Source organism: Peromyscus eremicus, chromosome 2 (assembly GCF_949786415.1).
Source record: "Peromyscus eremicus chromosome 2, PerEre_H2_v1, whole genome shotgun sequence".
NCBI classification, from domain to species: domain Eukaryota; kingdom Metazoa; phylum Chordata; class Mammalia; order Rodentia; family Cricetidae; genus Peromyscus; species Peromyscus eremicus.
In genome coordinates this window covers 151956699-152026540 of record NC_081417.1, presented here as the reverse complement: position 1 = coordinate 152026540, position 69842 = coordinate 151956699, and the positions used below count along the sequence as shown (strand labels likewise).

Below are 69842 nucleotides of genomic sequence, written 5' to 3'. Positions count from 1 at the left end.
TGCCAAGTCCCCCCAAAGAAGCATATTATCTCTCTCCTGAATTGAGCACCCCATGACTTTAGAAAGGAATGAGCATTTTAAAGCCAAGTGGTACCTTCAAAATTCAGGACTGCTTCTTCCTGAAATGGCACACCCTGTGTCACGGGTGACCACTGCCTGTGGTGGGGGCAGGGCTAAGGCGGGTGCAGGGCAGAGGGCATGGAGAAGAAGGTGTGCCCAGGGATGTCCCATCATGCCTCCGCTCCGAAGGTCCCAGGGCCCAGGTTTAGTGTTCTTTGGTTGCTGGTTTACAGTTCAGATGATTTTTTTAAGTGATGTCTAACAGGTCTACAAAGCTGCTAGGGACCGAGAACCTCCATCAGTAGCTTTCTGTCTCTCTTGGAGGGGCCCTCTGCCACCCTCTCTGCCACCCTGAAGCTGCCATCTGAAGCTGCGGCTCCCATGCCTTCTACCCCTGGTTATCATAGGATGTAGTTGCGCCCCCGCCTGCGACAGGGCCTGGGTTTGGGGAGGACCCCACAGCCTGGTATCTACTGCCTCTGCCCTTAGGGGCAGCTGAAGGGCAACTTGGTGGGAGGAGCCTCTTGCCAGTACATCTTTGCCAGGAGGCTGTGGCACTCTGGCCACCTCCAGTGGTGGCTGCTTGAGGTGGGGAGCCTGTAGAAAGGAAGGTGCCGGGCTCTGTGAGTCACCCCATGTCAGCAGAGTCTGTCTCTCACGCAGACACATCAGAGCCAGGCCTTGGGGTTGGGAGGGCCACACTGCCCCCATGGATACCCCGTCAAATAACGACGTTTGAACATTGCGATGAGTCAAGAGAGACTGTGGGAGAAGTATCTTCTATTTACGTGTGTTTAGCGAGGCTTTTCCCACCATGTTTGAATGAGGAGCCTGTGCTCTTATGATTCAGTGGAACAGTTTGGGCAGAGCTGGCTGGATTGTAGCCAGGCATGGTGCAGGCCTGTAGCCCCAGCACTCAGGATGGGGTCAGGATAAGTACAGCCATGAGGCTAGCCTGTGCTACAGAGTGAGAGCCTGGCTCAAAAAAAAAAAAACTAAAATAAAATAAAGCCCTTCTGGACACCAAAGTCCTAGATTTTCTTGGCCACATGGGAGGTAGAGAACATCCTGGCCCGAACCTGCTTCCAAGTCCCCCGCTCGGCTTGTTCGGTCTCCCTGCTCCAAGGATAGCACTGGGGCCCAGGAAATAAAACAGCGAGTCTGTTCCCTGAGCTATTGCTCCAAAGAGACCTTAGTGAGGTTTCTTTGAAGCCAAAACAAAAACAACCTTAAAGGTAGGGACAGGGAGGAGTGGTTCTCCATCATTCCCTGGGGACTGTTTTTACAGTGAGCAATAGGTGAGCCAGAGTTAGTCCGACCTGCCCAGCTGGGAAGGGCAGTAGAGGGGCTTGCCAGTGTCAGCCATATGCAGCAGCCACATCCCCCAGACACACCAGGCTGTTGTGGCTTATTAAGAGCCTAGAAGTGTCAGGTCCCAGGGTTGAGGTATCACAGTCACTATCCTGATGACCCTGACAGGCCCCTGGTAGGAGCCGGGGGGGGGGGGGGGGTGCGGGGTGGTGGTGGTGAGGGGAATCTGCTTTTAGTTGAGGCTCAGAGGGAGAAGGTACTGGCCCCAGCACCTCACAAAGGATGCCACAGAGCTGGCCTGTAATGAGGCTGTCTGCCTCCAGGTGGGGACATGGGACCCACAGCTGTGTGTGTAGGTCAAAGGAGCCCTCTTCTGCCCCTCCTAGCCCTCGGATGCACATGGCTCACACCCTTAGTTTTCTCAGATTAAAGGAGGGTCTGGAAGCCCTTTGTGAGCCCCGGCTCCCAGGGCTCCCCAATCCCTTGCTGTATGACCGTGAGTCACCTGAGCACTTGGAGCCTCAGTCCCCTCGTCTGTCCAGGTGGTGGTAATGATGCACCCCTAGCAGATACAGGGGAATGAGGCACTGGCCTCGGAGGAGCCTTCTTTCGGCCTCATGGTCAGGGTTTGGTTAGCTGGCAGCAGGGAGGCCTGCAAACTCCGCTCCCCTGGCCAGCCTTGTCTCCATGGCCTCCACTGGGCAGGCCGGAAAGCCAGGCCTGAAGTCGCTCCTAAAAAGCAAGGCAAAGCCTGTTGGTATTGGACTCCTAGGACCTCCTGGGACGGGCTGGTTCACTACCTAGAGAACCCATAAACCCCAGCCCTGGGGTGAGGGACGTCAACACACCCAGCTTCTCCCCAGGAACTGGAGAAAGAGGAATCACTACAGGTGCCCGGGGCAACTGCTAACTCCAATTAGTCACCTCCAGTGAACTCAAATAAAAGTCCGCAGGTCATTGCACCCTGGCAGCCAGACTCCTCCGATCCCTCTTCTTCCTCCAGATGTGCCATTGGCCAGGCCGAGCTCCCATAGATGCTGCCCACCCCCTGCCCAGGAGAGGCTAGGAGCCACTGACTCAGCCAGACCAGCAGCTGTGAACTCGGCCTCTGGTCTCCAGAGCGGGAAGCCCTCACAGCCTTGTGCTAGCACCCCCAGGCCTCTCTGTCTCTTTCACAGGTGACAGGCGGGTCAAGACCATCTCCATCAATCAGGTCCTTTCCAACCAGAACCTCATCAACTTTAATAAGTTTGCACAGGTACACAGGCCATGGGGCTGTGGGTGGGACGTGGGTGTGGATGGGGCTGGGGTCAGGGCTGGGGTCAGGGCCAGGGCATGAATCTGGGACCCACAGTTCACCAAAGGTCAGTCGGGTTGAAACAGGCCCAGACCCTCCTTCAACCTGGGGGAAGGGTGTGAGCCCTGTGCATCTGAGAAATACAGGCAATGCCATGAGCACCCAGGGCTGTAAGCAATGAGATAGATATAACCCAACCCCAACCCCAGGAAAGATGTTGGTGTCTATAGCAAGGGTATGGCCCATTAAGTCCCTGAAGGTGGGACTGTGTGAAGACACAGACAGGAGAAGGAGGGGATACATCAGTGGGCAAAGGCACCGCAGCCCACCAGGCCAGGGGCAGCCCTCAAGGGGAGGCGATGAAGGTGGTGAGGAGGGGGCAGATGGGGACAGACTGAGATGGCACTGTTGGATGTGGAGTGAAAGGAGACATGGGAATAACAGCAAGCTTGTGGCACCAACAGCCCAGAGTAGGGTGGTCATATGCATAGAACTGAAGAACTTGGGGAAGTCAAAATTATGAATATACCTTTGGCCTGGGGGATCCGATGCCCTCTGCTGGCCTCGAGGGGTACTGCACACACACGCGCGCAATGATAACATAAATCTTAAACCATGTATTGAATGAGATCCCCTAAGTTGGGGGTCTTGGATGGAGTTTGCTCCAACAGATGGGCAGGACATGGGAGGGAGAGATCTAGGCAGGTGGGGTCTGTATAGTTGCTGGTGGACACTTGAGCCCCTTCCTCAGCCACACTGGCAAGGTCTCTCCAGTGTGGTCTCTTGCCCACCTGTAGAGCTGTATTGACTGGAACCGTGAGGTGCTGAAGAGGGAGCTGGGCCTGACTGACTGCGACATCATTGACATCCCACAGCTCTTCAAGACCGAGAGGAGGAAGGCCGTGGCTTTCTTCCCCGACTTGGTGAGTTCCTCACCTGGGCTTCCTCGGATGAGGCTCTGAATCTCAGTTCTGGGGGAAGACATTCGATTGCCTTCATGTGTGGAACTGCCGTGACCAGGGGGTGGTGGTGAGGAGAATCAGGGTCCCAGGATGCCCAGGCTGACATTGTGGCTTCCTGTGGCTGCCCATGGAGGAAGGGACCTCGTTCACATCTGTGACATGAAGAAAAGTTACATAGGATCATGTGTGCAGAACACATGACGCCACCCAGGAGCCGAGGGGTCAGCCCTGATTCTGCTGCCATGACCCCACACAGAACCAGATGTCCCTGTTCTCCATTGAGGGGACACTCTCCTCACCGCTCTGAGGGCGTGTCCCAGCCATCTACTCTGTAGGGTGAGGGGATAAGGGGTCAGATCACAGACATGACAAAGTGCAGCCAACCTGAGATAGGAGTGTAGATCCCAGAGAGCTTAGTGGAAGACGTGCTTTTAATGGAACTACGGCTTTGCCGCTGCTGTCTCTAAGCCGTGAGTGTCTATCTCAAACACCCAACACCAGGAGCTCCCTCAGGTGTCCTGACTGGGGGGTCTAAGGGAGGGTCATGGAGTGTGGCTGCCTTCTAACACAGGCCAGGGGGCCGCTGTTGCTGGTCACCAGCTGCTCTCTCCACCCGCCATCCTCAGAGCCTGTATCCACTAACCCTAACCCAGTCCTCCTTTGCTTCCCTCTCTGGCTTCTGGTCCTTGCTTGCAAAGCCTCCCTCCGCTCCCCTTCCTTCCTGTTTGCTTGGGGTGTCTTGTAATTAGTCCACACGTTCCCGGAAGCTTGTGCAAGGGTTGAGGTTCTCGTGTTGGCCTGAAGCAGAGGCCCACCCGAGCTGGCTCAGCCAGATAGAGATTTGACACAAGGACACTGTGACATCTGAGGGTGGCCTGGAGCTCTCTCATTTCTGTGTCCACATCTCTGCCTTGGTTTGTTCCCCTTCTCTGTCTCTCCCTCCTCCGCTGCTCTGCAGACAGATACGGATGTCTTTGTTACTTTTCTACTGTTGTGACAGAGCACCATGACCAAGGCCACGTATAGAAGGAAACATTTCATGGGAGCTTACAGTTTTAGAGAGTGAGTCCCTGACCTCCACGACGAGGGACGAGGCAGGAGGCAGACAGGCATGGCGTTGCAGCAGTAACTGAAAGCTTACATCCGATCCACAAGTGCAAGGCAGATAGCGTTAACTGGGAATGGTGTGGGCTTTTTGAAACCTCAAAACCCACCCCAGGGCCTGGAGAGGTGGCTCAGCAGTTAAGAGCACTGGCTGCTCTTCCAGAGGTCCTGAGTTCAATTCCCAGCAACCACATGATGGCTCACAACCATCTATAATGAGATCTGGCATCCTCTTCTGGCCTGCAGGCATACATGCACACAGAACACTATACATAATAAATAAATAAATCTTAAAAAACAAAAACAAAAACCCACCCCGAGTGACACACCTCCTCCATCAAGGCCATATTTCTTAATCCTTCCCAAACAGTTCCACCAGCTGGAGACCAAGCATTCATATATACGAGGCTATGGGGACCATTCTCATTCAAACCACCACCATGAACATGACCATGAGCTTCAGCACCTGTGTAGACAAAAACTGAGATGCTCCCCATGTCAATGCTTTCTGGAAGAGAGAATCTGATTAGCTCATCTTGGTCAGCTGTTTAACTTGGTCCAATCAGAGATGACCTAGGAGGTTGGCTTTCTGTTGCACAAACAGGGCAGCCACCACAGTCCACCAATGAGGAGGGCAGTGGCTGGGGACATCACAGGGCTGGGCTCTGCCAATCCTTCTGCAGGTGTCGGATTCACTGGCTCTCTCCAGGTACCACCACACAGGAATGAGAGAGCAGATATATTCAAGGCTGCTTGGAGATGATCCCAGATTCTCCTGGGGCTTCTGGGGTGGGAAGGTGATGTTGAAGTCCCACCTCTGATCTGATCTGGGTCCCCACTTTCTCACAGGTGAACATGCTGGTGCTAGGTAAGCACCTGGGCATCCCCAAGCCCTTCGGGCCCATCATCAATGGCCGCTGCTGCCTGGAGGAGAAGGTGCGCTCCCTGCTGGAGCCGCTGGGTCTGCACTGTACCTTCATCGATGACTTCACACCCTACCACATGCTGCACGGAGAAGTTCACTGCGGCACCAATGTGCGCCGGGAACCCTTTGCCTTCAAGTGGTGGCATATGACACCCTGAGCCACCGCCCATCCCCATTCTTCCCCTGGAATGGGGCATCCGCCCAGGAGATGGAGACTGAGACAGACCCCTGAGCAACAAGCACCGAGAGACGCCCAGTTTCTAGATGGAATGCCCAGGGTGACCCATTCCCCTCAGAAGCCTTTCTCTTCAAATGTCTGCACTCATCTGCAGCCCATTCAGTTCCCAGGCATGAATCCTCTTGGTGCCCCCCAAAGAAGGGCCTCGAGTTAATGGACTCTCATGTAGATCAACACGACCCATGGGGCACCCCTACATACCATCCCCCCACAGTCCAGAATTCCTCTGTGGGTGAATCCACTTGAGTGTCTAGAAGCATTGGTACATGGTCAGCAGCTTGGTCTGTGCTTCCTATGGTGGAAGGCTCCCAGGGTTTTGTTTTGGCCAACTGCCTCCTGTCCTTCAGGAGATGATTGTAAAGTCAGACGATTCCACACAAGACAAGAAAGATTCTACCCACCCCATACCCCAGGAAGCACGTAGGGGTTCATTTAGGTCAAAGTGTGACCATCATTCCCACTGCAAGCTCCTGGCCAGGACCTGCCTCTGTCCCACCCAGCCTGAGCTGCCACACAATGGGTGCCTCTAGATACTTTGGGAACGCCCGGTATCACGGTTAGCCTCACGCACTCCCATCATCCGACGTTTGAGAATCTGGTTGTCCAAATCCTCTCGGAGGTGAAGTGACTTGGAAAGCTGTGGAAGCTCAGGAAGACCGGATTCCGGGTGAAGAGTGTCTTTCCTGAGGCGCAGGATTGACTGTGGTTGCCCCACCTTCTCGAGGAGGATGGTCAACTGGCCTGGGGGTTCTTCAGGAGACGAGACCACTGGTTGGCCTAGCCCTGTGCTGTCTGCCAATATACCCATCCTGTAGGAGAGGCCCAGGGAGTCCCACCACGGGTGCCACCAAGGCAGAACTCAGTGGGACAGCTGAACCTCTCCACATACAGGGAGAGGGGAGGGGCTTGCTGTCTCAGGAAGTGTGTTCTGTGGGTCCCCGCAGGCCAATAAATCAGCAGAAGCACAAATGCCCTGGGTCTAACCTGGCTTTTCTTTGGTGATTAAATTGAGGGGTTCCGGGCTGGAGAGATGGCTCAGCGGTTAAGAGCACCGGCTGTTCTTCCAGAGGTCATGAGTTCGATTCCCAGCAACCACATGGTGGCTCACAGCCATCTGTAATGAGATCTGGCGCCCTCTTCTGGCATGCAGGCAGAACACTGTATGTATTAATAAATAAATAAATAAATCTTTAAAAAATAAAAAAATAAAAAAAAATAAATTGAGGGGTTCCTTGCAACTGAGATATTTGCTTGCCTGGCTGCTCCTTAGGAATTTGAGGCTTGATAACCCCAACTTGGGTAATATGGTAAGAGTGCTTTGTCTTGGCTACAGGATAGACTGAGGGTTCATGGGCACATCGATGATATAGATGAGAAAAAGCAACCTATGGGTAGGATGCTGGACTCAGGGACTGAGCAAGCTGCTGGGAACCAGGCCTGCTGGAGCTGGAGCTGGGGCTGGGGCTGGGGCTGGAGGCTGGGGCTGGGGCTGGGGCTGAGGCTGGGGCTGGAGGTTGGGACTGGGGCTGGAGGTTGGGGCTGAGGCTGGGGCTGGGGCTGGGGCTGGAGGCTGGGGCTGGGGCTGGGGCTGGGGCTGGGGCTGAGGCTGGGGCTGGAGGCTGGGGCTGGGCTGAGGCTGGGGCTGGGCTGAGGCTGGGGCTGAGGCTGGGGCTGGAGGCTGGAGGTGTGTTGTTGGGGTAGGACTCCTGAGTGCCTGGAAGTGCCAGTTGCAAAGGGACAGAGACCCAACTCCACACTGTCCCCCTCAACAACCTGAGGAGTCCCCCTAATTTTTAAGGGTCTTGGCTCAGATCAAACCAGGATTTGTGGCTTTGGTGCAGAAAGGAATTTCAGAAGTAGTCAGTATAAAACAGAGCTGGAGCCGGGCGGTGGTGGTGCATGCCTTTAATCCCAGCACTCGGGAGGCAGAGCCAGGCGGATCTCTGTGAGTTCGAGGCCAGCCTGGGCTACCAAGTGAGTTCCAGGAGAGGCACAAAGCTACACAGAGAAACCCTGTCTTGAAAAAAAAAAAAAAAAAAAAAAACAGAGCTGGAGGTTTTATTAAAGATAACCTTACTCCATGCTGAAAGTACAAGGATCAGGAGAAAGAGAGGGACTCAGGAACACAGCCCAGGGCTGAGGAGATGGCTCCACAGCTTAAGAATGCTTACTGCTATTCCAGAGGACCAGGGGTTAACTCCCAGCACTTCCCTACCACCTTGTGTCTAGTAACTCTAGCTCCAGGGGATCTGATGCCCCCTTCTGGGCTCTGTGGGCCCCAGCACACATGTAGTACACACACATACACAGATACATACACATGCATATATTTATTTTTGGTTTCTTGAGACAGGATTTCTCTGTGTAACCTCCCTAGTTGCCCTGAAACTCACTCTGTAGAACAAGTTGTCCTGGAAATCCACTCTGCCTCCCGAGGGCTGGGATTAAAGTTATCTGATACCACCACCTGGCTTACATATGTTTTTTACATACATTTTTTAAATAAAAAACTAAAAGACACCCAAAAGTGTGGGTGTGGTTATGGGCTTCCAAGGAAGTGGCACAGGAAGTGAGATGTCCCCAAGTGTGGGATGGACAATTCCAGAGAGAACAGCAATTCATTGTCTCAGTGATAGAGGTGGGAACAGTGTAGCCTGGCAGGAAGGAGAAGCTTCTGGCAGAGCGGGCTTCTCAGTGAGGTCTACAGACAGGGTTGTGAGCTTATCTCAGGAGGAGACATCTGCAAACCAGCGGGAGGCTTCCGGATGAACTCTATACAGTCAGGAATGCAAAGACGGGACCCCAAACCTGTGAAGTCATCCCCAAAGCTATGCAATTCACTCAGAAACTGAATCATCCAAGGCCCTGACTCACCAAGATAATAATAGTGGCTGACTGCCACCCTGCTCTCCTCAGTTTCTGGTTCCTCCTTCCTCCTTGAACTTTCTTGGTGGATCCCCCCCCCCCCAGCCTCTTTTTCCCACCTTACCCCACACTCATCCAACTCAGCCAAACAGGAATCTCTGAACTCAGTTCAATTAGGCTCGGACATAATATGGAACTGGGAGGCTGGGCCGGCAACATACCTTCAAGTCCATTCCCCTGTGGGAAGCTGCTTTCCAATTCAACAAAGCTTTGCTTGCTCTTTACTGTCCTTGCTCATCTCGGGATCCACAGCCCAGGGAGCCACTGGCTTGGAGTGACTTGAGTGGCCATTGGGCTTCTGGGACCCTTGTTCTCTGGGCTAAGCTCATCTGAGCCAGGAAACAGGCTCCATTATTCTGTTCTCAGGGCTCACAGAAACATTAGCATCATCCGTGTACGCCCGCTCCCTTTCCTCTCTCATGAGTGAGATTGGCATCTGTCTGTGGAGAGGCCGTGGGTAGGTCTATCAAACAGTGAGTTAAAGCTGGGAGCCCGGGTTACACAAGTGTGTGCTCCTTCCCTGGAAATGGGGTTTCTGGTGAGATTCCTAGGTTTAGGTTGTAGGTTCATAACTAGGAAGACAGAAAGGTGAGGGGCTCCTTCATGTCCCCATAATTTTTCCTGTCTTTCTATCCTGCCTCACAGGTGTGCTCTGCACTACTGGGTCCAGTTAGGCAAGCATGAGGCACCCCAAAACCAAAACAAAGTGAAATTTCTTTCAACATTGGGTGTGGTTCCTGGGGCACATCCTTTCAAATCCTGCTAGAATATATATCAAGCTCTCCAGCTTTATTGAGAGGCAGGGTGATGGCTTTGAGGGAAGTATTGACCCGGAAGACCAGCTTCTCCAGCAGAGACACTACAAAGTGTAGATAGACAAACCAGCCACTATAAACACGCCTCTCTTGCCCAAGTCCACAGTCAAAGGTGGTTCAGGGGTCAGGGGAATGGCTCAGCTGGCCCAGGCATTGCTGTACATGCCTGGCAATTGAGTTGATCACTGGAACCCACAAAAAAGTGGCGAGAACTCACTCTACAAAGTTGTCCTCTGGCCTCCACCTTCATGCTGGGGCATATGCCCCACCCACACTGACACTACTGACGAGTGTGGTTAGGTCTGACTAGTGAGTACACTGTGTGTCAGGGTCGGGTGGGACAGCTCCACTCCACACTGCCCTTCAGACACCCAGGCTGACGCAGGTCTTCCAAGTGTGGATCCCAAAGTCACCTTGAACTCGACCCTGAGAAAACAAGAAAGGAGAAGACAGAAGGCAAACCTGTTTATTGACCACCTCAGATCAGAAGGGCTGTACATCATTGCTCATGGCTACCTTTTGGGAGCAAGGGACTCTGGGAAATGTAGTCCTTAGCTGGACAGCCGCTTCCAGGAGAGTCAAGTTAGAGAATGAGGAACATGCACACTTCCAGGAGAAAACGAACAAACAGGAACAAAAACTGAGGCAGGAAACAAATCTTTTTTGCAAGCCAAGGATGTAGCTCCCAGGCAGAGTGCTTATATAGCATGTATATAGCATGTAGAAAGCCCTGGCTTCCATCCCCAGCACCACTTAACTAAGTATGGTAGTGTACTCCTGTAGCCCTGGCACTCAGATGCAGGAAGGTCAGAAGTTCAAGGTCATTCTTGGCTAGATAACAAGTTCAGCCTGGACTACATTAGACCTGTCTCTCGTGTGTGTGTGTGTGTGTGTGTGTGTGTGTGTGTGTGTGTGTGTGGCAGTATTGGTAGCTGGGTCCCAGGCTTCCATCTTCAGCACATGTTTCATTTGCTTCATGTTAGGATGTCCTCACAGGTTTACAGTCACCTTTTCCATTACAGTTGTAGCCAAGCAGAGCCAGCCCAGGCCTGCAGGCTCCTGTCTGCCCCACACTCTACTCAGCCGTTCCCTATAAGCACCTACTGATCATGGCACCTCTCAGCATGCAGTGTCCTGGAGAGATCCAAGAGTCAAGAGTGGGGCTGGGGCCAGGCGGTGGTGGTGCACGCCTTTAATCCCAGCACTCGGGAGGCAGAGGCAGGCGGATCTCTGTGAGTTCGAGGCCAGCCTGGGCTACCAAGTGAATTCCAGGAAAGGCGCAAAGCTACACAGAGAAACCCTGTCTCGAAAAACAAAACAAAACAAAACAAAAAAAAAACAAAAAAAAAAAAAGAGTAGGGCTGGGAAAATGGCTCAGTAGTTAAAGCATTTGCCACACATGCATGAGGACTAGAATTCAGATCCCCAGAGACTCAGATTAATGCCAGGTAGACACAGGCAAGCTGTCTGGAGTTCTAGTCCCAGAAGGCAGAGACAGGGAAATTCCCAGAGCAAGCTGGCTAGAAAGATTAGCCATATTTGCAAACTGTGGGTTTGATTGAGAGAAGAGCAATTGAGGATGAATTCAGACATTGCCTTGGGCCTCCACAAGCATGTGTACACATGCAGAAGAAAAACTACATTCATGCACACGTGCATACCACATACACAAACACACATATACATGCCAGTCACCATGTCAGAGGAGCAGCAGGTGGCAATTGAAGTTCAAGGAGTCAGCCCTCCCGGAGGAAACTCCCTGATGGGTGAATCTCAGACAAGCAAGGCCCCAAGACCACAGAACCTGAAATATCTTTTGCTTCTGCTGTGTCTTTACATGTTTGCTGTGACTATCTTCCTCTGGTAGCTGGCATGGTATGAATGGGTGTGGGGAGATCCCCACTACCTGTAATGTAATGTGTTTATCTCATGGAAATATCCCATTCTACTGGGCATTTTTACCTGTGGATTATCATAAGGATGATTTCTTCTAAGCTGTACTGTCTAAGTGATAATAATAATAATAATGTTAGTTTAAATAGAGTTTTGATGATTAGAAATAAGAACAAGGAAATGTCACACAGCTACAACACATTGAGGAGCTATATAGACTGTGGCTTAGGTTAATGATTAAGAAAAACAGTTGAGTCCCAGTTAGCCCAGCTAGCTTAAATTCTTTTAACCTTAATGTTGAGAGATGTGTTCACAGGTTTCAGGGTGCATCACAGCTGAAACAAAGCTTTGAAAATAACTTGAAGTTAGACTAAGATGTTTTGTCAAATAGTTTTGAGGTGAAAAACCCAAGAAGATAATCTAAAATTTTAGAAAGGGACATAGTTGAATGTGCCTTTAAAGTCAGGGAACAAGAACGAACAAAGCAGCCCGATTATTACTAGCTGATGCACTTTTCTTGCTAGGATTGGTTGATGGCCAAAGGTGATGGTTAATTCCTTGTACCATTTTTGCCCTCAATCTCCTGATATAAAAACTATTGATGAGTGGGTATGCACCCTAAAGATTTAAAGTAGAGCTGACTGTTTTGATTTTTTCATATATAAAAGTTTAGGTTTGTGATTCCTTATAAGACTACCTTTCAAGATAAGTAATGAAGTGATTGGCCCTTTCTTTGTAACTGCAAAATGCAGCCTGCTTGTAAAGGACCTGATTGAGAAGAAAATCTTGCTTGCCCACATGGTTAATCTATAACAAGTTGCTTGGGTATGAATGTATGTGGGTTCTTGGGATAACTTGTTTTTCATCTGTAATATGTAAAATGTTTGATCATGTAAGGGATATGGAAAACATGCTGGTTTTTACTGTTTGTTTTGTATTCATTGTTATCATTCACTTGAAAAATGGAATGTAACCACATTGTAATTTTTATATTGCCTGAAAGATTTTGCTGGGGTATATAAGCTATAAGGGAAAGACTAGAGATAGAGAGAGTTAAAATGAGCTAGAAGGAAATCACAAGAATGAGAGAGTTAGAAGGAACTAGAAGGGAAACATCAAGAATAAAGATAGAGTCAGAAGGAAAACATCAAGAATGAGAGAAGGAAATCACCAGGAAATAAAGAATAGAGAATGCAAAAGAAGAATAAAGAAAAGGTCTGAAGGAAACCACCAAGAGAGTGGGTGAGTGTCTTTTTCCCTAACCCCCTCAGATAGGAAAGTCTAGTACTCCCCTATGCCGGATTCCTTTCGAGCCCTGGCTGTCTGGAGGCTGGTCCCCCAGGCAGCAATACACACAATGGGAGAGAAGAGGGAAGAAGAGTCCATGGTTTCTTCAGTGTAAAATGCAAAGCAAAACAAATAAATCTAAAGAAAAGAAAGAAAAAGAAAAGTCTAGGAGCTTGAAGACAGAGACTGGCCTCTGTCTGGGGAGGTGGCTCTTTTCCTGTTTATGAGGAAGTACCACTGTACTAGGTTGAGGTTTTGTTTGCCACCCTGTGCCTGCTACGTGCTCAGTAGATAAGAACTAGAAGGCTTAGGTCCATGCTGTCTTTATTCATTAGCTGTATATTGAGGACACACTATTGTGTCCCAGTAAGTAAGTGGCCAGGGGTGTGGCACAGATCACATGGTGCCAGGATACACATCCTCGCTTTGCCATTCGCTAGCTGTGTGACCTGGGCAAATTACTTACCCTCTCTGGACTTTACTCTCTCTCCTTAGTAAGATGGAGATAGTGCTGGCATCTGTCTCCAGGGATGGCTGGGAGCAGCTAAGGAATCGGTCACCATGCAGATGTTTGGCTGAGTGCTGCATCTGACCATTGAACTGTGAGATGGAAAAGGATGTGACTTGAAGTAACTGAAGAACCAGAAGAGGAGGAGGAAGGGGAGGAGGGGGAGGAGGAGGAGGAGGAGGAGGAGGAGGAGGAGGAGGAGGAGGAGGAGGAAGAGGAAAAAGAGGTCATGGTGACCTACACTTTTAAAACCTAGCGCTCAGGAGACAAAAGTAGGCAGATCACTGTGATTTCAAATCTAGCCTGGTCAATATAGTGAGTTCCAGGCTAGCCAGGGCTATATAGTAAGACTGTCAAAAAACAAAACAAACAAACAAACAAAAAAACCAAAACAACCAACTAACAAACAAACAAAAAGCAAAACCAATCAATTAAGACAAAACCATAAACACAATTGGTTAGGAGACTGAAAGATGACTCAGCAGTTAAAAGCACTTGCTACTCTGGCCGAAGACCTGGGTTTGGTTCCCAGCACCTACCTGGTGGCTCACAACCCTCTGTGACTCCAGTCCCAGGGGATCAGACGCCTTCCTTTGGCCTCTGTGAGCACTACACACATGTGGTGTATACATACATGCTAGCACACACACACAAACTTTTTAAATGCTAAAAAAATTAATCAAGTGAAACACCCTAAAATCATATATGTTTGCTCTGAAAGCTGCTTTTCTGCCCTGTCATGTAAGGAGTCTCTTAGCCACTTTTTCTTGGTGTTAAACTTCTTTTGAATGACAGCTGTCTGTCTACAGTAGTCTGAGTACAGCAGAGCCTGGATGACAAAGTGGGCCTGTGTTCCCTGCCGCCTGCAGGATGCCAGAGCCGCTTCCTCCTCCCCCTAACAGCATCTCCCACTTCTGGGCCCCCAACCAGGTTCCCTGAGTTTCACTGTTCTCTGGTGGCAGGGATTTGACACGGCTCTGATAGGATGCCAGGGACAAGATCTCACTCGGAGTCCCTCTGTGGCATTGCCAGTGTGGTCCTTCCGAGGCATGGGCGTCCTGAGCCAGAGGCAGAGTGATGCCCCGTGAAGCCAACACTGACCACATTGCCTTTGCAGAGCTTAGGGCCAGCATGAAAGGCAGTTCTAGACCCCAATAGGGGCCTTAAATGAATCCAGACTGTCTGCAAATCTGTGGCTCACTGTTAATTGCCTTAATCTGTCACCCAGGACCTCAGGCTTACCCTACCCTGGGCAGTTCCCAGGGCTGCAGCTCCAGCATGCAGGGGCTTGAGCAGCAGGGCAGGAGACTGCCTTTGAGTAGGCCTGCTTCAGGGGAGGGGGTGGGCAGGGCACCATGACGTGCGTACATTTTCTTTTTAATGTAATTTCTATTCCGTCGGTGCCCAAGGAACTGAGGCAACATAGAAGGAGTGCATTCGGCAAATTGGTGGCTAGAGACAGAGAAAAATAAGGATGCCGAGTGGGAAAGACATTCGGGAAATTCCAAGTCAGTGGGAAAAAGATAGAGATGAGTGCGAGACCCAGACCGCCACAAAGCTCAGAATTAGATTCTTTTTCTCTACCCCATTTTTAAAATTCATTTTACATCCCGACCACAGTTTCCCCTCCCTTCTCTCCTCCCAGCCCCTCCCCTACTTCCCTAAGCGCCCCCCCATACTGAGCTTCCCAGCATCCCTGTCCGGAAGGAGCCAGAACTGACCCCAGCATCATTTTCGGCTGGGAGGCAGAGCGCCCGTGAGATTCTCAGCACTCAGAGACTTCCAGCAGGGGAACGTGGAGTCCAGTCCTTAGCCACCGTTCTGCAGCTGTGACTTTGATGACACGTCCTGTGGCCCTGCCTTTCTTCATCTGAAAGGTGTGAGAGACACTAGTCAGTGTTCTTTAAGGAGTATGGATGCCTGGCAGACACCAGAGACCCAGGATATTCATGTCTTAGTTTCCTGTGCCCAGCCGGTCGCATGCTCTGTCCCCTCCCAGGCAGCTATTGCACCCCGTAACAGTTTCCCACTCTGTGACAGCTCGGTGAGAAAGCCTGGGCATTCCTTTATTTGTTTGTTTATTCATTCGTTCATTCATTTAGACACAGGGCTTCATGGAGCCCAGGTTGGCCTCCAACTTGCTATGTGGCTGAGGATGACCTTGAACTTCTGAACCTCCCAAGTTCTGGGATACAGGCATGCACCATCATACCTGTTTTACAAAGTGCTGGGGATGGAAGCCAGGGCTTTGTACATCTTTGGCCAGCACTCTAGCAACTGAGTCCCAGGCCCCATTTGTATTCCGATGGGCTCTCTAAGCCACTCCAGTGCTATTGATGTTTCAGTACCACTGATCTACAAGAAATCACACTGTCACCAAGCCCAGTCTGTTTACTCACTGCTCAACCAGGCCCCAAGGGGACTGGCAGGTGTTAAAGCGCTTGCCACCGAGCCTTGGGACCTGAGCTCAATCACCAGAACCCACGTGATCAAAGGAGAGAATCCACTCTTGAAAGTTGTCCTCTGACCTCCACACTCATACCACCCCCCCAGCCCTCCCACACATCACATACAGGACACAAATACATAAACAAAAAGTTTAACTAGGAATGCATGCTACTCCCCAGGTGCAGAGGAGACAAGCAGCCGGGCACAGCAGCAGAGGTTGGCAGGAATGTGAGCAGCTGGAGTCCCACTGGTACTAATGAGATGAGACCATACAACCATGAAAGACAGCCTTTTGCTACCCAATCAGGTTGACAGTGGCCACACCCTGCTCCAGAAATGCAACTCATGGATATAACTAGAAAAACCCTAAAGGTGTGCTCCAGGGCACATGAATAAACCCAGCGACCACAGTCATGGTAACCGTAAATTTGCACACCTACTGCTCTTAGGATGTGTATCTACATTGCTACCTGTGCATGGGCTGGAATGTCAGACATGGGCCATCTGTGCCCCACACAGTCACATGGATGAATCCCCTTAACAGCATGGCGTTAACGAAACAGGTCACAGAGGCATACAGTATCCATCCTTCAACACAAAGGCAAACCCTAACAATAATGCAAAACCCATAAAGAAAAACAAAGAATAATAAGTGCAAGAGGCACAGTTGTGCTGGGGGTGGAGGGGTGTAGTCAGGGAGAAGACTACAAACATCTAAAGGCTCTGTTTCTTTAGCTGTGTGGCATTTGCCAGACTTCACTCTAATATTCTTCAAGATTCCCATATGTTCACACATCTTCCTGAAGTATGGCATATTGTGCGATTTTAAGAGACGGTGACTGATAAAGAGAACGTGAAATGCATACGTGAGCAGATCAAGCCTAGTTTGCGGCAGGTAGTGGGCCCCTGGGCAGCTCACAGAGACAGGTGCTGAGGTTGGGCTGGCAAGGGTCCAGCTGCCTGAAGCTCCCAGAAGAACAAGATTGCCTTCTAACAATCATGCTGCGTGCCAAGGCCGGAAGAGTCCCCAAGTGTGTGGGTGGAGGCCAGCTGTGTGAGTGAGGCCCCTGGTGAGGTCAAGCGGACTGGAGAGGGGAAGACGAGGGTGAGTCACATGAAAGAGTCTAGTCTGGCCAGAGTCCTCACTCCAAACTCCCCAGCTGGGCTCCAGGGTCCATGAGCCCATTAAAGTGTGTGCAGAATGCCTCCACACACACACAGAACAAAAATAAATAAATCTTTAATTTTTTTGTTTCTTAAAAAAATGTATGTGTTTGTATATCCATGTCTTAGGGTTTCTATTGCTGTGATGAAACATCATGACCAAAAAGCAAGTTGGGGAGGAAAAGGTTTATTGGACTTACACTTCTGTATCACTTATCGGAGGAATTCAGGACAAGAACTTAGGGCAGGAACGGGGAGCAGGAGCTGATGCAGAGGCTGTGGAAGGGCACTGCTTACTGGCTTGCTCACATTGCTTGCTCAGTCTGCTTTCTTATAGAACCCAGGACCACCAGCCCAAGGTTGACTCCACCCGCAGTGAGCTAGGCCCTCCCCCACCAATCACTAATTTAAAAAATGCCCTACAGCTGGATCTTATGGAGGCATTCTTGAGTTTCCCTCCTTTCAAATGACTCCATATTGTGTCAAGTTGACATAAAACTAGCCAGTGTAATGTGCCGTCATGAGTTTACATGCACCCCATGTGTGCAGGTGCCCATGGAGACCAGAGAGCATCAGTTCCCTGGAGTTGCAGATCTGGAGCAAAATTATTTTGTGCTATCTTTAGTGCCCATAGTGGCCACTCCTCGTGCAGAGGAGTCTGACCTGACCCCTTGTGGCTGTCACTGAGCTCTTTGGGGATGTAACTTAACAAACCACCAGCTTCCACCCACTCAGCAGCACTCAGAATGTCATCAGACAGCATCCGAGGCCTCCAGCGGAGCTCCCCTCGCTTCCGGAACCTGACGTTCCCACCAGTATATTTGAAAAATGCCTTAATTTATGAATTTATTTGTTTTTGGAGACAGAGTCTCTCTCTGTAACCCTGGCTGGCTTAGAACTTGATATGTAGCCCAGGCTGACCTCAAATTCAGAGATCCACCCGCCTCTGCCCTCCCTTAAAGGTGTGCGTCACCATGTACCACTCACTTGTGACTTCTTTTTTGTTCTAATAGTGTAAAAAGCTTCACAAAACTGTTATCGCACTGGACCATAGTGCTGAGGGTGACCTGAGTGTTACCAGGCCATACCCAACCATACTTGTCTTCAGAACAATCTCATTCCCTTTGAGGTGAGAGCTATGTTTATGCACCCACAAGGCCCTGCTGTTACGTCTTCACTGTCAGATCTGGGGGGTCTGAGCAACAGCTGGTGTCTCACCCCACATTCTCACAGCTGACCTTTTCTCTCCAGCAGGTAACAGGGTCATCCAGAACTCAGGATACAGCCAACGACCTTGGAATGTTCTCTGCACACAGGGGCCACATAACAGCCATCAAAATGGTCTGGAAGAGATGAGGATAGTTTAAAAGACTCTTGTGTTCCTCAATCTTCAATAGTCCCCATTGGACTATGGAAACAATGGATCACCCCAACATTGGAATCCCCCTCGGGTGCCTCATGGTGGGGGAAGGAAGTGGGAGAAGGAAAAGGCTAAAACCTGGCATCAGCCAGAGGTCGAACTTGTCTCCTGGGAAGAGGCTTCCCACAATGCCGACAGCTTACTAGAAGGCTCTTCTGAAGAAACCGGAGCCCCGTCAATGATGACAGGTCAGCGATGGGCAGGACCACGCCTTAATCATGACAGGCTTAGACTTGCAGATCCCTGGCCCTCTACTTAAATGTTAGAGATCTTTTAAACTTTATTTTTACTTATGTATATGTGTGTTTCTCTGTGTGTGCCCACAGCGGCCAGAAAAGGGCATCAGATCCCCCTGCAACTGGAATGGCAGATGGTTGTGAACTGCCATGTGGGTGCTGGGAACCGAACTCAGGTCCTCTGCAAGAACATGAAGATTTCTTATTCACTGGGCCATCTCTCCAGCCTGCTATTTAAATTTCAGTCTCACTTTAGGACCCTGAAGATGGATTTGAGAGGGTCTCTATATCTCTGTCCCTCTTCCCAATGTGGCCACATTGACTAAAACTCCTTTTTCTGCTCTTGGCTATTTGTGTGGTTGTTTTAATTGGCTTCTTGAGATTGGGCGGCTCAGCCTGGCGTCTTGCGTCACAGACTATGACCCCAAATTCAGTAACGATAACATTCCAAAGAAGCCAAGGCCTGGATCCTTGAGACCTGGAACACAATGCACCTGTCAGTGAGGGAAGGCGATGCACAACCGCCAGCTGCTGCCTCTGGGAGAGCAGGACACAGTCCAGGGGTGTGAGCACGCACCGTGGCTACTTAGGGCTTCTGTAACTACCGGCAGCTTGTTCTTTCCACAGCACCGGACTCTTGAGTGACAACTGAAGATGACAGGTGTGGCCCTGCTTCATTACTGGGGAGCCTGGTGAGGTCTGGAAGACAGGGAACAGAAGCACTGAGGATCCAGCAGCAGCCAAGGAGCCCTGGGCGGCCCTGACCACACCTGGCCGCTGTGGGACCCAGCCCTGCCTGGCAGCCTTCCGCTGGGTGTGAGTCCACAGGGCAGATAGATAAACACGTCCGGGAAGAGAGTGGCCCACGCATGTCTGAGGAAAGTGCAGGTGTCTCTGTTATTTTAAACCCGCCCCAGGTTCAAGTTCAGATGTCAATGTTATTTCTGAAGGCTGCCAGCTCAGCCCTGAAGTTGCCGCTGGAGAGATGCGATCGCAGTGCACAGCCAAAGCACAGGGGTGACTCTTCAGAGTTGCCAAGCGCCTGCAAGACCTGTCCTGATTAATGCCGGATGCCCAACATCAATAACATCCGTCCATCTCATCAGTGACGACATCAACAGGGATGGGGCAGCGATGACCAGGAGCGGGCTCAGGGAGTTGTCGTTTGATAGAATCATTTGGAAAGCAATTGTCTGACCCTGCGAGCTTACTTGCGCGGGTGTAGACGGATAAATCAGTATTTTGGGAGACAGGCTGTGCTTCCGGCACAACAGTGCTCTGCGAGATCACCATGATAGGCAAAGACTCTACAAGCCCACCAACAGGGACAGGCTGAGAAAATGTGACACAAACAAATGTGTCACAAATGTGACAAAAGGTCCCTGTGTGAGGAGATGGACGCGTTAGTTAGCTTGAGTGTAGCCGCCACTTGACAATGGCTACCTCGGGTCAGCAAGACGGCTCGGTGGGTGAAGGAGCTTGCCGCCAAGCCTGACCACCTGAGTTTGATCCCCAGGACCTATGTAGAGATGGAAGGGGAGAATGGATCCACGAATTTGTCCTTTGACCTCCATGCATGCTCTCATCACATAATAGTAGTAGTAACTTAATAATAATAATAATAATAATAATAATAACTTAACAACAACAAAAACATCCCACAACACACTGAGCATCTTAAGTCCATACACTTCTCAATAACCAGCGGGTAAAGTCCTGGGAGACGGCTCAGTCCGTAAAGCGCTTGCCTTACAAGCGTGAAGACCTGAGTGTGGGTTCCCAGCACCCACATAAAAAGCCAAGTGCAGCATCCTGGCCTATGATCCCGGCACTGGGGAGTGACAGACAGGAGGATATGCAGGGCTCGCTGGCCAGCAAATCTAGCCAATCAGCAAGCCATGGGTTCAAAGAGAGACCCTGTCTCAAAAAACAAAGTGGAGAGCAGTCAAAGAAGACGCCCAGCATGGCCCTGTGGCTTCTACCCGTGTGCGCACAGTCTTGTCCACCTTCACACATGTGCACAGGTGCAGAACACATACACAAGGCCGGGGTGGAGGCGCACACTTGAATCCTGGTGTAGAGGAGGAAGAGAGACATTCTGAGGCTCACCGGAAGCCAGCAGAGCATGCTTAGTGGGTTCTGACCAATGAGAGAACCTGTCTCAGAAATCAAGTTGGGGACCAGGGACTCACATGATGGAAAGACAGAACTGACTCCTACCATGTCATTCTACCACAGCTATGCTGGCTCTTCCTAGGGAACAGCCAAACAGCCACATTGTCATCAGCCCCCTCAAGTCCGATCAAATGCTGCCTGCTCTGCCCGCCCTATTTAAAAGGAGAGACAGAGAAAGAGAGAAGGACAAAGCGCGGAAGCTATTCCAGGAGAGACTTCGGGTACATTCTTGCCCTCCCACCAACTTGCTGTGTGACCACGGGTCTATCAACACCTTCTCTGTGCTCATTTTCTACATGTACAGAATGAAGGCTGGATCTTGTGTTCCTTGAGGGCTCCCTCCTGCCATTAGAAACACAGACTCCTAATCACATGACCAGCCTGAAACACTGAGCTTATTTGGGCCTACTGTGAGCAAAGTCATGTAGAGCATCAGGCCTGGCCAAATCCTCTGGAGGACAGGAAGTGACCCTGGTCTAGCTCCTGTTAAGGGATTCTTGGGCCTGGGAGCCTTTCTTGGCCTCTTAGGGCCCCAGTGGCCTCCTCCCAGCTCTAGAGACGCTCACATCTGCCTAATCCTGCAGTTGGCTCTCAGGAGGCAGGCTTTTGATTCTCTCAGGCAAAGTCTTTGATTCAAAGGCTAATGAGAAGAAGAACCCTGTTCCACAGCCCCCCCAACACCCTGTGCTGGCTGCAGCTCCTGGGACACACCTTCTCCAGGCACTCCCTGTTGGGACTTGTCCATCCCTCACCACCCCCCCCCGTTTACCCCATTAGCAGACAGACCTGGCACCAGGTGCAGTGCCCTCTTGAGAGCCCCTGGGCAGGTACGGCCCACACCTGCACCATCTGGTCTCATGGGGGAGGCCTCCTAGAGGCAAACACCCACTGCCACAGGCGATCCATGGCCCCCAGGACAAGTGTCTTTTCCCTCCCTGAGCCTCAGTTTTCCCTTATATAAAATGGGCTGACAGTCATCTGCCCTTGGACGCTTGGTGTTACAGTGAGAAGCTGCTGTGCTAAGGTCTGAAAAGATCACATCACCGGGACAGGCTGCTAATAAAGGCCCTGCCCTGTGATGACGCCTCTGTTCAAATCCTGACTGGCCCTAAAGCCTCCCTGTGCCTCAGTTTCTCCCTCTGGAAAGTGGGTGTGATAATGTGTGCTGACCTCAGAGCTGCTTCGAGGATGGGATGGGGGAGGGGACCGTAACAGCGCACGCACGTTTCACAGGCTGTCCTGAGAGCATTCCTCTAACAGCAGAGAGCAGACCCCGGGGAGACTCAGCCACACCGGGCATGACCTCTGGCTTGGCGTCCCCCTGCCTTGCTCACCTGCTTTCCGATGTCTTAAGTGTGCTTTGGCAAGACTATCCAGTCCTGGGCCAGGCAAGGGTGGTGAAGATCACAGGCTGTCCCCTCCCCTCCCAGGTTTCAGGGCGCTTGGCTCTTCTGTTGCTGCCAAGCCCATGGTGGACACCCACCTGGGGGTCCTGGATGGCCCAGGGTAGGGAAGGCTCTGCAGCCTACTGGGGCACCTGAGTGGAGAGGGGCTGGGCCTCCGGGGCAGGGCAGGTGCTGACTCATGGCCTCGCCTGGCATTATAAAGGAACCAGCCCAGGGGCTTCCTGCTGCCTGCTGACCGAGGATGGCCCAGGGCGCGGTGATCCACGTGGCCCCCGAGCAGCCCACCCATGCTGTGTGTGTGGTGGGCACCGCGACCCCGCTGGATGTCTGTGGGTGAGAGGGGCGGTTCCTGAGCCTGTGGGGGTGGGGCAGGCGGGCAATGCCAGCCGGGGCTGGGTGCTGCTGGCACGGCTAAGGCTCTGGGCAAGAGATCTGCTAGGGAGATAAGCTGGGAGGTGTGGGACCCACCACAGCCAGGTCTCTGTGAGGTATAAATACCGCAGCCAGGCCCTGCTGTAGGCTGACGGTGGTGGGGCCAATGGACAGAGCTGCTGAGCTTTCCTACCCGGTGAAATGACTTTGAAGATTAAGAGTGACAATTGCAAACATGTTTGTTAAGTGCTCCACGGTGCTGTTTGTTAGGTACTCCATGGTGCTGTTTGTTAGGTACTTTGAAGTGCTGTTTGTTAGGTACTCCATGGTGCTGTTTGTTAGGTACTCCATGATGCTATTTGTTAGGTACTCCACAGTGCTGTTTGTTAGGTACTCCAAAGTGCTGTTTGTTAGATGCTCAGCAGTGCTGTTTGTTAGGTACTCCTCAGTGCTGTTTGTTAGGTACTCCACAGTGCTGCTCGTTAGGTACTCTGCACAGTACCGGGCAGATCCCCAACAGTTATTCACTTATCCATTCTTCCACTCCCTTGTTCATTCAACAAATATAGACTGAGTACCTACTGGCACCGAGACCTTTGCCAGGTCACACAGGACAGTGGAGGAAGCCTCAGGACAGAGTCTGGTGTCACCTGTCATGTGGGAATTGCTGCAGCTTCCCCCACAGAGCTGTGGCCCCAGTGATGTCCATAAAAGTCTCTGGGACGTGCCCACGGTCAGAGGCTGGCTGACCCCAGCAGTAGGAAAACACTCGGGGTCTGGGGGGGTCCCCATGTCACCAGTGAGAGGCTGGGGACACAGGCAGACGAAAGCCCGGTGTCATCAACGGACGAGCTGCTTGAGGGTGGGTGCAGAGATGACAGGGGCCAGAGCTAGCTCAGTGTCCATATCCCAGGCTAGCCCTCCCCAGGTCAAGGTCACGGAGCTTCTTTGGTACGCGTCTGCGGTGTGTACATGCTTATAGACTCAGGTGTGTGGGAGAGTGTGTGGAGGCCAGGATAAACTCAGGAGTCATTCCTCAGGCTCTGTGTTCAGAGGTCAGAGGACAACTTGGAGTCAGTTCTCTCTTTTTACCACGAGAGTTCTGGGACTGCAACCCACCTCATGAGGCTTGGCAGCAAGCGCCTTTACCCGCTGAACCGCCTGGCTAATCCTGATTGTGGTTTTCAAATGGGGAGAATTGACATGTGATCAGACAGGGGTGTTGATGCCAATGTGGATGTTTGTCTGTCCCCTGGGAAGAACCAATATAGCCAGTGCAAAGGGCCTGAGGCAGGGGCATGCCCACTCAGCGGGAAGAGGGGCAAGAAGACAAGAATGGGAGGGTGCCCTGGGCAGGAGCAGCAGCCTGTGTAGCTTGGGTGGGGCATTGGACGGACTTCTGCTCTTCTCAAGGCTTGGTCTGCTGTGGACTGCTGTGGAGGCGTGTTGAGCAATGGAATAATTCCATGTGTGGACTTGGTTAAATGCAATCACTGGTTGCTGTGTGAGAACAGATTGCAGGAGACGAGGGAGGAGGCAGGAGATGTCAGGGTCAGGCCATGGGATGGCTATGGAGAGTGAGGTCAGGATTCTGACCATCTTGACAGGCTCTCTCACTACACTGGAGCTCACCAGACAGGCTGGCTGGCCAGTGAGGCCCAGGGATCCACCTGTCTTCGCTTCCCCAGGACAGGGATTGCAAGCGTTCACCACTACGCTTAGCTCTTTTTTTTTTTTTTTGTTTTGTTTTGAGACAGGGTTTCTCTGTGTAGCTCTTGCTGTCCTGGAACTCTCGCTGTAGACCAGGCTGGCTTCGGACTTATGGAGATCCTTTTGCTTGCCTCTGCCTCCCAAGTGCTGGGATTAAAGGTATGCACCACCATGCCCAGCTACCATGCTTAGCTTTTATACATGGGTTCTAGGGATCAAACTCTGGTCCTTGTGCCTTTCACATGGCCATGACCAGACTCTGATGAAATAATAAATAAATAAATAAATCATTTTAACTGCTCCAGCAGACAGTGCTATCTGAGCGAACCCTTACCCCACGGCTGCTGGCTAAAACAGACACACTGACCTGTGGCCCAGTGAGTCAGGGCACCCAGGCCTAGTAATAGCATCCGGCTCCCTGACCCCACAAGCATGGGAACCAGGTGAGGACACCCTCACTTGTGTTGAGGGGACAAACAGAGCCCCATGTGGTTTGAGATGAGTGGTATTGAATGGTGTCCCTGTCTGGGACACTAGAAGGTGTCCACAATGGGACCACAGGCCTATGCTGGGAGTGAGTGCTGTGGATTAGACGAATAATTACTCCGTGTGTGTGTGTGTGTGTGTGTGTGTGTGTGTGTGTGTGTGTGTGTTCAAATGTGTTCTCAGGGAGGGCCAGGCTTCACACATCGTGGTGTTCTGTTCCGTTGAGTGAGTAAAAGAAAGTTGAGCACAGGAAGGGGTCTCATTGACACTCAGTCACCTGGGAATCTTTTTGCAGAAAGAGAAGGGGAAAGACAGACAGATGGACAGACAGACAGACAGGCAGACAGAAAAGAAAGGGAGAAAGGGACGGAGAGAGGGAGGGAGGAGGAAGGAAGGAAGGAAAGAAAGAAGGAAGGAAGGAAGGGAAGGGAAGAAAACACACTACAAAAAAATAAAACCCTTGGCTGTTCATTCCCCTCTCACCAGGGCAGACCCCCAAGCCTTCCCAGCCTTTTCCTACAATCCTCCAGGAAAGTCTCTCTCTGCCCTCTTTGTTCACACAGCTCTGACCCTGGAGTGTTGTGCGGATTCTAAAGGTGGGGATGAGGAAAAGAGAAAGGAGAGAGAATGTTCCAGAAGTCAGGCTCCTCCACACCTGCCCTGTGACCTCGTAAAAGAGAAGCTTCCTCCTTCACTGACCTCACTGTGACTGTCTATGTCACTCCCTTCCTCCACAACCCACACTGGCTCCCCATTCCCCATGCGCTGTGTCCTGAGTACTGCTGACCAAAGCCTATAACTGTTCCCTGTCCCCACCTCCCAGCTTTATCATCTCAGAGTCTCTTGAGAAAGAAACTTGGGCGTCGCTCTTCCCTTGTCCGGCAGGTTCTGTTGACTTTGAAATGAAACAATTGCTTCATAAAATAATAATAATAATAATAATAATAATAATAATAATAATAATAATATAGTTAAAAACAAACAGGTTTTCTCAGCCACCAGCTTCATCTGTTCCTTATCAAGCCTGGGTTCTGGGTCCCTCAGCTTCCGCTCAGTTGGGTAACTCAGCAGCTGCCTATCAGTAGCTTCCTGGGTGTGGTTCTTATGCCCGAGGGTGCACAGAGTACCCTGGAGACATGAGGAAGCTCAGACCACTGGGCTCCCCAGTCTGCAGCAGCAGGTCTGAGGATCGAGCCTGGGAACCTGTCTTCCTGTTTCCAGGGGAGGTTAGGCAGCAGCTCTGGGGCCTAGGATCACACCTTGGCTGTGGCAGGTCTCTGAAGGATGCAGACAGGGAAGATGTGTTCCTGTAGATAGTCCTACACTCACCGATGCTTACCTGTGCCCTCGGACCTGGACCGGTAGCCGGGAGTTCTTCAGTGACAGGGTCCCAAGGGAGAGGACAGGGGATCAAAAACAAAGAAGACAGGAAAGTTGAGACCAGATCTCGCCTAAGCTGATGGCTTGTGCCGACCAAGTTTATTAAGAGTACAGCATCCTCTTTACAGTCAGCAGAAAGCTATCATCCCGTGGGACAAAGTCAGCAGGAAGCTGGTCAGGCAATGTCGTACAAAGGAAACACTTTGTATCTCAAGTGCACCACAGACCAAGCACACGATAGCCTTAGCCCGGGGATGGATAACTCCCGTCTCTTCAAAGGGCAAGAGTCAGGTGCCCACAAACTGAAACCTTAACTCCTTCAAGGCCCCGGCCCCAGAGTTTCTTGCCAAGTCCACCCCTGAGCAAGGACACAGAACTAAAGTTCCCTTTGTCCTTTTATCGGGGCCTCTGAGGTCAGCCTTGGGTCAGCCTGGCTCCCATCAACTTCTATAATTTTCATTTTGAGAATTTCATACGGGAGTACTGTGCTGACGTCATTCCTCCCCTCCCTCCCCGCCCTGGCCTCCAAGGCTACTCCTGTCCCCTGACCTATGCCCTCTCAAATTCGTGTTGCCTTTTAACGTGTATCTCACCCCTGATTGAGTTGTTTTGTAAGAGGATGTGTCTCAAGAATGTCTGTCTGCTCTGCTTCTGGGCGGTGGTGATGCACATTTTTAATCTCAGCACTCAGGAGGCAGAGGCTAGTGGATCTCTGTGAGTTCGAGGCCAGCCTGGTCTACATGTCAACTTCCATGACAGTCAGGGCTGTATAGTGAGACCTTGTCTCAAAAAAGGAAGAAAAAAAAAAAAAAAGATGATTTGTTCTGCCGCAACTCCGGAAATCTCATTTTTGTTTTGTTTTGGTTGTTGTTGTGGGGTTTTTGTTTAGGGGGTATTTTGAGGCATCTCTCCAGCCCCTGTACGTGTGATTCTTTATCTGCACACAGCCCTTGGTATGCCCATTGCTGAAGGTCCGTGTGAACACACTGCTCTTTGGGTGTATAGGAGATGCCTTTGATATACACCATCCTCTGCTGTCTCTGGTTCTGGTGTAAGGCCTCCAATCAGAGGACCCCCCTTCCGTATTTTCATTCCCTCCTGGCTGTCATACCATATTTACTCTCCGGCCAGAGCAAGCCCAGCGGTGGCCTGTGTTCCTTCCTGCCGGGGAAAGGAGGATTGCTGGAGCCAATATGGTGGTGGGCCAGGCCCTCTCACTGCTGGTGTCTCTGCTGGCCTCTGTCACTCTACAGCTCTGCTCCTAAGGGCTGCACGTCCTTCGGCATCACAGCCTCCCCAGGAGTGGTCGTAGATGTCGCCCACAGTCCTCCAGCCAAGAAGAACACCACCAGTGCCTCCAAATGGCCTCTGGACCCCGAGCTGGAGGTGACCCTGCAGGTGAAGGCAGCCAGCGGCAGCACAGATGACCAAAAGGTGGATGTGATGACTGGGGTGGGAATGGGGAGCTGCTGGGTGGGGTGGGGGCTGAGGGTGGGATGGGTGGGGGGCTGAGGCCAGGCTGGGATGGGGGCCTGGTGGGTGGGAGATGTCAGCCCCACAGCTGCTTCCACGCACAGGGCCTACCCTGGGAGAGCCTCCTTCCCCTGGGCAAGTTCACAGTGACCCCTCCCTCCACCGTGTCCTCGTAGATGGCACATCCATCCTTGTCATCACTGGGATCAAACACCCGATAAAAACCAGCTTAAGGGAGGCAGGGCTGATTTTGGCTCACAGCTTAGGGGCGCAGTCCATCATGGTAGGAGGGCGCAGAGGCAGGTGCCTGAGTCAGCCGGTCACATGGCATCTGCAGTCAGGAAGCAGAGGGAGATGATGCTGGTGGCCAGCTTTCTCCTCTCCCCTCCATTCCGTCCCAGCTCTAGCCCACCACACAGAGCCACCATATCCAGAGTGGGACTTCCTCCTCTGTTAAACCTCACTAGAAACACCCTCACAGGTACACCCAGAGGTGGGTCTCCCAGTTCTAAATGCAGTCAAGTTCATGGTGAAGCTTGCAGGGGCCTACGAAGGCTGGCGTCTGGATCAAGCTCATCGGCTTAGCAGCTGTTTACTAAACACCATCTCATGCAGAAATGAGCCAGGCGCTGGGGTGGGAGGCTGCAGTCCTTGGGGGCATTGGGTGACATACAGGTAGACAAACATAAACCGTGGCCATGAAGTCTCTGAAGGTCACAGGCAGGGAGCCCCCGGGAGCACCTTTTGTGCCCCAGTGTGAGTGTCCAGTGGACGCTACAGTGGGTCACGACGCCTGCTTGCAGATTTAGAAGGCAGAGGTGTGAGCAGGTGTGACCCTCTGTGGCTCCCCTCGAGGGTCAGGGTCGCTCTCTTGGTCTCTCCTAGCTCCTGTCAGGAGGCAGTCAGCACTCCCTGAGATGGTCACTCACTGTGGTCACTCGACACCCACCCTCCCCTTCCGTGTGCTTGCAACCCCCTCCCTCCCCACCCCACACAACCCACCCCCACCTCCTCTCTCCACCCCATTCCCTCCCCCACCCACCCACAACCCACCCCCACCTCCTCTCTCCACCCCATTCCCTCCCCCACCCACCCACAACCCACCCCCACCTCCTCTCTCCACCCCATTCCCTCTCCCCACCCCACACAACCCACCCCACCTCCTCTCTCCACCCCATACCCTCCCCCACCCACAACCCCCCCACCTCCTCTCTCCACCCCATTCCCTCTCCCCACCCACAACCCCCCCACCTCCTCTCTCCACCCCATTCCCTCTCCCCACCCACAACCCCCCCACCTCCTCTCTCCACCCCATTCCCTCCCCCCACCCACACCCACACCTCCTCTCTCCACCCCATTCCCTCTCCCCACTCCCACACAACCCACCCCACCTCCTCTCTCCACCCCATACCCTCCCCCACCCACAACCCACCCCACCTCCTCTCTCCACCCCATTCCCCCTCCCTTCCCCACCCCCACACAACCCACCCACCCCCACCTCCTCTCTCCACCCCATTCCCTCCCCTACCCACACACAACCCACCCCCCACCTCCTCTCTCCACCCCATTCCCTCTCCCCACCTCCACCCATACATGACCCACCCCCTCACCTCCTCCCCCCACAACCCCATCCACAACTCCCTCCCTGATTGGGTGCTGCACAGAGACTTGATGCTCTCCAGCTGATGCAGAGGCCATGGAGGGATGCAGCTTACTAGCTTGCTCAGCCTGCTTTCTTATAGAACCCAGGACCACCAGCCCAGGCATGGCCCCACCCACAATGGGCTGGGCCCTCCCCCACCAATCACTAATATAAAAAAATGCCTTACAGTCAGAATTTATGGAGATTTTTTTTTCAATTGAGGTTCCCTCCTTTCAGATAACTCTATATTGTGTCAAGTTGACAGCCAATAAACACCTCCTTGAGAAATCTCCCCTCACCCCTTTTCTCAGGCTGAGTGGATTCCTCCATTCTGGACTCCCTTGAGCCTTTCTATAGCATTGTTGTTAGCTGAGTTGAGCTGGATTAAGCCCACACCCAGCAGGGCTCAGACTGTGTTTGTTGAATGACTAAGAGAAGTCATGAATGGCCTGTTATTGTCTTATAGGTTCGAATTTCATATTATGGACCAAAGACCTCACCGATCCAAGCCCTGCTCTACCTCACTGGGGTGGGTAAGTGAGGACCAGGGTCCCAAAGAGCTGCCAGTGGCGCACACCTTTAATCCCAGCACTTGGAGGCCGAGGCAGGCAGGTCTCTGTGAGTTCAAGGCCAGCCAGGACTAAATAGTAAGATCCTGTCTCAAAAAGAAAGAAGGGGAGGGAGGGAGGGAGGGAGGAACCATAGAACTGCCTTCTGTCTCCACACAGCACATCCCTACCCAGCTGGGCATCTTTCCAAGACACAACATGATTAGATCTTACTTCAGAGCAAGCAAAGAAAAATGATCACTTCTAGCTGTCCATACATCTGGTGGTTCATAAATGCCCCCTTCCCAGAGAGTGAACACAAAGAAACACAGATGGGGACCGGGCATGAGGGTAGAGTGTTTGCCTGGGTAGCATGAAGCCCCAGGTTCGATACCCGGTAGTGCATAAACCAGGTATGGGTGCACATCTGTACTCAGAGCCCATGAGAGGTAGAGGCAGAAGGTCAGAGAGGCTCAAGGTCACCCTCAGCTACGTGCAATTCTGACAATTAGTCAGTTAATGTAAGTGCAGGTGAAGACAAACACCACAGTGAATAACTGACTTCTCGGGCTCGGGAGGAGGTACCTGGATTCTATGCTCAAGTCTCTCTAACTTTTTAATGCTTTAGATTATATATATATATATCAGTGTGTGTTCTCCAAATTCCATTATTATGTTTTATTTTTATCATACTAATAACCCATTTATGCGCATGTACTTGTATTTCTTTAATATTCATCTTTAAATAGAACCTATGAGTGTGGCTGGAGAGATGGCTCAGTGGTTAAGAGAGTGTACTGATCCAGCTGAGGACCCAAGTTTGGTTCCCAGTACCTACATCAGGTGGCTCACAACCACCTGTAACTCCAGCTCCAGAGGATCCAATGCCCTCTCTGGCCTCCAAGGGCAACTACACTCATATACCCCTCATCACATACATACATAATTAAAAATAAAAATAATAAAATATTTTTTAAAGTCCATTGTTAGAATCACAGAGTTCAAGAGCTAGAGGCTAGCCTGGACAACATAGTGAGACCTTGTATCTAAGGTTTTTAAAATTAAATCCATTTTTAAGGAGATCTCAACCTGAACAACATACTCTTTTTGTTTAAGTGTGTATTAAATATATTAACAGCAGGTGAACTCTCCAAGTGTCATTTCATTGATGAATTTCATTCATGAGTATATATTTAAATAAAATGGGACTTACTTTAATGTCAGGCCCTGTGCTGAGATGTTGCATTTAATTCTTACAATAAACCGGTGAACTTGACCCCATGATCCCATTTCACAGATTAGGAAACTGAGGCTCAAAAGGTGAACACATTTGCTCAAAGAACTACTTACTGAGAGGTGGGGAAGCCTGGGGCCACTGTGACTGTGATGGGATGTCCCTGTACTCATGCGTATTAGTGTATCTACTATGGCACGATAATAAAAGGTCATATTGTCCCTCTCATGTAGGCCATGGGTCCCCATGCCACACTGTGAGACACACAGGTCTACATTATGGAAGCAACTGTGGTCACACATTCTGATAAAGGGAAAGGAGTTCACAGACACACCTGTCCCTTGCTTAGACATTTGTACAGGGTAGGTTTGGGGACTGTGAGCTTTTTCCCTGACATAGACACACAGGTGTAACAAAGAACAGGCAAAGATAGAGGGTTGAGGCTTAGGGGTTGGGGGGTGAGTTCTAGAGGACTCAAAGTGACCTGGCAGGGGTGTGGAGGCTTCGCTGGGGTGGCTGGGAATTGCTTTGGCGTCACAGTCATGGCTCCCAAGGAAGGCAGAGTGGTCGGAAGACCTGGCTGTGTTCTCTGAATTGTGGTCTGTTTCTTGGGGACCAAAGGGTGGAATGCCTTCCCCTCTGAATAGGAGGAATAGAGAGGCTCCCATCCTTGGGGTCGACCTGTCCGTCAGGGCCAGTTTGAGAGCTTCACGGCTCACACTTACCAACTGTCCCCTCATGCCAATTTCAGAGGTCTCCCTGAGCACAGATGTCACCCGCACTGGCAAAGCGAAGCTGGCCAGGACTAGGAAGGATCAGGTAAGGCTCAAATGTCAGTCAATACAGGCTTTAGAACCATGGTGCTCTCCGATTGCGCCTCCTGGCGGTGACGAGCTGAACAGCGGCAGCTCGCCAGCGTCTCATTAACTTGTAAGGGGCAATCCTCACCAGGAAATCACTGGTGACCTTTTGGTTTAGGCATATTCCATCTCTTTACAAGATTATATTTACAACCAATTTCGGGTTCAGAAATGGTGTTAGCCTACAAGCTGGAATCTCTAGTCACCCAGGGTCTCAGCTGTGGCTCAGAAATGCTCCCCAGATGTTAATGACTGATGGATGAGTTCCCCATGGAGCTGCGTACAGGGGTGAGTGGTGGAGAGTGATGGGGAAGGAAAGAGACAAGAGTGGAGGGAGAGAGACGTGAGGTGTGGCAGGGAGTGTATGCTGCAGAGAGATGGTTGGCCGGGGTAACGGAGGAGACTACTGTTAACCCGGGGTCTGTGGGCAAATTCCAGAGTGCCCTTGGGACTTCAGAACTGCCTGCGTGACTTTGTGTTGGTGGCTAGTATACACTTTGGCAGGCTTCCAATGATGGACTGGTGGGGGCAGGGGAAGAGTGTGGCTTAGAGTGTGCCTAGCATTGCAATTTATCCAATAGTGCATAATCTATCCTATTATATAGATCTCTACAGGCAAGGCCACCTAGAGTTAGTTCATCATTGGGCAGATGGTGCCCAGCACCAAGAGTGGCACTCACATCGGGAAAGACTGGTTTGTGTTGTCACGTGAGAGCAGCTGTGTGGTGGAGAATCTTGATAATCTTATGTATTTGACTCCATTTGTTAAGCCAACATTATTTATTTACTTGTTTATTTGCTTATTTTTACTTTTTCAAGACACAGTTTCTCTGTGTAGCTTTGGCTGTCCTGGAACTCGCTCTGTAGCCCAGGCTGGCCTCAAACTCACAGAGACCCGCCTACCTCTGCCTCCCGAGTGCTGGATTAAAGGCGTGCACCACCACCGCCGGCTAAGCCAACATTTTAAAGAGACTTTTAAAACATATTTTACTATCAGGCTTCTTTTTAAAAAATAGAGATAAAATGAGGCTGGAGATGTAGCTTAGTTGGTAGAATACTTGCCTAGCACGCACAAAGTCCTGGGTTTAATGCCCAGCACCACGCAGACTGGGTGTGATGGCACAGGCCAGTAATCTCGGCTCTCAGAGGTGAGCACAGGAGGATTAGAAATTGAACCTAGAATAGATGCTGTCTTTAACAAACAAACACACAAACACCGATGAATCACATTTAGATTTGGTTATATTTGGAACCATCAAAAATTTACTCTTGCAGGGCAGTGGTTGCACACACCTTTAATCCCAGCACTCAGGAGGCAGAGGCAGGCAGATCTCTGTGAGTTCGAGGGCAGCCTGGTCTACAGAGTGAGTTCCAGGACAGGCATCAAAACTACACAGAGAAACCCTGTCTCGAAAAACAAACAAACAAACAAACAAACCCTAAAACAAAAACAAACAAACAAACAAAACCCCACTCTTTGGGCCCACAAATTGCTGGATGAGAGAAACAGACAGAGTAGGAGAGAGAAAAAAACAGTCACTCATTTCCCAGGGGCTGACGGGATTTGAGAGAGTTCCTGATCGTGTCTTTTGCCCTCCTGATATTCCCAGAGCACCTGGACCTGGGGCCCGCGTGGCCACGGTGCTATCCTGTTGGTAAACTGTGACAAAGAGAACCCCATGTCCTCCAGAATGGACTTCGAGGACGACAAGGTCTTGGATAACAAAGGTAAAGAACAAAGGCTGTGGCCATCTTGGGGACAAAGGTCGTGGCCAGGTCCTAGGACAAGGGCTTACTCGTCAACAAGGCTCATTTGCCTACATGGTTTTGTAGCCCCTGAATTTGGGTTTAGTGAAAGCATGCTTGTGGTAGCGTGTCCACATTACACAGGAAGGAATGGAAAAGTGTCCCAAGAGAGTAAGTGAGCCGCTAAAGTCACACAGCAGTCAGAAAAGACCAGCGTGGGCTCCTGATGCCCCAAGAGGCTCCGCTTTCCATGCTTGGCTCCTGTCCAGCCCACACATCTGGGCTTGACTCAGACATGGGGCTTAAATGAAATAAAAAAGGAATGCTAGTCCCCAGATATTGCACAAGACCCCGGTGCAACCGGGGAAACTGAGGCATAGAGAACTTCAGCGCACAGCTTGTCTAAGTCACACAGCTACTCAATGGCAGTCGGCATTTGAGGCCCAGGCAACCTGTCTCCTTGGCGGGTTTAAGAGGTTCAAGGATGGTGGTGGGCGCAGCAGGATTTCAGTGGGTGCTCATCCATGACACCGGGGTAGGCCAGGGATGGAGGGGGAGACAAGTCACCTGCCTTCCCCGAGGGGGGTGGGTGCTAAAGGGCTACAGCTGATGGGCCAGGGCTACGTCTTGCCTGGAGGTCATGGGACTGTGTGGGAACAACTGTGTGTCTAAAGTGTGCAGCTGGCCAGGGCTGACACCAGGGACATCCTTGAAGGATGCTCATTAATCATGACCTTGTGGGCACTCCCAGGGCTCCAGACAACAAAAGCTCTAGATGTACCACCTCATATTCACACTCCCCACCCTTCGGCATTCTCTCTGCCCTTGTTTACTGATAGAGAAACTGAGGCATTGTGAAGAGTGAAGGATTTCCCCAAGCTGACCCAAATCCAGGTTGAGCCCACATCCTGGCCTCCTTCACTGTGGCCCAGCCATCAGCAGTGACCATTTGGCATTTCCATATCACCCCAATACACAAATCTGTGCTGCCCACCACCATGTACCACCGTTCGAACTTGAGTGCTGGGGTCACGGCAAGAAACAAAATGGACATAAGGCCCTGTTGCTCTGAGTTTCTATCCTTAGCTCCCTTTTTGGAGACACCCACAGATAAACATCATATATATGCTGAAGAGAACGGAGCCAGAGGCTGGCAAGATGGCTCCGTGGGTAGGGGCGCTTGCTACCAAGTCTGATGACCTGAGTTCCGAACCTGGGTCCAGCATGGTAGAAGAAGAGAACTGACTGCTACAGGTTGTCCTCTGTCCTCCACACACGTACCACAGCCTGTTCAACCTCTCTCCCCGCACACACGTAATAAATAAGTACATGTGGGCTGGGACTGCGGGGCAGAGTTCTCGCCTTGCACACATAAGACTCCAAGTTCAGTCCACAGTGCTGTGAAACAAAAACAAACAAGTAAATATAATAAAAATGAGCAAAAAGAACACTGTTTTTTTTAAAAAAAAAGAAAAGAAAAGAAAACCAGCTTCCTTTGCGGCAGGGTGTGGGGGAGTGTGGCCTCACTCCTGGGGACACAGCAGTCTCGGACCACATGCTTCTTGTTTCAGATCTGCAAGACATGTCCCTAATGACCCTAAGCACGAAGACTCCCAAAGACTTCTTTGCCAAATATCAGCTGGTGCTGCACGTGGCCAAGGCCCAGATGAACAAAGTGAGGGTGTTCCGGGCCACACGTGAGTCGGCCAGGCCCTTCCCTGGCCATCTCTGATGCTGCGCCCCCATGTTCCGTTCCTGCCCCCACCGGATGGGGCACTGCCCTCTCCCACTCCCCTTTGGCAAGTAGCTCCCACGCAGCTATGGTGTGCTTGGTTCTGAGCGCCAGACACAGGTCTCTGTCCTCTGCCTCCAGATGAGGTGACTTGAGGGAAGGTCAATAGATGCCGCGTCCCAGCTGGGAACAAGGACTTCCTCCAGTGAGCATCCACCTCTCTCCTCTCTCTCTTCTCCTTTCTCTCCCTCTCTTCTCTTCCTTTTCTTCTTCCCCCTTTCCCACTCTCTTATTTCTTTTTCTCTTCTCTTTCCTAGCTCCTCTCTCTTCTCCCCTCCCCCTTCCTCTCCCTCCCCTCCCCCACCGTATGCCATGAACCCACTTGGGCTCAGATATCAGTAGCTTTGCGGTCTCTCACACCTGCTAACCAGGCAGCCGCAGCCTCAGTTCTGAGCGCTGGGCTCACAACCATGAACATGACCAATTCTTTGCCCCATGTCACTTTCATCCTAGTGGGTGACAGGTCAGATATTTAGGAACAGCGTGTGGAGAGTGGAGCTGGGGGCAGAGAGAGAGAGGACAGTCACAGGAGAGACTTCAGGTGCTCTCAGGAAGGGCGTCCCAGACAGAAGGACAGCAGGCCCCGAGGTGGAATGTTCCTGTGCATTTGAGAAATGCAGGGGAGCCAGAGAGGCCATAGTGGGGTGTGCAGGGTTTAAAGTGGTGAGTGGAGGCCCAAGGGGAGGGGCATGTACTGATGTCTCTGCTCTCCCAGGGATAGTGAACAGTAGAGGACTTTCCAAGGCTGGACATGTTCCCACTCCCTTCCATCCTAGACAACTAACTAATCAAGCTGATGGACTGATGGCTAACTTTGTGCTCCATCTAGGCACCGTCACCCACAGGAAGCCCCCCCACTTTCCTCTACCATTGGGGTCTGTCATGTAATGGTCCTTTGGTCCTCCATAGTCGCCCAGGAGACAGCACAGTGTGCTTGGGGATAAAAGAACGTATGAGTAAATGATTGAGCGAATGAATGGTGAGTTAGGATGGCGTTGGTGCCGGTCATGCCCGTCCTGGACCCCCTCTAGTCAGCCCTTGGGTCACAGTGACACACAGGGACCCTGGGCATCAGCACTGAGGAGAGGAAATCAGCCGCAGAGGCGTGCTAGGGCTAAGCGTCCTTTGCCTCTGTCTAGGAGGCAAACTGCCGTCCAGATACAAGATGGTCCTGGGACCAGAGCAGTTCTCGCACCGCCTGGAGCTGCCAGGCGGCCAGCACAGCACGGACTTCTACGTGGAGGGTCTCGCTTTCCCTGACGCCGACTTCCAGGGGCTCATTCCCCTCACTGTCTCCCTGCTGGACAAATCTAACCCAGTAGGCCTCAGCCTAAGGGTGGGTGGGGGAGGGGGAGCATGTGGACCCTGCTTGACATGACATCCTTCTCATCTCTCCCCTGCAGGATCTCCCAGAGACCCTGGTGTTCCAAGACAGTGTGACGTTTCGTGTGGCCCCCTGGATCATGACCCCCAACACTCAGCCCCCCCAGGAGGTTTACGTGTGCAGGTGAAGCTATAGGGGGGTGGGGTCTGGGTGCTACGTTTGCTGGAAATGGAAAATCAAGCTCCCTGCCCTCAGACGTTGGAAGACACAATTTGCTCAGGACCCTGGAGAGAGGGACATATTGTTATAGTCACTCCTCTGTGGTCATGAGGGCTGATGTTCTTAGATTTTCTGAAAACGAAGACTTCCTAAAGTCATTGACTGCTCTGACCAAGAAAGCCAAGTGCAAACTGACTGTGTGCCCCCAGGAGGAGAATTTGGATGACCAGTGGATGCAGGTACATGACCCTGTCCACCTGAGGCCAAGGGACAGCCTAGAGATTGGGGGCCATCCTTCCTGGGATGGACTGGGAGGAAGGAGCCTCAGAAGGTCCTCACACCAGGGGCCTCAAGCTGAGAGTTCATCTGACATAGACTGTGAGCCACTGTGCCCCACCCCCCATCTCCATGCCCATCCCCTGACTCTCACCTGGTGCCTTTTGCCCATCTCTCCTCAGACGTTTCTCTTCTCATCACCCATATCCCAGTCATGCTCATCAAAGGCCAGCAGGAAGGCTGTCCCTCTGTGTATGCCATCCCTCCAGTGGGACTGCGTCCCTCTTCCTGTCTGATAAGTCCCGCCCTTGTCATCCCACCTCTGGATGTAGGCTGATCCCTCTGGAAGCTGCAGACAGGTCCCCATCTTTCACCCGAAGGAAAGGAAATAGCCGAGGTTTCCATTCTGTAACTTGTCGTAGTGACTGTCCCCGCACCTTGCACATCTGCCGGCTGGAGGGACAAGGTCCTCACCAGATTCATCTCTGAAAACTTGGACACCCACCTACAGTGCTGGCTGGGCCTCCTGCCTGCCTCCTGTGAGGTCCAGAAGGCTGTTCACGCCTGGGCTCAGTCAACAGCCTTCCCACTGAAGCCTCTCTCTAGCCCAGCCATACTGGGAGCCCTCTGGGTCTCCCAGCATTCCCTCAGCACCCCTAGTCATCCCAACACTGGATGTTCACTGTCCTCAAGGACAAGGCTTAATCACCCATCTCAGCCATAGCCCAGGGTCCCCCACAGAGTCAGGGCCTCTGTCCTATTCATTTTCCCAGCAGGCTGTGCAGGACGCAGGTCTGCATCCTCATAGATATTATTGGGGCTCAAGTATCCCACAGAGTTTGTTCTTGACGATAATGGTTAGCAGGTGGGCTGAGTCCACACCACATTGGGCACATACAGCAGCCTCTCTGCACCCCTCCAGGATGAAATGGAGATTGGCTACATCCAGGCTCCCCACAAGACGCTGCCTGTGGTCTTTGACTCCCCGAGGGACAGAGGCCTGAAGGATTTCCCCATCAAAAGAGTCATGGTAGGAACCCTGTAGGCCTGTTCAAGACCTAGCCACCCAGTGCCCCTGGCCTTGAGGCCTCTCCCTCCTCAACCAGGCCACTCAGTGCCCCTGAGCAGCCTGGTTCCCAAAGCTGAATTCCTGCTCCAGCAAGAATCAATGGGTGGTGCTGGGTCTTTCAGCTATTACCCTGATAAGATCTGGTTTCTCAGAGCCTCATCATGCATGAGCTCAGCTGATCCTTGGAATAACCCTGTGAGGGGCATCCTGGGCTACCTAAGAGTGCTCTCGCCACAAAGCAGGAGTTCCATCTCCTGGGTGTGGTTTGTCCTTAGGGGGCTCAACTGGGGCTGTGTTGGGGCTTCAGGATCAGCCAGGCTTTATCAGCCACACGCAACACATTTTGGGAGAGGGAAGTGACATGTTGGTGAGTCACACTGGCCTGGCCTGGCAGATGCATGCCAGCTCAGCACAGGTCATCACTATCATAAATAAAAATAACAGTGTGTTTACTGAGCCCACGTGCTTCCGGCCACGGTGCTGAGCTCTCCACGGGCACTGACTCATTTCATGTGACAGCCAACGATAGAGATGCTGGGCCCATTCCACAGAGGTAGAAAGGCTCTGTGTGAAGACATCAGGCCTCCCATGCTGCCTCTCTGCTCTCCCAGGAAGACCCTAGCCTTCACTGGGGCCTAGAACCCTGAGACAAAGGAGAGACAAGGTTTGCAGCCAGGAGTCATTTTGCACTCCAGGGAGGGAGGCAGTAGCCCGCCCCGTGCCAGAGGGCATGGCAGGAAGGAAGGAAAAGGTCCATCTCCTCAACAGTTTCTTTTGCTCCTTCCTGGCACACCCTAGGCTTGAGACCGAGCTGCAGCTGGGCTCTCTGTGTGGGCTGATGATGGAGGCAAGTTCATCCCCTTTGGAGGTGGGAGCACCAGCCTACTGTGGCCAGGACTTTGTCCCCCCCAACCCCCCTCACACACACACACACACACACACACACACACACACACACACACACACACTCTGGTTCCCATCCTGCCTGCAGTGGCTATATCCTACCACTTTGATAACCCAAAGACCAGCCTCCAGGGTACAAGCCAGACCTCCAGCATCTGGCGACACAGACAGACGCTGAGCCTGGGAGTGTCCCCTCTGCCTCATGGAGCCTTGTGTGAAAGGAAGCTGCAGCAGGCCCTTGGCTGGGTACATGCACAACACCCTCACCTGACTCTTCCGTGTGAAAAGAACCAAAGTAACAGGGAAACTGTCGCCAGGTTCCCACGAGTGTCATCGTGGACCAATCTCCCTGTCCCTTCCCTGCCTCCAGCCTGCCAGGTTCACCCAGGGCCTTGGCACATGCCATATGCCATTCCCTTTGCCACAAATGCACCTCCCTATTCTGCCGCTAGGTGACCCTCAGCCTTCAGGTCTCAGCGTCGGTGTCCTACCCAGGAGGGCCTCTCCTGACGCTGTCAAGGCCACCCCATTGTCACAGATTGCTTCTGCTGCTGTGATAAAACCTTCTGACCAAAAGCAACTTGGGGAGGAAAGGGCTTACTTGGTTTACACTGATACAGAGGTCATGGAGGGGTGCTGCTTAGTGGCTTGCTCCTCATGGCTTGCCCAGCCTGCCTTCTAATAGCACCCAGGACCACCAGCCCAGGGGTGGTATTGCCTACAGTGGGCTGGGCCCTTCCATAGCAATCGTTAATCAAGAAAATGCCCCACAGACCTGCCACAGGCCAATCTGATGGAGACATCTCAACTGAGGTTCCTACTCTCCAGACGATCTTGCGTCAAGTTGAAAAAAAAAAAAAAAAAACAACTAACCAGCTCTTTGTGCCAGACACCCCCTCTCTCCCCAGCTCATTCCTCCCGCCCCATGGTATTTTGCTGCATTATCTCCACCACGTTCGTTTAGTTCTCACGCGCCTGGCCAGGGTGTGGGGCCGCTCTGCTACTGCTGTGCGTGGACAGTGATGTGTGCCCTGCTACCGCTGCAGGTGGGCAGCTGGCATGTAACCTGCATGGTGCTGGTCTTTCACTAAGATGTTGGAAAATTTCACATCGCCAGGCATGGTCCGTCCACACGCTCAGTGCTAGGGAGGCAGAATTTGAGGTTATTCTGGGCTAAAAAGAAAGACCTTGTCTTTAATATATGTGTGTGTGTGTGTGTGTGTGTGTGTGTGTATGTGTGTGTGTGTGTGTGTGTGTGTGTGTGTGTGTGTGTGTGTGTAAAAAAGGAAACAGAGGACTGGGAAAGAAGCTCTTCCTGTTGCTTCTCTTTTTGGTTGTTTTTTGTTTTGTTTTGCTTTGAGATGGTATCTTGCTATGTAGTCCTCGCTGGCCTGGAACTCATAGAGATCCACCTGCCTCTGCCTCCCAAGTGCTGGGATAAAAGGCATGCGCCACCACACTGGGGCTCTTTCCATCTTAAGAGAGCATTTGCTGCTCTTGTAGAGGACCCAGGTTCAGTTCTCAGCACCCACATAATGACTCACAACCCCCTGTAATTCCAGTTCTAGGAGATCTGACGCCCTCTGCTCGCCCCGTGGGCTCTAGCACACACATGGCACATATAAACTCATGCACACACATATACACACATAGAAATAATGGATACACAAATAAGTAAATTTTTTTAAAAAATGAAATGTAAACAAAACCCTGCTGTTAAAGCTAGGTCAATGCTGTGGACAGCAAAGTCACTGATCCGCTTGCCTCTATGGCGCTGTCAGTTTAGAACCTGAGAAATGGGGGACCTGTGTACATTTTAAGTCAGGGAGGGTGTGTCCTGCTTTACGTTATAAAGAGATTAGACTCAGGGGCAGGGCAGAGTGGGAAAGGACCAGGATTGATGAGGGGCAGTGACTGCCCTGTGGGAAGTGGTCACACTCCGAGTAGCCTTACAAGACCAGGCAGGCCAGCAGGATTTTCTGGCCATCGGCAGAGAGACAGGGCAAAGGTGGCCTCCAGGCTGTCCCCTGGGAAGGGAGGCCCGTGGGAAGGTGACAGGTTGCTGAGATGAGGACTCCCGGCTCTCCTGGCGGGACAAGTGGGAAGCCAGGCAGGTGCCCACATCTATCTGACTTGTGATGTCCCGTGTCCGGGGGAGCAGAGGTGACTGGAGGTGTGATGTGGGTGGTGGGCTCAGTTCACAGATGGGATTCCATGGGACGGCAAAGCCACCTGGCCAGCCGCTGGCACCAGGAAATGAAGGAGGCACAGCTGGGCCTGCCCTTCCCCCACAGGGAGACAGAGAAGGGCCACAATGGAGAGACAGCACAAGGCCACTACAGGCGGTGGCATCCAGCACAAGACGTTTTCTCTTTAGGCTCTTCCCTGGGGCCTCTGTGACGGACGTGAGGCCGCACTTTGACTCCATCCTGCGGCAAGTGACTTGAGGCCTTTAGAACTGTGGGAGGATAAACCAGAGTTATATTAAGCCACATTCCTGGTGGTGATTTGCCACAGCACCCACAGAGCTCACGCATGGGGGTAACAGACGTGTGACCTCTGGTGAAGACTCACCTGGGGATGTCACAGACACTCTGTAAAGCCCATTCCAGGCCAGGGTCAGGATGGGGACATACTGCGGACCGAGTGCTGGCTACGGAGGTGGCTTGGGTTCCTGGCCCTCCTCAAACTGGCTGAAGGAGTCCCTGTCACCACTCATTCCCTGTTCGCAGCCCTTGAAGAGAGAGCCAAAAGAACGCGTCGAGATTCTGTTCTGCGCATGCGCTGCAGACCCAACAAGCTCGCTCTCTTTCAAGGGTCACTGACTCGGTCCAGCATCCCTTCCACAGGGCACAGTCATGAGCTTCCTCCCTGTGACCAAATCAGCCCTAAACCTGCAGCCACCATTTCCCCCCGGGGACAGTTGCCTCTGATTCTCATTGTATCCTTCCATCTCAGGGTCCAAATTTTGGCTATGTGACCCGAGGGCCCTATACAGCAGAGGTCACAGGGCTGGATGCCTTTGGGAACCTGGAGGTGAGTCCCCCAGTCACCGTCAGGGGGAAGGAATACCCACTGGGCAGGATTCTCATCGGGAACAGTGGTTACTCCAGGTAAGGAGTGGGAGGGGGTGGCCGGGTCCCAGGTGCTGGGGTAGGGGACAGTGACAAAAGCCGCAGTGGAGCCTCCCTCACTTCCCCAAGCCTAGGAGGCCAGCAGACATTGAGAGGAATTCACACGTAGGGTGAGGAACCTCCAGAGCCTGCCTCTGCCCGCTTACATGCCTTCAGTCAATGACTGTTTACTGAGCATCTACTATGTGCCAGGAGCTGGGGGTAGGACAATAAGTGTGACAGACAAGTCCCAAGGATCAGGTAAGACAAGCACAGAAGAGGTGTCCTGGCATAGGAAGGAGCACGTACAAAGGTCCTGAGGCAGGAATGAAGGTGTGTGTGGGGGGGCTAGAACAAATTGAAAAAAGGAAAAGAAAAGGCTGACTCATGTAAGAAGGCCTCACAGAGAAGATTGGTCTCGGGGAAGGGAAGGGATGTTCCCGAGTCCACACAACAGACAAGGGATCGGCCACGTGATCTGACCGACTCCAAAGCCCATGCTTCTCCATCACAAGGGCACTGGACTGAGTCAGCGGGCAATGTTTTCTGTGGTTTGACACTGATCCTATGTACCTCAGTGGCTGTGCCTCAGTTTCCCCCCAAGGAAGTTGCAGTAACAAAGCCTAAATTGTTCAGATGTCAGCTCCACAACAGCAGCAGCCCGGGCTCCGTGGTCCCCCGTGGTCCCTTCCGTAGGTGGGAGGGGCCTTGAGTCCTCTGCCAGTCCACCGACTCTGGATATCTCCCACGGCCATGCCCATTGCGTGAATTTTCCCAGGCAGGGTCCCAACAACTGACCAAAGTAATGGTTTTTCTAAGACCCGATTTGGGGGTGCACTGGGCTTACGCTGAGCATGGGAGGGGTTACTCACAGGTGGGTGGGTGACCATGAAGCATCAGTGGAGTCTCACCCCAGCTGCATGACTCCCCCACCACTGCATCCATGGACCTCCTCCCCCATTTCAGTCAACCTTCCTCCCACACTGTGGCTCTCCACCTTCCTAACGCTGTGACCCTTTAATACAGTTCCCTGTGTTGTGGTGACCCCCCCAAACATAAAATCACTTCTATCACAACTTGATAACTGTAATTTTGAACCGTAAACATCTGTGTTTTCTGATGGTCTTAGGCGACCCCCGTGAGAGGGTCACGGCCCACATGTTGAGAACTACTGCTCTAGTACCTCTTGAGAGCACATGACACTGTTATGTTAGGGCAGAATCACATACAGCTGGAAGGGGTGTAGGCAGGCACTGGAGTCTCACAGGAGGGTCCAATGACTGTCCCCACTCCCTCCTTCTCTGAGGGAAGGTCAGCAGACCGGATCTCAGGGCCGCTTGTGAGTAGTCACTGTGTCCTTTGATGATGTTGGTGGCTGTCCTAACTTCTTATCCCTGTGAGGACAGCAGCGAGAGCCGGGACATGCACCAGGCCCTGCAGGACTTCCTGGGCGCCCAGCAGGTGCAGGCCCCTGTGAGACTCTTCTCTGACTGGCTCTTCGTGGGTCACATCGATGAGTTCTTGAGTTTCGTCCCAGCACCTGACAGGCAGGTGCGTAGCCCTTCTGCATGTAGCCAGCCCTCCCTCTCTGGGACAGAAAGGTGACAGAGGGTGCCACACCCCCTCCTGGGAACCCCAGGTCGGGGGCAAAGCCGCCCTCTGACCCCAGTGTTTCCCAGCAGGGTTTTCGGCTGCTGATGTCCAGCCCGAGAGCCTGCTACCAGCTGTTCCAGGAGCAGCAGAGTCAGGGCCATGGTGAGGCACTGCTGTTCGAAGGGATCAAGAGTAAGTTGACCATGGTTGTCTATAGTCTTCACTGCTCCACGAGATCCTAAGGGTTAACAGAGATTTGTGTACCTACTGGGGGGGGCACTATGCTCAGCGCTGCCCCCAAGTTCCCAGTGAGCTACTAAGACAACACAAGGTATTTTGGGGATGCCTGAGTCTGTCCGGCTCAGGGAAGGCTTCCTGGAGGTGGCAGGGCATGAGTAGGGGTTAGTGGGATGGAAGGGGCTGTGAGATGACCGGAAGGAAACTTTGCAGACAGGGAACTGAGAAGGCTCAGGGGCAGCAGAGAGAGAGAGCTGAGTGATGTCTGTGGGGTGGAATGTTTTCAGTAAACTCAACAGGCGGGGTCAGAGGCTAAGGATCCTCTGGGGCTCGAGAGTTTTCTCTAAGTACGTTTGAGTGTGTTAGACAGAAGCGAACAAACCAGCCCCACCCCCTTTTCTTGCTTGGTTTCCTTGCCTCTCTGTGTGGCTGGGAATGAAGTTCAGGGTCTCATGCATGCTAGCGAAGTGCTCTGTCACTGAGCCCGCCCACCCCAGTCTCCTCCCTTCCTAAGAGCCTCTGGATCTGGAGTTGGGGATGTAGCTCAGAGGATAGAACACTTGCCAAGCATCAGCCCCATTCTGTCCTCAACACCCATAAACCAGATATGGGGGTGCACACCTATAATCCCAGCACTCGGGAAGCTGAAGACCAGGGTCATCCTTGGCTACACAGCAAATCTGAGGCTAGCCTGGGCTACATGAGAGGCTGTCTCAAAAGTAAATATAGGGACTGGAGAGATCGCTCCGCAGTTAAGAGCACTTGTTATTCTTGCAGTTATTCTTGCAGAGGACCTGAGTTTGATTCCCAGTTCTCACATGATGGCTCCCAACTACCTGTAACTCCAATTCCAAGGGATCTGTCACCCTCTTCTGGCTTGTGCTTGTCTGGGCATCAGACACTTGTGGTGCACAAATATATATATATATATATATATATATATATATATATATATATATATATATATTACAAATTGTAAAAAATAATAAATATCAATAGGCTCTGAGACCAAGGGTTAAAGCTTCGGAATTGGAAAAGCACAGACCACCAGGACCTCGCTCATTTCTCCAATTCTGACCCACCCCTGAGTCAGGCGTCCAATCATGCTGTGTCGCTCCCAAGTGGACCTGAGGCCCCCCCAAACAGCCTTCCTCAAGCAGCTCCCCTTTCCAGGTGGCCAGTGCCACCTCCCGGGGACATTGACATGGCAGCCTCATTTACTGGGGCCGGGGCCACCGCAGTTGGCGCTGCTGGATCGGAGGCTGGCGCTGGAGTGGAGTTCGTTGGCTCCTGTCTCTCAAGCAGCAGCTTGTCTTCTGGGCCACTTTGGGCTTCACCTGGTCTGAGGCTGTGGGCTCTTCTGCTCGATGGCCGCCTTCCTCACCTTCTGTGACACATGAGGTGCCGTGGGGTCACCCAGCTGTCCTTGCTCCTTTGGCTCTGTGCCAATCCTGGTGCCTGAGTGTGCTAAGTTTTACCATTGAAGACATTTCCGGAACCCCTCCTCCAAAACAAACTGGATACCCCTTGGAGATGGATGCGCTGTGGGGAGCAAGTGCATCTTGAATCAGAACATCCCCACTAAAGAGATGGGGACACTGGGTGCAGCTCTGCCCCTCACTGGAGGGTAGCCTGCCTCCGAAGTTAGGTCCATCTTTTCTCTCTCTTCCTCCATGACAGGAAAAAAACAGACGATCAATGACATTTTGTCCAACAAGAAATTGAGAGACCAGAATGCCTATGTGGAGGTATTCAGCCCAGCTGTCCTGGAGACGCTGCATGGGGTGGGGTGGGGTGGGGTGGGTAGAGTGGGATGAGGTGGGGTGGAGGCCTCTCAGGGCTGCTCACTACACATTGACTTGGCTACTGGCCCAGGGTCTGAAGCCCAGGGTCTGAGAGCAGGAGGGGGCGCGTGTGAGGTTCCTGGGAGCCCGCACCCTGGATCTTACCCATCCCTGCCCTTGTTCCACACTTCCTCCTCCCCAATGCACCCCCTTGGTCTCCCCACCAGAGCTGTATTGACTGGAACCGGGTGGTACTGAAGCGGGAGCTGGGCCTCGTGGAGGGCGACATCATTGATATCCCACAGCTCTTCAGGCTCGTGGGGAACTCCGGAGGGAACCCAAAGGCCGAGGCCTTCTTCCCAAACATGGTAAGGAGGTGACAGCCACTACCCAACTTCACCTCACTTAAACGGCTTAAATCTCAATGTGCAACCAGGAGAGGCCTAAAGTGGGCCGAAGGCGGGGGCAGACGGTTCTTCCTTCACCCTTTGAGGCTCCCGTGGCCCTCATGGCACCCAGAGCCTCTTCTGAGCCTTGCAACAATGTCAGGAGTTGGTCCTCTCATTGCTTTGCTTTACAAAGGCAGTTCAGAGAGGTTAGGTCTCTAGCGCAAAAACACACAGCAGGTAAGAGATGGCAGAGCCCGGGTCTGCCTTCAAAACCAGCTCTACCCTGCTGCCTCCAGGCTTCCATACAGGGGTCAGGGACTGGCAGACATGGGCCATAAACAAAGTGTTCAGGGGTGGCATTCATTGCCAGGAAGGAAGCCCATGGGGAACAGGGCACCAGAAGAAGTGGTGGCAGCCCCTCCCTTAGGGAGGGGCCAGATTTGACATTTCAGAGCATGGACACATTTGTTACTTAACTGTGACCCCAAGTGCATCTTCCCGCCTTCCACGGAGTTTTTACCAGCCTTCTCCAAAGAAAGCCCACAGGTTGGGTGGAGACTTACCTAGCTGTAGGGCTGGGGGCTACAGTTCAGGAAGGAGCCAGTGATGTTTATCAGCACAGTCATTTTCTAACAGGGCTCCCCAGGGCTCCGGGGTTCCGAGGCAGTGGCTCAAATCTGGCCATTGAGGTGTCTCCTCCACATGTTGAATGACTGCAGAAGACTGTTTAGTAGGTGAATCTGTTGCCCTCTCTCCCTGAGGCCCATGCATCATAGTTCACTGTGGTCCAGCTTCTCAGTGAGCTTAAACAGCTTGAGACATTTTTACCAATAGAAGGCTTGTTCCGCCGGGCGGTGGTGGCGCACGCCTTTAATCTCAGCACTCGGGAGGCAGAGGCAGGTGGATCTTTGTGAGTTCGAGGCCAGCCTGGTCTACAGAGTGAGATCCAGGAAAGGCGCAAAGCTACACAGAGAAACCCTGTCTCGAAAAACAAAAAAAAAAACCCAACCAAACAAAAAAAAGGCTTGTTCCAAGAAAATGGGGGTGGGGGGCGCGCTGGAGAGCAGGCTCAGAGCCAGCTGCTCTTCCAGAGGTCCTGAGTTCAAGTCCCAGCAACCACATGGCGCCCTCTTTTGGTATGCAGGAATACATACACAGAACACTGTATACACAATAAATCAATAAATCTAAAAAAAAAAAAAAATCAAGAAGAAAACACAGTGTTAAAGTGTGCCCAGCACATGAGAGGTGGAGGGAGGCAGGAGAGTCAGAAGTTCAGAGTCAGCCTCGACAACATAGTGTATATGGGCTACATGAAACCCTGTCTCCAAGAAGAGATGTGTGGGCTGGGAGTCAGAAGCAGTTGCTACTCTTCTAGAGGACTCAGGTTCGATTCCTAGCACTCATGTCGGGTAGCCCTCCAACTGCCTGTAACTCCAGCTCTAGAGGATCCGATGCTGTCTTCTGGATTCCTTTGGGCACCTGGGCACACTCGGCAGACACAGACAACATGAGTAAACATAAACTTAGGGGGCAGGAGATGGACAGATGGCTCAGTGGCCAAGGACACTCATGTGTAATCATGAGAACCAAAACTCAGACCCCAGGTGACAAGCTGGCTGTCACCCACACGCCTGTAATTCCCACTCTGAGGGAGGTAGAGACAGAAAAGTATCTGGGGCTTGCTGGCTTCCAGCCTAGCTGGGAAAACAGGATCTCCAGGATCAGAGAGAGACCTTGCCTCAAAGGAATACAGGGGAAAGGGACAGAGGAGGACACAAGAAGCTCTCCTTGGCCTTCTATGTGCACTGCCACACACACACACACACACACACACACACACACACACACACACACAGAGAGAGAGAGAGAGAGAGAGAGATACACACAAGTAAATGAAAGAGGTATAAGAAAGCACAGGCCCGGGGCTGGAAAGATGACTCAGTGGTTAAGAGCATTGGCTGCTCTTCCAGAGGACCTGGGTTCGATCCCAAGCACCCACGTGGCAGCTCACAACTGTCTGAAACTCCAGTTTCAACGGATCCAGCACCCTCACACAGATACACGTAGGCAAAACATTAATGCTTGTAAAAAATAAATTTTAAAAAACATTTTAAAAAGCACAGGCCTAGTCCTGTGGGTCCCACACTAGCCGCTGTCTCCTCTGATCTGAGCCCCCACTTTCTCACAGGTAAACATGCTGGTGCTAGGTAAGCACCTGGGCATCCCCAAGCCCTTCGGGCCCCTCATCAATGGCCTCTGCTGCCTGGAGGAGAAGGTGCGCTCCCTGCTGGAGCCGCTGGGTCTGCACTGTACCTTCATCGATGACTTCTATGCCTACCACATGTACCATGGAGAGGTTCACTGCGGCACCAACGTCCGCAGGAAGCCCTTCACCTTCAAGTGGTGGCACATGGTGCCCTGAGCCCCTGTCCTGGCCGGAGGTTGCTGGCCCCCTGCAGTGAAGTGCAGCAGGAGATCTGGGATGTTCAGGATCCCCCGGGGTGGGTGGCCACCCTTCCCTGCTGTGGTTTGCTTACTTCACCCATGTCTGGCTCTTCTTCCATCTTCTGCATGTCCTAAAGTGGTCCTTGCATAGCAAACTCAGTTCTTCGCAGAGACGCTGCAATAAAGGTGTGGTTTTGTGTCTTAGTCTTAGCACTGAGTTTCACCCCCAGCCCCATCCTCTGTAAAGCACATTGAAATCTATTTCAAGGCACCCATGAGGTGAATAGCTTCAACTGTGGCTGGGAGCTCTTTTGACTTATTTATGTGTTTCTCCTTTTCTTTTTGTTTCTTTTTTTAAGCAGTGCTGGAGATGGAACCCGGGGCCTCATGGGTGCTGGGCAAGTGCTCTACCAATCAGTTACACCCTCAGCCCTTAAAAATACATGCCTTGGAGCCCAGGGTGGTGGTTTACACCTTTAATCCCAGCACTTGAGAGGCAGAAGCAGGCAACCTGTGGATTCAAGACCAGCCTGGTCTGTATATTGAGTTCCAGGCTAGCAGGGGCAACATAGTGAGACCTAGACTCAATTAATTAACTAATTAGTTAATTAAAAATAAGTAGAAACACATTCCTCGGGCCAGTAATGGCTCCGTTAGTAAAGGCACTGAGTGCAAGCCTGATAACCCAAGTTCGGTACCTAGAACCCATGTAAAGACAGAGACAACTGACTCCACAAAGTTGTCCTGTGACTGCCACACGCGTGCAATGGGTGGCACTGGTGTGTCAGTACTCACACCTATGTACTAAGGAGAACACGCATTCCTCCAGAAGCTGGGAGATGGTACTGTGTGATAAAGCATGCACAGTGTGAGGGCTTGAGTTCAGATCCCCAGCACCCATGGTAATTTAAAATAATAATGCCTGTAATCCCAGCTGGTCAGAGTAAATAGAGATAAATCAACCCGGGGGCTCCCTGGCCAGCCAGTCAATACACAAACAGTGGGCTCTAAGTTCAATGAGCTACCTTACCTCCAACATAAGGCATTGTTTGTTGGTGTGCCAGACTGCCCGGAACAGGGCCTGGAACACCTTAGGAATGATGGAATTCTGTGGAATAAAGTGTAGAATGAGTGCTGGTACAATGCTCGAAAGACTCGTGTTCAGGACCAGCAAGAAGATTCAATGAGTACCACCTGAAGACCTGATAGGAGAACCATGGGGATAGGAGACAGGAGACACATGATAGGAGACCCAACTACCATACCTTGTCCTCTGACAGTCACACGCATGATGTATCATGCATTCACTCACACACACACAGACACACACACACACACACACACACACACTTTTTTAAAAACCTCAGATTCAGACAGGCATGGAGATGAACACTTATAATCCCAGCACTCAGGAGGCTGAGGCAGGAGGAATATTGTGAGTTAAAGGTAGCCTAGGCTAGATAGTGAGATTTGTCCCAGAACAGGATACTTTCCTAAAATCTCTGCCCTGCCCATAAGAAAGGGATGGATAAAACCTGAGTCTAACCATGAAGCGGGATAGCTGCTCCCCTGGCTAGAATTTTCTGGGTCGACGCAACTTTCCTGTGGCCCAGAGAGGCTGGGGACAGTGGGAAGTTATGCAGGACACAGACCCCTGAAGACTAGAGGTCTGAGGTTGCAGAGGTCTGAGGTTGGGGGGAGGGGCTGATGGGTAAAGCAGCCCCTGAAATGGAGGGAGCTGCCTCAGCCATCATGGGAAAGGAGCTCCTTCCAAGAGAGCCGGGGCAAAACACTGAGTGGCCTCATGAACAGCTCATTGGCTAAAATAAATTGAAATGGAAGCCAGGTGTGCTGACCTGGTGTGCGAGGTCAGGTCTGGTGTGCACGTACCTGCAATCCCAGCACTAGAAAAGAAGAAACAAGAAGAACAGGAATTCGAGTTCAATTCCCAGCAACCACATGGTGGCTGAAAACCATCTGTAATGAGATCTGGTTCCCTCTTTGGGCCTGCAGGGATACATGCAGGCAGAACACTGTATACATAATAAATAAATAAATCTTTGAAAAAAAAAAAAAAAGAAGAAGAACAGGAATTCAAGGCCATGTTCACATGCATATCAAGTCAGAGGCTAGCCTGAGCTACATGAGACCCTGTCCCAAAGAAGGATAGCTGCGATCATTTTAAAAGAGGAAGGGCTGGGACTAGAGCAGTTGTTCTCAACCTCCCTAATGCTGTGACCTTTTAACACAGCTCCTCATGTGGTGGTGACCCCCAACCGTAAAATTATTTCCATTGAACTTCATGACTGTAATTTCGATACTGTTAGGAATCATAGTGTAAATATCTGATATGCAGGATATCTGATATGTGACCCTGGTAAAAGGGATTGCAACCCTCAGATTGAGAACTGCTAAGGGGTTAAAAGCACTTACTGCTCTTGCAGAGAACCCAGGTTTGGTTCTCAGCACATCTATGATGGCTCACACCGGCCTGTAACTCCAGTTCCAGGGCATCTGGTGTGCCCTGCTGACATCTCTGTGCTCCTGCCCACTTGCGGCACGTTTACCTACACACAGGCACATATTCATAAAATAAAATCTTTGTAAAAACATTTTTTAAAAGATTCTCTCACTTCTGGATAGCACTGGGGTGGGGACAATGCCTTTAACACACGGGGTCTTTGGGGACACTCTAACCAGAGTTTCAAGCCTGCAGAATTCTTGAGTAGATAAAAACCAGATGGGCCTCAACAGCAACCTCAACCTTGCTCCACTACAAATAAATGAAATTTGGGTTATTTTCTGGAAAAAAAAAAAAAAAAAGTTTACAAAACTTAACCCCAGCCAGTCATAAGCTGTAAATCGAAAACTGTGACCCAGGGCTTTTGCCATTGCAAACCAATCAAATAATGTCCTTTTACCTCTTTGTTTTCCCAATAAATACTTGCTTCTAGCACCTCGACCTTGAGATGCTAACCCTCTCGGTTTGGTGTACACCCATGGACAAATGACTTCTTCCTTAGATAAGCTATGTGACCTTTCTTCTTTCTCTCCTTCCTTCCCTTCTCTTTGACACAGGGTCTCTCTATGTAGCCCTGGCTGGCCTTGAACTAGACTGGCCTTGAACTCAGAAACATTCCTGCCTCTACCTCAGGTGCTGGGATTAGAAGTGTGGCCGCCATGTCCCACTGTGTGTGTGTGTGTGTGTGTGTGTGTGTGTGTGTGTGTGTGTGTGTGTGTTTCTTCTTTCCGCCATGTGCGTTCTGCACATCAAACTCCACACACCAGGCTCCGTGGCAGGTGTCTTTATCTACTGAACCACCTAACCAGCTCTGACTTTTCTTTAACCTTTGTTAAATCCCTTTGTCCCCCTCCCTCCCTCAGAGACTGCCTGGGAGTGTCTGAGACAGATGTGATAAACGCCACAAACCAGGTGTTCCTAAAACCCAGGATGGAACTCAGTCCCCCGTAGTTCTTGAGGCCTGAGACCACAGGGTTAGGACTAAGCCGTCTCCCTCACCTTCCAAAGGTCCCCCAGGAGAGCGCCTCTCCACCACTTCCGGCTCCTACTGACTGCTAGCTTTGGGTTCCTGCCTTTGCTGTCACGTGCTCTGTTTGTTTGCTTTTGTGGAGACAGGGTCTTGCTAGTAGCCCTAACCTACCTGACACTCCCTTTGTAGCCAAGGCTGCCCTCAAACACGTAGCCATCTCTCTGCCCCAGCCTTTCGAGGGCACAGATTATGGGTGTGCACTTCCAAAGCCAGCTGGGAGCTGGTACTATCATCCCTTCTCTGATAGGCGGGTAAAATGGAGAGAGGAATGGAGGTCCGTCCCTCCCCTCCAAGCTCTGCCCTGCACCAAGATCTTCTGGGAAATCAGCTGGAGAAACTCCTGTACGGAATCCCCTTAATTAGCCCAGGCTGGTGTCCTACTCTTGATCCTCTGCCTCAGTCTACCAAGTTCTGGGATTGCAGATATGAGTCACCATGCTCAGCTTGTAGTATAGGAATGATGGGAACTGAGCTTAAGGCCTGGAGGTAGATAAATTCTCCATCAAGGAGCTACACTCTCACCCACCCCCTTTTTAAAAACTTTGACACACTCTTATTGAATTGCCTAATCTAGCCTTGAACTCACTCCATAAGCATAGGCTGGCCTACCTCAGCTGGGTCTTTTCCCCCCTAACAACAAATATGTATACTATGCAATGCAATATGGTATTTTGTGGTTTTTGAAACAGGGTCTCAGGAGGCACAGGTAGGAAGATCTCTGTGAGTTCAAGGCCAGCCTGGTGAGTTCCAGGACAGGGTCCAAAGCTGAAAAACCAAAAAAAAAAAAAAAAAAAAAAAAAAAGAAGAAGAAGAAAGAAAAACAACAGGGTTTCATTCTGTAACCCAGGCTGGTCTCAAACTCACAGGACGCCTCCTGCCTCAGTCTGAGTGCTGAACCTCAGGAACCACCACATGTGGTTTAGTCATTTGACCTAGGTATGCATTACTAAAAAAGACCATGAAACTCACCGATGTACCCGTCAGCAACTTATTGTAGGGCATGAGAATGTTGACCCCTGTTTTAGCAATTTTAAAGTACACAATATTATAAAATTTCCTTTTTGTTTTGTGGGCCTAGATGGACAACAGCTGTAAAAAAGGCTCCACAGGTTTATTCCATGCACCAGTTGGTGCTGCCCACTCCCCCCCTCCCCCACCTCTCTCCTGTGCTAGCAGGAGACACAGCTGTAAGCCACTGGATCACCTTCATCACCAGGAGAAAGGCTGCAGGTTGTCTGCCAGGATCAGGGATTTGAAGAGCTAATCAGCTTCCCCAGCGGTGATCTTAGCACTCCAGCAAACCCCTCCCCATCAATTGCCAAGTAGCATACATCCTAGAACAGTAATTCTCAACCTTCCTAATGCTGCGACCTTTTAATACAGTTCTCATGTTGTGTTGTGGGGACCCCAAATATAAAATTACTTCATTGCTACTTCATAACTGTAATTTTGCTACTGTTATCAATTGTAGCGTCAATATCTGATATGTAGGATATCTGATATGCGACCTCAGAGGGGTTGAGAACCACTGTCCTAGAACCAAGACCCTAACCTTGAGATGTAGCACCCTGACCACAGACCCTTATGTCCTCTGGAGACCTTCACCCTGGCAGCTCTAGCAGAGTCTGCTAATGTCTTGGACCATACAGGTTCCGACTTCCCAGAATGCCCCCCTTGCTCCCAGTGGAAGGCCAGAGCTCCACGTGATTGACCTCTGATTCCCCAGGGCCTCAGGGTCTACAGGCAGCAGCTGATACACATTGATACTGACTGAAATGGCCCCGCCAGCCCCCTCTCCCCTCCCCACTCCTGTGCACCTCCCACAGCCCCAGGGAGAAAAGCAGGCACACCTGGGTGGGACTGAGGCCGTGAACCCTTAACAAGGGGGCGGACTGGGGCGTTCCTTACCCTATTAAAGAGGAAGCCAAGAGGGGCATGACAGCCCTAGACAGTTACTTTGGTAGGTAAGGGCTGCACCCAAGAGTGGCTGGCCTGGAAGCCTTGCCATGTCTTTCCAGAGTACTCTCAGCCTGTCCCTGGACAGTCCCACCCATGCCGTTTGTGTGCTGGGCATGGAAATCACATTGGACATCAGTGGGTAAGGCTTCTGGGTGTCTAAAGGGGTTCCTGCAAGGGGTGGTCTGGGTAGAGGCCCCGTGCCCAGGAATCAGCTGAACTGGCTGGCCTCCAGGAATCTGGTTTGGTCTACGGGGGCCTTCCAGTCCCACTGCAGGAGACTACCTTACAGCTTTCCTCTGCTTCTCGCTCCTAAGAGCTCCCTTAGCTTTGACACAGTCGTGAGGAGTAGGTGAGGGGATGTTTTCCTTGTGGTTCTTGTATTTGCTTGCTCCGTGCGTGGAAGCTGAGGCCTGTATATAAAATGAAGATTTGGTTACTTGTGAGGTGTTGGTGGGAGGGTGAGGTTGGGGCTGGAAATCATCAGGAAGAATGAAGGTCACAGGGTAGGGGTGGTAAGAGAAAAGCTGAAGACATTAGGGCCCCCCAAACTCCACTGACCAGCAGGCCACTTCCTCAACCCCATAAGATGGATGAGGATTGGAGAGCTGTCCTCAAACCCTGTTAGGCTAGTGAGACCCTGTGCTTCTAATGTGCGTTGTCTCCGTCAAAACCAGGTGTGCCCCCGAGAACTGCCAGTCCTTCACCATCCGTGGCTCCCCCAGGATCCTGATCCACATCTCCAGCACAGTCATTACTGGGAAGGAGGATGCCGTGGTCTGGCGACCCATGAACAAACCCACAGAGGCACTGGTGAGGATGGTGTCACCCAGCCCCACTGTGGACGAGGACAAGGTGAGCCAGGGAGGGGAGAGGGCTGACCCTTACCTACCCAGGTGATCCCGGTGTGGAAGCCTGCAAGCCTAGCTGAAGCCCATTGGCAATAGGCCAGCTGCAGCTGTCTGTGGGCAGGGAACAAGACTCAGTGGGGGATGGGGAGTGGGTGGAACCTGCCCATCTATGTGTCTAGGGCAGGCAGTTTCCTGAGGCAGGTGAGCACTGGGCTTTGAGTAGGCTAGAACCAAGGTTGTAAACTGGACCTAATGGCGCGTGCTTATTAAGCCTAGTTAACCAGGAGGAGGATCAAAAGTGCAAGATCTACCTGGGCTGCAGAACAAGTTCAAGGCCAGCACAAGCAACTTCAGTGAGACTCTAGAAGTCCTAGGTGGTTGAGGCCCTCGGGCCAGCTCACAGTGGGCTGCTGGAAACTTAGATGGCTGGAGGACAAAGCCGAGGTCAAATGCCTAGACTCCACCTACCACTCTGGCCCTGGGCTCCTGCTCTCCACCCCTAACAGCTCCTCCCACTGTCTCCACAGGTGTTGGTCTCCTACTACTGTCCTGACACAGAGGTCCCCACGGCCACAGCTGTGCTGTACCTCACCGGCGTTGGTGAGTCTTGCTCCCTCTAGGAGCTGAAGCCCATCCAGACCTCCTCTGGAGAGCAGGGCAGACAGTGCCAAGCCAGGGGGAGACTCCTCATGTATAAAATGCCTCCTATTGGTTCCCTTGGGGTTCAGTCACTCCTCCCTTAATTTCCTGAGGATAACAGCAACCAGAATCTGCCTCCTTCCCCACTCGCACACTGACAGGTCTGGTACAAAATGCCTATGTCCTCACTGTGGATCTCTACCCTTAGCAACTTACTGGTGTAAGAAGGCCTTAACTCTCCGTGTGAGTGTGCACGAGGCCAGAGGGAGGGCATTAGGTGCCCCTGGACTGGAGTTACAGGTTGTTGTGATGTCTGATCATGCTGGGAACCGAACTTGGATCCTCTGGGAGAGAAGAGCTCCTCATAGCTGAGCCATCTCTCCAGCCCCATCTCCCAGCTGCTTCATAAAAAACCAGGTGGCCACTGTGTCCTCTCTGCCTTGACCCACTGCTATCAGACACACCTGTCATCCTTCTCTACACACGTCACCTGAACCATATCGAGATCCCTCTTTGATCTTTCCCAGGGCCTTTTGCAGAGCCCTTCACCCCCAGCTGGCCAAAGTGTTTCAGGTTCATGTAACTCTTCTATAGACTCCCAACACTGTCTCTACCCAGGCAGCCCCATAGATACATGAGTATTGCCTTCCCAACCTAGCTTATGTGTCTAACTTAATGGATCCTAAACTGATTTCTATCTACCCTGCCCCAAGCCTCTTCTTAAATTCTGTGTATGTGTTCATGTGCATCACATGGTAGACGCGGTCCTTGGGGTCAGAAGGGTGCTTGATCATCTTGAACTGTGGAGTTGGCAGGCAGGTGTGAGCTTCCATGTGGGTGCTGGGAATTGAAATTGGGTCTTCTACATGAGCATCCAGTCTTCCCGGGGTTGGCAGCTTCCCCCATCACAGCAGACATCGCTCCAGCCTTCTGGGTGTTCAGGCTCGTCACCTTGGTGTTGCCCTTAGTCCTCCAGGACTCCATGTCAGTCTAAATCTTAGTCCTCCAGGACTCCATGTCAGTCTAAATCTTAGACACTTTAAGTGTAGCTGGACTGCAAGGAGTCCTCGGCTCTGTCCAGACTGTCATCCTCGATTTTTGCCCAGGTCTTCAGTGGGACTCTTAGCATCTTGCCATTCTGTGGGTCCAGTTTTGATCCCGCAACTAGAGTGGTGTATCTTCAGAAAGACCTCAGCTGACAGGTTCCCAGGCTTTGAGCTGCTTCTGTAGGACCCGAATCAAATTCAAAGTCCTGACTGCTGCAAGCCCTCCATGAGTAGCCCAGCTACCCTCTGACGTACCTCTGACGAGAGTCTGGTTTTCTTGCCCCTTCTATTTTTGGCAGTAGTGGCTGCTTTGACCCTTGAACTTGGCACTTTGTACATATTTCCCATTCCTTCTGTACCTTGGACTCCAGATGTTAGATTTTTTTTTTTTTTTTTTTTTTTTTTTGCGCCTCTTTCAGGGCTTTGGGATGTTAATTTATAAGACTCCCTTGACTCCCTAAAGACAAACAGCCGGCTCCATTCCCTGGTCCTTGCACCCCCTGGCCCATGTTACTGTCAATGAACATATGTACTATCCTCTCCAGCCAACCTCTGTGCATACTTAAACACTGAACTCCAAAACGGCAGTCTTTACACACTGCTGTATCCCAAGCAGTCAGGCTTACTGTGGGCAGCGGGGCACCATGCCTACAGGTTGGGTGCTGAGGATGCAGCAGCAAGCCAGGGCCAGGCTCATGGCCCTGACCCTCCAGAAGGGGCAAGTGGCACTTCACACAAGATCTAGGAGCCAAGACTAAGGTAAAGTTGAAAGGAGCTGAGCTGAGTGGGAAGGGTCGGGCAGTGGGATGCCACGAGAAGGTAGTCCCCCAGGAAGGCTTTGGGCAGAAGCCTGGACCCTTAAGTTTCTGAGGAATTCTGTGTTGATCCTTGTGTGTCTTCAAGTTCAAAGATTTTTCTAGAAGGGTAAGGAGGTAGATTCCCTGTTGGAATTGCTTGGACGGAAGGTGAAAGGATGAGATCCTATCAGGATCTACGTCTGAGTGTGGATGGTGGGGGGAGATGGCCCCTTCCCTGACTTATTTGTGGGAACCAGCATGCCTATGGGGACGCTGGCTCACCAGGAGTGTCCAACCTGTGGCCCAATATAGCTATGGATACATTCCAATATAAAATCACACAAGAAAATTGAGTTGTGTTTTTCTTTCCTTTTTTTTTTTTTTTTTTTTTTTGTGTGTGTGTGTGTGTGTGTGTGTGTGTGTGTGTGTGACTAACTCATTGTGTGGATCTCAGCATGAATTTTGAAGATGCTGAACTTCTCAACATTAAGACACCGGGTTAGGCTTTCAACAGCATCAGAGGCTGGGCTTGCCCTGTGAGGACCACCAGAGCTTCTGGGTCCCATTAGCAGTGCAGGTGTCTGAGATCTCTCCCTTTCCTTCCAGAGGTCTCCCTAGAAGCAGACATCTACCGAGATGGACAGCTGGACATGCCAAGTGACAAGCAGGCCAAGGTGAGGCTTGCCTGGTCGAGGGAGCAAGGCAGGACCTTGGGGAGCCGTCTCTGACCCTCAGGCCTATTTTTATCTGACCTCCAGGGTGTCTTTAAGTTTCATTGCTACACAAGTCAAGGTCAATAAAATCGATTTCTGACTTACTGAAAAATAGCCAGGTGTGGTGGGAATGTGCCTTTCCAGCATCCATGAAGTAAAGCAGAAGCATCAGGCATTGAAGGCCATTCTTGGGAATTCCAAGCTAGCCTGGGCTATAGTAGATCCTGTCTCAGAACAAAACGAAGCCAGATGTGGTAGCCCCTGCCTGTCAAAGGCAGGATGGTGAGTTTGATGCCATCCTAGGCTTACATATCAAGACCTTTTCTCAAAACAAAATCAGTAGGCAGGTGTCCAGAGGCACAGGCCTGCTTATATAGCCGCTACAGCAGAGTTAGCTTTGCCACCCCTGGACCTCTGCTGGGGACACCTCTCTTGTAGCATGCCTCTGTCTCTGCATTCCTGAAACCTGCATTCAGCTTCCACTCACCCAGTCATCATCCTCAAACTCTGTCCCCTGGGTCCCCAGGACTGTGAGGACAAAGCTCTGCATATGAGAAGCAGAGGGTTTGCTTGTCTCTTTCCTGCCTCAATGTCCCTGTCCTTTGCAGAAAAGATGGGTGTGGGGCCCGAATGGCTGGGGAGCCATCCTGCTTGTCAACTGTAATCCTGGCGACACAGGCGAGTCTGAAAAGACCAGTGATCAGGACAAGTGTAAAGGTACACCCTTCCGACGTCCCCACCTCTGCCACGCTCTGGCCATTCCTTAGCACACATGCAGGTCACAGCCAATTCCTCGGATGATCAAGTCTCTTTTCATAGGTCAGGAGTGTATTATTCCATAGGGGAGCATTTGCCTAACATGTACAAAGGCCCTGGGTGACATTACTGGCATACCAAAGGGTTTTATGCCTTGAAGCTGTATGGGAGGCCACATGGTTTCATACAAAGATGTGTGTACAGCTTTTAAAAGAATTATTCATAAGCCAGGCGTGGTGGCACATCCTTTAATCCCAGCACTTGGGAGGCAGAAGCAGGCAGATCTGAGTTCAAGGCTATCCTGGTCTAGAGTGAGTTCCAGGACAGTCAGGGCTACACAGGGAAACCCTGTCTCAAAAAATTGATTCATTGCATGTGTTGGAGTCCTTGAAGTCAGAGGACAACAGATCTCCTGGAACTGGAATTCACAATTGGTTGTAAGCTACTTGAAATGGATGCTAGGAGCCAAACCCAGATCCTTTGGAAGAGTAGCAAGTGCTCTTAACCACAAAGGCAACTTTCCAGGTCCTCTGCATGTGTTTTGAGACAAAGATCTCATGTAGCCCAGGCTGGCCTTGAACTTCTGATTATCTTGTGTCTACCTCCTATGAGAATTACAAATGTTTCACCACACCAATTATATATAGTGCTAGGGACTGGATACTGAGGCTTTGTGCATGCTAGGCAAACACTATCAGCTAAGCTACATCCTCAGTCCCCATGAAGAGTCTTAATCAGACAACCCATTACTTCCTGGCTATGAATGAGCCTCATTTTGCCATGGGGGGTGGCGAGGATAGAGATGAGATGTTGACCTCACAAGATGGTGAGAACTCTTGATCCCATAAAAGGGGTGTGGGAACCCCTCTACAGTGAGCAGGAGGTGCCTTCAGGCTGAGGACCCTGGAGCATCCCAGGAGCCAGAGGATCTCGGATAAGCCTTAAAGCCAGACATGATAGCTCACACCTGTCATGCCAGCACCTGGGAGGCTGAGGCAGGGGAATCGCTGTGCTCAGCCAGCCTGGACTACTAAGCAAGACTCGATGCAACTTCCCCCTATCCCTGCTGCTCGCTTTCCTGTCCCAGAGCCTGGCCCGAGCCTGTGTCTGTCCTTTTTTGTCCAGCAATACAGAACCTCTCTCAAATGACTCTGACTGTGGAGGGCCCCCACGCTGTCCTTAAGAACTACTGGCTGATCCTCCATACTTCCAAGGAAGAGTCGAGCAAGGCAAAAGTCTACTGGCTCCAGAGTAAGTCTCAACCCTACACCACCTCTAACAGGGTGCCCAGAATCTAGAGTTGCGGGTCACAGGCTGTGTGGCCAGATCTATGTTGCAGGGACTGTCTGGCTGACACCTTTACCAGACAGTTAACTTGTATATACTACCATGGGTTAGCCAATCCATCTAGATATGGGGATGATGGTGCCTAGCTTCAGGATTCTCTTGGCTGGAAATGGAGAAATACATTTGAACTGATGGGATGCCTTATAAATATCTCCAAGTAACTCCTGCTAGGAGGATCTATCTTTGAAAAACTTAAATTTGTGTGTGGGTGTCTTGCCTACATGTATGTCTATGCACTGTGTGTGCCTGGCGATTAGAGGTCCACAAGAGGGTGTGAGGTTCTCTGGAACCGGAGTTAGATGGTTGTGAGCCTGCAATGTGAGTGCTGGAAATCTAACCCGGGCCTTCTGGAAGGAGTGTCCAGTGCTCTTTACCACTGAGCCATCTCTCTAGTCTGGAACTACTGTAACCCAAGACCCCTTATAGTAAACCTTTGGGATCTAGTGGCTCAGAAGCTGGAGTGGCAGTCATCATGGTGCACCCGTGTGGCACCCCGTCCCCTGCTCACTCCCCAGCAGGCAAGTGGCATGTGCTGTTTGCTCTCCAGGTTGATCGAAAGCCTGGGGAAAGGGATCAAGTGGCCTGGGGTGGGAGTGGGGGGTGCTGGTTTTTTCCCATAACTGGCCTGGTTTAATTAGGAGTGGTAAGAGGACCCAGGTGGTTATTGACACCAGGGAGAAGCTTGGTAGCTCGGCTGATTGGGAGTCTAGCTACTACAAAGACAACCTGATATGTGACCAGCCACCTTCAGGGTCTCTCGTGTGGTTTACTCTTGACCTAAAACTGAAATTGGCTTCATGGTAGCGGTGGCAGGACTCACACTCGAGGTGCCTCCTGAGATGTCTCTGGAGGGGTCATCCATCCATTATGTGGATGGCCAACATCTGGTGGGGTTGTTAAGCACATCTCTGCATGCTGAGTGTCTCAACCTTTAGGGACTCCTACAATTCTTCCCAAAGGTCAGATTTGTGAGTTCAAGTAAACGCCCTACCTCATTAAAAGTGAACACCTGAGTATGGGCTCTCTGAGTTCTGACTCCCGGTGTGCTTGTCCTAAGCCTTCAAGAGGATGTTGGTGCTGAGGCTGGGGAGATACCTCGGTCAGTAAAGCACTTGTAATCATGAATTATCTGAGTTCAGGATGTTGGTGCTGAGGCTGGGGAGATACCTCGGTCAGTAAAGCACTTGTAATCATGAATTATCTGAGTTCAGATGCCAGCACACATCTAGGTGAGGTGTGCATCTGGAACCCCATAGCTGGGGGTGGTGGATGGCAGAATCTTGGACTTGTTGACCAGCCACTTTAGTTCAATTGATAAGGTCCTGGTTCAGTGAAGGAGACCTTGTCTCAAGTAAGGTTATTGAGGACGCCTATGTCAGCCTCTGATCTCTACATGCATGTGCACACACTTGTAAATACAGTTTGGTGCATTAAGTGAACCTTAACAGTGCTGGCGATCGCAGAGCCCTCGGCTCTGATGTTGAGAATGGATCATAAGCCTGCTGTGTTTGCCCACCTGGAACGCCGATAGCAACCAGACAGCTCCAGGAGCCGCTCACCCCTTCTCTCTCCTAGAAGGTGCCGCCACCAGTACCTATGAACTGGTAGTAGGACCTGGCAAGCCCTTCCATGTCCTGGCTCCCTTTGAGAACCGAGGGAAAGAGACCTTCTACATAGAGGCCATAGAGTTCCCATCTGCCAGCTTCACAGGCCTGATTTCCTTCTCCGTCTCCCTAGTGGAAAAGTCTCATGACCAAGTATGTCCCTGGGTCAGCGAGGATCCTTGGGCTTGGTGGGGGGAGAGCTATGGGTGCTAGGCAGGACACCCACGTATGGCTCTCAGTACAGCTGCGGGGGGGGGGGGGGGGATGTTCCAGAAAGCTGTGGAAGGTAGTGGGCTCTAGTGGATGGGTTAAGATGAACAGCTGCAGACCCCAGGGGGTGCTAGGGAGAAGGGGGCAGATGGAGCCAGGTCTCCATGGAGACCTGTCATACATTGCAGTTGATCCCAGAGATGCCGCTATACAAAGATACAGTGATGTTCCGGGTTGCTCCTTACATCTTCACTCCTAGCACCCAGATGCCTCTCGAGCTTTATCTGTGCAGGTAAGAGTTCCTGAGGCCACCTGGGGAGGGTGTCTCACTAGCATCCTCTCTTCTGTCCGTGCTGGCCGGGAGACCCAAGAAATAAGGTCTTTGGAGAGTTGCATAGGATGTCAACATAAACACTGGGTCTGGGACTGGACTAGAATCCGGGTGAGGACACTTTCCAATTGTGACTCGCTGGTACCATCAACTCTTGAGGGTCCAGTTACTAAATTGGATGTCTTGACATCACCTTCAAATGTCACTTTGTGCCCAAGGAAAGGATGTCCACTGTAGATCCACAAGTGTTGGTGTTCTCTATGAAAACTAAAATACCAAGTTTTTCCAAGTGTGGTGTGGGGCATACCTTGAACCCCAGCACTCGGGTGACAGAGGCAGGCCAAGTCTGAGTTTGGGGCCAGCCTGGTCTGCAAAGCAAGTTCCAGGACACTGTAGTAATAAGACCTTGTCTCAAAAAACCCCACCCAGGTGTCCAGATGTCCCCCCATCCCCACGCCCCACAGATAGATGACCTCATTGGCCATCTTGAGATGACCTCATTGGCCATCTTGAGCTGCCTTGTTTCTAGCAGTCCTCATGGGGAGCAGTCATCCCATGGTTTGGGTAGAGGAGCCCATACAAGGATAGAATAAAGAGCGTGTGTGTACACAGGCTGATCAAAAGGTGTGAACAGGGTTGGACTGCCACTAGTTAGTTACCAGCATAGTCTAGGCAGAAAAAGTCCAAGCCAGTGACCTATACTGAGGTAGGGGACAGCGGCTCCGTTTACTTTGCGGGCAGAATGTGGCCCTCTCCCTTCCCTTGCCCCTGGGACCTGGAGTGTGACTGTTGCGAGGACCTTGAGGAAATCACAGTGGGCTTCTCTCTTGCGGCAGGGCGCTGCAGCTGCAGGGCTTTGTGGACACAGTGATAAGACTGAGTGAGAAGAGCAATGTGCAGGTGGCATCTGTGTATGAGGACCCCTGTCGCCAGGGCAAATGGCTCCAGGTAACTGACACCCCGACCTGGGATGCTCCAGCTGTGGAGGAACAGCAGAGGGGCTCGACACATGCCACAAGATGACCTTAACACAGTGAGCCAGCACACCACCAAAGCTTGTCAGATCAATCTAGAGTCTAGTCCCCCTTCTTCCAGATGCTAGGCATGTTTCGAGGTCAGTTGGAGACCTCGGTTGCAGGTGTTGGAGCTGGGCTGTGAGTCTGGGCTTGTGTCTGGCCTGACGGCAGAGCCGGAGCTGGCTTGGCTTTGGTTCTGGAGAATCCTTCTGTTCCAGGCATATCTGAGCTCTTACTGGAGGCTGTCGTACCAGCGGGGGCTAGAGATGAGTAAGGACAGGTACCCTCCGGCCAGGCCCGAGCTCTGAGTGCTGAGAAAGAGAAAGGGGACAGACGGGACAGCCCTTAAGCAGGTCATTTAGGTTGCTTGAGGAAACCTTCAGTGGGGGTCATAAGACGGGAGCCACCAGCTCTACAGGCGTCAGTGCCATTGACAGAAGTCGCAATGGGTGTGCTTGGAGGAACAAGGAGGGATGGGGGCAGGTAGAAGTTGCACCATGGAATAAGAGACCCTTTCAGCAAAGCACAGAAGCCAACTCAAACCAAGGTGGAGTTGACACTTGAAAGGTACAAACCAGAATTGAAAGGTCAAGGGTTAGCGATATAGCTCAGAGTGCCTGCCTAGTATAGAGTCCCAAGTTCAATTCCCAGCATCCTGTAAAACTGGGTGCGAGGTGGTGCATACCTGTAATCCCAGCACTTGGAGACAAGAGAGGGAAAAACTGAATTCAAAGCCAGCCCTCAGCTACATAGTAACTTTAAAGGCTACATGAGAAGCTGTCTCAAAAGACACCCCGCCCTGATCTACACACCAAAAGTCTCTTCAGCCAAGATGCAGAGAACTTTGTTGGGGGTGGAGGGAGCCTGGCTAGAAGGCCTCACAGGGCAGGGCAGAGAGCATGTTGACTGCTTGTAGGTACCAGAAACAATCGACTTGCTCTGCTTTCAAAACTTGAGAAGACCTGTCAATGGGTTGCCGGTAGCGGGGTGGAATTCTCAGTCTTAAACTGGAAGGTGGGATGTGTTGGGCAAAGCCTCTGGGAAGGTTTTGAGGGCTGAGCAGGAGCTGACCAGGCTTCTCTCTGGCTGCTCCCAGGGAGTAGTATAGCAGATGAAGCAGCTGGTGAAGAAAATGAACTACCATTTTTGTCTCCCCCAGGATGAAATGGCTTTCTGCTACACTCAGGCTCCTCACAAGACGGTGTCCTTGATTTTCGACACCCCTCGGGTTTCCAATATGGAAGAGTTCCCCATAAAATACTCACTGGTGAGGGGCTGGGCTGTGTTCTGACTATAGTGAACCTCTAAGGCCTGGTGTTGAGCCGGGATGATGGGATGCTGGGGGCAGGGGTCCTAGGTGGCCTCTGGGGGAGGGGGGGGATAGATGTGCATGTTCCTGCCAGTCAGGAGTGAGATGAAACCTACATCCAGTTCTTCCTATATAACACTCTTCCCCATTGGGTCTCCTCCTAGAGCCCTGGAGTTGGCTACCTGACCCACCAAACCGAAGACCACAGAGTGGCTAGCCTGGATTCCATCGGGAACCTGATAGTATCCCCACCAGTCAAGGCTCAAGGCAAAGACTACCCGCTAGGCAGGGTCCTCATTGGTGGCAGCTTTTACCCCAGGTGAGCTAGACCAGCTGGCAGGTGACGAGCTGTCAGTCTGGTCGCAGAAATTCAGTTCCCCTCAGCACACTGCTCTGCATTCTTTTTGACACTGAAGGGTACTTGAGCCTTTGGTTTGGGTAAGACTGGAGTTAGAAAAAGCAAGCCTGGGGGCGGGGCTAAGGATGTGGCACAGTTAGAGAGCTTACCTAGCAAGCAGGAGGCCCTAGATTTAGTTCTATCCCTGACTCCTGCCTCTATGGATTTGAGAGCAGCCTGAGCTACGTGGGACCCTGTCTCAAAGTAAAAACTTCCAAAAAAAAAAAACTTCTTTGATTTCCCGGGTTTAAACCAACTGGGTTGGTGGACTGTTAAGCCCTCAAAACATGGGTTTGGGTTGACGATCTTAACTCTAAAACCGGGTGATCCTGTAGTCCAGGGCTCAGTCAATTAGGATTACGGGATTTGTGCTTAAGCTAGGTCACAGTAAGGGCTACTGCAAACACACCCCTTCCTAAGTTTTGTGTGGATGAGTGCCACAGCACACATTGTGACCAAGACAACCTGTAGGAATCAGTTCTCTATGTGGGTCCTAGGGATTCAGTTCGGGTCCCCAGGCCTGGCGACAAGTGCTCTTATCTTCTGAGCCAATTCGTTGGCACGGAGTAAGGAATCTGCTGCCCTACCTATTGGCAAAAGCAGTCCATAGCCTGGAGGTGGCCTGATTGTCAGTGTATGGTGGGCAGCTGCCCTAGGCCACGGCATCTCAAAGGCTGCTCTCTCCCTCTCTCCCCCAGCTCCGAGGGCCGGGACATGAGCAAGGCCCTGCGTGACTTCGTGTGTGCCCAGCAGGTGCAGGCCCCTGTGGAGCTCTTCTCAGACTGGCTGATGACCGGCCACATGGACGAGTTCATGTGCTTTGTCCCTGTAAATGACAAATATGACGAGGGCAAGGTTTGTACTGGGGCTGGAGAGGGTGCGTCTGCTGGAGACCCCAGGGGCCCCGGCACATGCAGGTGACTCTGGTCTCCTTTCCCAGGGCTTCCGCCTCCTGCTGGCCAGCCCCAGTGCCTGCTATGAGCTGTTTGAACAGAAGCAGAAGGAAGGCTATGGGGATGCGAACCTGTTTGATGAGGTCAGACCAGACCAGCTCATTTCTAATGGTAAAGTGACTTTTCTTAGGGCCCTTTTGTTTTTCGAGATGGTTTCTCTGTGTAGCCCTGGCTGTCCTGGAACTTCCCTCTGTAGGCCAGGCTGGCCTCGAACTCAGATCCGCCTGTCTGTGCCTCCTGAGTGCTGGGATTAAAAGCGTAAGCCACCACCACCTGGCCACCTAGTACCTTCTCGAGCAGTTCCCAACTTGTGAGTCGAGACCCGGGTGGGAGTGGGGGTGGGGGGTGGGTGAACAACCCTTTCACGGGAGTCGAATATCAGATATCCTGCATATCAGATATCCTGTATTTCAGATATTTACATTATGATTCCTAATGGTAGCCAAATTACAGTTATGAAGTCACTAGAAAAATTAGTATGAAGTAGCAATAAAATAATTCTGTGGTCGGGGATCACCACAACATGAGGAATTATTAGAGGAGCGCAGCAGCATTAGGAAGATTGAGAACCACTGGTCTAGTCTTCATTTACCACCCTTGGTAGAGAGCGCACAGGAAATCCTAAGAGGAGGTGGGATGGCCATTGTTGGGACACCTCACACCAGGAGGGGGGCACCCTACGATCCAGGCAGACCTGAGGTTCCAGGCTGCAGTGAAGTGGCTCCACTGGCCCCAACTGGTGATGCTGTATGACCTCCATGAGGGGCCACAGGCTTTAGTGGCCCTGACACTTCAGGTCTCCCCTTAAGGAAACACAGGAGGACCGGCAAAGGTGTGCCCCAGGCCACATTCTGACCTAAACATGAGGGGAACACGAAGGGACTGACTTTCTCCAGGAAGGTGGGGGCGTCGGGACGGTCTCTCGACCTGGGTTAGAGACTCGGGGTACCACGCCTCTCCTGAGCAACATTCTGTGATAGGGTCCAGGAATACCTTCTTGTCACAGGGTGAGAGGTCATGGGATGCATACTAGAAAGCAAAGGTGTCACTCCTGGGCTGGAACCTGAGGATCGGAGTTAAGCTGTTGACCACAGCTAGAAGGCTCCTGGTACCCACTTAGGGGGTAGCGCAGCACAGCTGTACAGAGTTGGTGTCCAGCTGAGCCGAGTCGGGGCTGATATCACCACACTGAAGTACTCTGAGCTTGCTTTCTCTCGAGCCACAGACAGTGGCTAGGGGCAGTAGATCTTGCCTGGGTTTTCTGGTGTTGTGTATCTTGGCCAGCACCAGATGTAGGATACTAGACCCAGGTGTGGTCCCTGAGCCTGACAATACAGTCACTGGTCCGAGGATGCCCCAGTGGCTGGGTCACGCTGGGCACTGATCTGCCCCCTGCCTGGCCTCTTTGCTTCCCACAGGGAGGGAGTCCAGAACCATCTCTCAAGTCCTGGCTGATGAGAACTTGCGAAAGCAGAATGATTACGTGGAGGTAAAGGCCTGAGATAGGAGACTGTCCCCAAGAAGGTGCTGATCCTACTGGGGATGGAGGCAGCTGCCAGCCCCAGATACAGATCTCAGGGGTGCAGTGGGGTGCTCTGGCCACTGGGTCCTTACTACTCTTAGACCAAGAACATCCAATGCCACAGTACACTGGTGCCCTGGTCTCTGCAGAAGCCGCTGAGGGCCACTTGCCCTGGCAGGGTGGGTATCAGATGAGTCCAGGGTAGGTGGTTTGATCTTTCAAGATGGAGCTGGATACCAAGGGTGTTGGCGTCAGCAGGGAAGTGTCCAAGGCAGGTATGCTGAGTAGGCAGGAGTGGCTGCTTAGATCTGAGGGAAGGACCTGAAGACTTCTGTGTGCCCCTGCCCCACTCTGCGCATGTGTGCTTCCTCTCCCCTCCCTCACCCCTGCCCCCCTGAAGGACTAGTGGCCACCCAGCACAGACTAGTGAGGGATCCTGGCCCTCCTGCACCCCAGCCTTTTCTCTGAATTCACTTTACCTTCGGACTACTATACTATGTGGTAAGGAAAGGCTTGCATGGCCCACCAGGGCTCCTAGCTCATGGGATTTGAGCTAGATAGAAACTGCTCCAAGGCCTTTTCTGGATTTGTGTAGAAACAAGCAGGGCTCAGCTCCTTCCTGATAATGATGTTCGCATCCCCGTCTCTCCCTGCCTTCCCTGTGGTACAGAAATGCATTAGCCTGAACCGCACCCTCCTGAAGAAGGAACTGGGCCTGACGGACAAAGACATCATTGCCATCCCACAGCTCTTCTGCCTGGAGCTGCTGACAAACGTCCCCTCCAACCAACAGAGCACAAAACTCTTCGCAAGGCCGTACTTTCCTGACATGGTGAGGGCTACTGGGCATGCCTGGTTCCAACAGTCTGCTTGGCCTTGCAGGCCAGGGTGCTGGATTGCATCAGATGGGTGTGGCCTGAAATGGGAGCCTGATGTAGCCCCCAGGTTCAGGTGCATAGTACCAAAGCTGCTATGAAAGGGTTAAAGATGGGGGGGGTGTCAATGAACAAAGCTGAGCATGAAAGTCTGGATTACTGGAGCCCCCTGGGTCTCAAAGCTGGCAGGGATAGGGTACACAGACAAAAATATGGTAAGCCACCAAGGTTAGCTGCTGGTCAGAGAATTCATGTTTTTCAGAGAAACATTGGCAGGCACTAGAAAACTAAGCAAAAATATTGATTTCACTGAGATATTGATTGATACCTACATAGACACAGACTTAGGTCTGGCCAACCTTAAGGAGTGATGTGTGGGTTTTCCCTGTATCTAATTCTATGTGCCACCCCACCCCCAGGATGGGCAGGGAAAGCTTTTCAGGGCTCTGATCCTGCCTGACCCTAGTTCTAACTGTCTTAACAGCTGCAGATGATTGTGTTGGGCAGGAATCTAGGGATCCCCAAGCCCTTTGGGCCCCTAATCAAGGGCACCTGCTGCCTGGAAGAGAGAGTCTGTAACTTACTGGAGCCCCTGGGTCTCAAGTGCACCTTCATTGATGACTTCGAATGCTACCTGACCAACATGGGAGACACCTGTGCCTGTATTATTATCCACCGGGTGCCGTTTGCATTCAAGTGGTGGAAGATGATCCCTTAAACCCTGGGCCCGGGGGCTGCCGCCTCTGCCCCAGAGTGAACGGCCTTTACCATAAAGCAGTTATGGCATGTGATTCCTGGTGCACTGGGTTGAAGGGGAATGGGGAGCTGGAACGGTCTTTAGACAAACCTAACTGCAGAGGAAATAAAATAAGGTGTTCTGAATGCATCTTATAGAATCTGCCTTACTTTGGAGAAGGAAGGGGCTGCTGAGGGAGCTTGCCCCACTTGGATGGGATGTGGCCCCCAAGTCGCTGTTCCTTCTGAGTTTATAAAGGGAAACACAGCTGGACTTAGCCAAATGCTTTGGATTGAAGCCCTAAGCCACACCCATCTATACTCCGGGCTGGAGGAGGGAGAAGGGGCCCTTAACACCTGGCCTGCACTAGAGGAGACCGGCCGAAGTGGAGTTGGCATCCTGCTGGCAGGCGGCTGGCCCCAACAGATGGACGCTCAGCTTTCCTTATCTGTCCAGTGGTG

General features: G+C 51.8%; 3 protein-coding genes across 3 annotated transcripts in view; all 3 read left to right on the top strand.

Annotated features, from left to right (window-relative positions):
* Padi3 (peptidyl arginine deiminase 3) overlaps positions 1-5817 on the top strand; it is a 24833-nt gene extending 19016 nt beyond the window's left edge. Inside the window, exons 14-16 of the mRNA XM_059256238.1 lie at positions 2550-2629; positions 3466-3591; positions 5584-5817. Coding sequence (XP_059112221.1) covers positions 2550-2629; positions 3466-3591; positions 5584-5817 — 440 coding nt within the window. The remainder of the gene's footprint in view (positions 1-2549; positions 2630-3465; positions 3592-5583) is intronic.
* Positions 5818-22415: 16598 nt separating this feature from the next.
* On the top strand, positions 22416-48804 carry Padi4 (peptidyl arginine deiminase 4). Its single transcript, XM_059256237.1, has 16 exons — positions 22416-22507; positions 27376-27556; positions 29704-29770; positions 31771-31838; positions 33490-33607; positions 35197-35322; positions 36557-36735; positions 36821-36924; positions 37088-37199; positions 38159-38266; positions 42167-42321; positions 43728-43872; positions 44004-44106; positions 45832-45899; positions 46163-46303; positions 48516-48804. The coding sequence occupies exons 1-16, from the start codon at positions 22416-22418 to the stop codon at positions 48747-48749; spliced, it is 2001 nt and encodes a 666-aa protein (XP_059112220.1). The 3' UTR covers positions 48750-48804.
* Positions 48805-54329: 5525 nt separating this feature from the next.
* Positions 54330-69363, top strand: Padi6 (peptidyl arginine deiminase 6). The gene is made up of 16 exons (XM_059256236.1): positions 54330-54421; positions 54957-55134; positions 55658-55730; positions 58219-58286; positions 58934-59042; positions 60207-60332; positions 62004-62185; positions 62431-62534; positions 63410-63521; positions 64749-64856; positions 65063-65217; positions 65994-66150; positions 66236-66359; positions 67667-67737; positions 68441-68602; positions 69130-69363. Exons 1-16 carry the CDS (start codon positions 54330-54332, stop codon positions 69361-69363), a joined length of 2055 nt encoding a protein of 684 aa, XP_059112219.1.
* The last annotated feature ends 479 nt before the right edge of the window (positions 69364-69842 follow it).

What these genes read in the sequence shown, in the direction of transcription:
- Padi4 (XM_059256237.1), top strand. Translation starts at nt 22,416, where the DNA reads ATGGCCCAGGGCGCGGTGATCCACGTGGCCCCCGAGCAGCCCACCCAT. An exon ending in GAGGGTGTTCCGGGCCACAC is followed by an intron (nt 35,323 to 36,556) that starts GTGAGTCGGCCA and finishes GCCTCTGTCTAG; the next exon opens with GAGGCAAACTGCCGTCCAGA. An exon ending in CAGGAGGTTTACGTGTGCAG is followed by an intron (nt 36,925 to 37,087) that starts GTGAAGCTATAG and finishes TGATGTTCTTAG; the next exon opens with ATTTTCTGAAAACGAAGACT.
- Padi6 (XM_059256236.1), top strand. Translation starts at nt 54,330, where the DNA reads ATGTCTTTCCAGAGTACTCTCAGCCTGTCCCTGGACAGTCCCACCCAT. An exon ending in CCACTGTGGACGAGGACAAG is followed by an intron (nt 55,135 to 55,657) that starts GTGAGCCAGGGA and finishes CTGTCTCCACAG; the next exon opens with GTGTTGGTCTCCTACTACTG. An exon ending in ACAAATATGACGAGGGCAAG is followed by an intron (nt 66,151 to 66,235) that starts GTTTGTACTGGG and finishes CTCCTTTCCCAG; the next exon opens with GGCTTCCGCCTCCTGCTGGC.